This window comes from Arvicanthis niloticus, chromosome 30, assembly GCF_011762505.2.
Source record: "Arvicanthis niloticus isolate mArvNil1 chromosome 30, mArvNil1.pat.X, whole genome shotgun sequence".
Lineage (NCBI taxonomy): Eukaryota > Metazoa > Chordata > Mammalia > Rodentia > Muridae > Arvicanthis > Arvicanthis niloticus.
In genome coordinates this window covers 20,801,348-20,873,436 of record NC_133438.1, presented here as the reverse complement: position 1 = coordinate 20,873,436, position 72,089 = coordinate 20,801,348, and positions in this window count along the sequence as shown.

The window sequence follows — 72,089 nt, the reverse complement described above, 5'->3', positions numbered from 1 at the left end:
AGTTTATAAAGTCATCTCTTGTTCATTAATTTTATAAAGAGACATGACCCATATCCCAATTTTATAAATAAGGACTCAAACCTGTTTATTTGGGTGCAAATCTAACATTCATTTGATCAACTAGCATACAAGGTAAGTGCACTGGATGTGAGCCACGTCTCTCACACATAAGTCTGCAGAAGCAGGCCATGGTGACTACTGTTAGTAAGAAGAATTGAATGATGCCTTTCAAATGACTTAGTAAAATTGATCTCAAAAGTGACTTTGGGAGCTAAAAAAGAGAGAGAGAGACAGAGAGAGAGAGAGAGAGAGAGAGAGAGAGAGAGAGAGAGAGAGAGAGATTAGTAATGAGACACCATTGATTGACACACCCAGTTTAGATCTCAGGAAGAATTGGGGAAGACAAATCAAGTCACAATCCTAATTAGTGCAGCTACCTTTGTAGCAAGCAGAACACAATGTGCCCTTTGACAGAGCCTTCAATGCCTTGCAAAGATGGAGCTCTAAGAGTGTAGCTGAGCATCACTGACTACTAGGAGACAACTGATATGCAAATCACACTGTGACTGGGTGACCTAAGTACAGAACAGTGTCACCTTGAGATCTACACCATTGCATGTTGCTTTGCTCTACCTTGGAGACAAATGACACTATTCATATAGAGAAAATATGTGTGGGGTCCTTTTAGTCAAAACTTAACCATATTCTTTTGGTCATTCACTGCTATACTGTTTTATATCCATAGCACAGGATACAGAGACTATGTCTAGTCAATGCATAAAATATTTTTGGTAATCGAGAATTTGATCTTGGTAGGCTTGGGGAAGTTCATACTTATAATTCCTACACTTGAGAGTCTGAGGCAAGAGAATGAGGCTAGCCTGAGATACATAGTGAGTGCCAAGTCACCTTAGGCAAGATAGTGATATAGATAGATAGAGATAGATATATAGATATAGATATAGATATAGATATAATCTTCAGAAAAGAGGAGGAATTGGAGGAGGAAGAAAAAGAGGATGATCTTGGTTAGTCCTCAGTAGAACTTCTGGTGCCTTAGTCTACCAATAACCATATTTACAAGCAAGTAATCTGCTGGGGATGTTTTCCTGTTGCCACTTCCAGCTTGCCTGATATGCTGGGTATAATCCTTATCCTCCTCTCCATCTTTCCTGGTCCCTTTTTGCATGTCAGACCATTAACAACTTCCTAAGGACCACCTTTGCTCCTTCTGAGCCCGAGAGATGCATCCTTGACTTGTGACCTGCCAAGCTTGTTTTCCCACTCTGATGCCACCCACACTGGCCAAGTTGATATCCCTTCTACTCTCTGTGGCTTCCAGCCTCAAGGCTGTCTATACCTACAGATTCTGCATTCCCAGGGCTCTGTTCTCTCACACACAGTAATTTTGTTAAGTTATCATAGAATCCTGAGATTCACTTGTACTATCCTGTGACTTGGGAAATGGACCTTTTATGGATTTCGTTGCTTGTTAGTAGTGAGTGGAAGAAGTGGAACTAAAATATATTAACAAGGATGAAGTACAACTACATGTCTAAAATGAAACATTATGTTCATCCTACTTTAATTCCTATTATTGTGAACAGTTAACAGGTTTCAAAATTAGTGATTCTTAAATATGTATAAAATATGTATTATATATAATATATATATATATAAAACACCTATAACATACACAAAGTATTTTTTGTCTTTATAGAGCCTGATTCTTGGTATTTAGAAGACATATCCTGATAATGCTAACTTTGTTGGTCCGTGAAGCATACTTTAAGTAACAAGTTAATGTTTTATTACTTTATAGAGATTGGAAGTATAGGAAATAAAAAGGGGTAGTGTGATGAATGAAATATAATGAAGATTATTCTCAGAAATTATAAATATATGGTTAAAACAGAGCTCACAGAATTAGAAATTAAATAAAGGTTCAGAAATATATTTTATTTAAGAATCAACAGCATGATAAATTAAATGACTTTATTTTATATTTTGCTTTAGTTTGCAACTCACATAAAATTCTTAGAAGTACAGTTTTCAAACCAAGCGGTAACCTCCTCCTCTGAAGCTCATTGTTACAGGGTACACTACACATCCCTGTAGTCCCAGTGCTTAGGAGACTGAGGCAGGAGGATGAAGCTATACAGTAAGCTTTCCCATCAAACATACCTCAACCCAAGAGTAGAAGGGTTTTCACTAACAGCAAGCACATATTTATGATACTGATCATATGCAACCAGAAACAATCTCTAAGAAAAAATTGTTGTTACTGCTTTAAAAAGCTATGTTTTTGGTTAACTGAAATCATAATGCTGCATCAGGTTGTGATTTTATATTTATTTTTCATGACAGTTATAGGATGTTTTAAAATACAGACAGTGAATGGATTGATCTTCATATACTAGGACATTTGGCTATGGAACAGGGACAAAGATGAACAGAATAATCCTTGTTTTGACTATAATTTTACTCTGTACTTATTTTTTTATGCTAAGTGCTTTTTGATAACTTTTAAGTTTCTTTACAATAAGATCTCCCTCTTTTAAGTATAAAACTGAATCATGAATATGCGTATGTATTTATGTGTGTGTGTTGGGGCGGGGCTAGGAATCAAACCCAGAACCTTGAATAATGCTAAGACAGTGCTCCTCTACTGAACTGTACTCCCAGCCCACAACATTGAAATTTAAAACATGACTCATACTTGAACACATTGCCCATTGGAATGTTGAGAAAAGTAGTTATAGTTGGGAAGTCTTATATCACGTGCACACCACACACAAACACCACACAAACACCACACACACCACATACATACACGCCACACACACAAACACACATACACCACACATACCCCACACAGACATAAATACACACGGCGCACACACACCACACATACACATTGCATACCACCCCCCACACACACACCACACACATACACACACACCACATACACATACACACCACACACACACATACACACACACATCTCTGTGTGCATAAGCTATAGCCTCTGCCTGTTCTCTCAGCACTTGTAGCTACCTCCCAGTTTTGTATATCACATTGTTCTCTAATAACTTGTTCACATGTCTTCCTTCTTATGTAGACCACACACTTCCATAATCACCATTATCTGTTAAGTTTCCAAGCCAAAGAATGTGGTCCACCACTAGGTCATGATGACTGAATTTGGCAAATGTCTTTCAAATCTCCCTCTTTCTACTTCTCTGGTGATTATGAGTCATGTCAGTTAGCATAATCTTTTCAGTGCCCCTGCTCCTGCCTTCCCTGACCTCCCATTTTATACTTCTAGTCTGAATCCACAGTACTCAGAGAGACTCCTCTAAAATATTAATTATGTATGTCACTGCTGGCTTCAACAAATTCCCATCACTATCAGGATGAAATCCCTAGCAATATACACTATCCTGAATCAAACACTGGGAAATGATGGCTTAGTGCTTCTTTGACTTGGTTCGTATTTCCGTTCAAAATATTAAAAGTTTTGAATCTATCATCCAATATGTCTCATACTCATTTCACTATGGAATGTCTCCCTCTTCGTAGTTCCTCAGCTGCCTTCTTTAGGACATAGTTCTTTGAGTTAGTGCCCCTTGACCTAAGAGCTACTGGGTCTGAGAGTGCACAGGCTGGAGCCTACCCAAGGTGACTTTGGTCTTCAGAGTGATTGCACTAACTTCAGTGCTTGATTAAATGCAGCTTATCTATCTCTGGGTGTCAGATTTAAGTCACTAAGTACAAGTCACTGACATCACATTTACAGGAAACCAGAGCCAGAGAGTAAGAGACAAAAAAGAAAAAAAGAAAAAAAAAAAAAGAAAGAAAAGAAAATTACACAGATATTTACTACTCATGGAACTATGTTATTGTAGTTATACGGGTCTAATAGCTAAAAACAGAGTAAAGAAAGATGAATTAAAGTAGTTTTTAATTCAGTATGTTCAAATTATCATATATATTTAATATTTGTATTACATATGATATATAACATATATTATATTCAAACTATAATAAATATTAAGTTATCACTGTTATTAAAAATCTTGTGTATATGTGTGTGTGTGTATATGTAGGTCAGAGGTCAACTGTCAGGAATCAGTCTTCTCCCACTGTGTGGGTCTTTGGGACTGAACTAAAGTCAGAAGGCTGGGCAGCAGGTGCATTTACCATTTGAGCCATCTCACTAGCTTGATATTAAGTAATTTTTGTGTATCTTGTACTAAAAAGACATCTTGTTATGTAACTGACAAGTTTGGACTTCTGATTCTCTTGCCTCCACATTTCACGTGCTGTGATTACACATGTGTGCCATGTGCCAGCATGTCTGACCTCACAGCACAACTGCCATGTTTCAGGTAGGCAGTAGCTATGTGGTAGTATGGCTATCATTGGAGACTGAATGCTTGTACCATCCCAGGAAGTCCTACTGGACAGGACTGATCTGTGTGAATGGTTCTTTGATAGGTGATCATGGCCTCTACAGGAAATATTTGGCAATGTTAGGAGAATTTTTTTTTTCCTTCTGAATTCACGATAGGAATTGAAGAGGAAATTTCTGGTTTCTTTGGAGACTCAGTTGTGTCATATGATGTTTTTTCTGCAAACTGTCTTATGAGGGGATGTTTTGCTGAAGCAGATACATGATATTTTTTGGATCTGTCTCATGAGAGGGCATATGATGTTGTGATGGAGCAGACATTTGAGAGGGTGAGCGATGTTCAGAAAGAATATAAATATAGCCTCACAGACAGCAAGAGGATGGACTTGCATTTGTTCACCTTGCAACACTTCCCTGATCTTCGCTGATCTTCATCTGTCATAACTGTAGAGAGAAAAGCTTCAAAGAACTCATGGTATTCTGACTGCTTTTTTGCTGCTTCCTCAGACTATTCTGGATTGAGTTCCTACTGATTTGTGTTTGTTATTTGGTGTTTGCTGTTTGCTGGTTGGGCTGGATTGCTGCTATTGATTTGTGTTTGATGTTTTGGACTGGACTGCTGATATCCTGAAATGAAGATTAGTCTTACCCCAGAGAACTACTTCTAAGCTGGTCCAAAAACCCCCTTGTCCTATTAACCACCTTTCTCTCCTGCCTTTGGTCAGTGGCCTAAAAGGGAGGTTGAAATATTTAAGAACCCTAATTAAAGTAAGTTTTAAGAAATACAAGTTTACAAGGGACTGTATTAAATATCCTGAAATGTACTGAACGATTCCCTCCCAAGAGCTAAGAATTATCTGATCCCAAATGTTGATAGTGAAATCTGCTGGAAAACCAGAAGAACATAATGAAATTCTATTCATTATGAAAATCTTGTACACAGTTAGGTCAGCTTTAACTATTTCTGGCTTCTTGTGTTAGTGATTCAGCCACAGAAGCACATTATATATCACATATATCACTATATAATTACAGCCATTGGTTGGGATGTTATACGATACCACAGGCAGAAACAGGGCACAGGAATACTCAGTCATCATTGTTTTACCTGCTACAGCGTTAACATGAAGCTTTGTGTACAACATCAGAGAGGAAAAAATAAGAAAACGAGTGAAGACAAAATGAAACGCAACAGAAACAAGATTTTTAAAGATGATAAGACTATACCATGTTGGCAGAATAGTAAGGGAATCAAAAGGAAAAACAGTGAGATGAAATTTCATTAGTGGGGAAAAAGAAACCAGAAGGGTGGTCAGTGGCATTTACCTGGCAAACCTTACGTGAATGTCTTACTCTTGGTATTTCCTCAGTTCTCCAAAATTGGCCCTAAGTGACCTTCTTCATGTCTATTACCAGCTATGACTGAATAAAGTGAGTGTGTTCTCTGGAAGGACATGGGGTTGGTTGCCCTGCACTAGAAAACAGGCTGGCTGGAGCTAGAACAAGGTCAACGTGTGGACAGACATCTGTCATGAAGCATAACCTGTCTTAGAGAGCTCCAGAGAGGCAGACAAAGATACCCTACCATTATTTTACAGACGAGGCCTTCAGAATACCTTCTGGCCCCTGACTGCTGTGTGGGATCACCTTGCTGGAGTGATCTGCAGGTTGACTTGCCCAAACCAAATAAAAACTTCTGAGGGGCAGTGCCCCACATAAGGACAGGGACTGCAAGCGGGCAAAGAAAGAAAGATAAAGCTGTGGAATATATAAACAGACACTAGTGGGGCAGGGGCTTAGCTGAAAGGACAGCTCCCCAGGCAGGACCAGTTCAACACTCATTACCCAAGGCCAAAACAAGGTTCTATTTTGGCGAGCTCTCTAAGGAAGCATAAAAAGGATTGGTGCCTTCAGTCAAAGGGTAGAGAGAGACTGCCTCGGGAATTTAAAACTTCCTCTCTCTAGTGAGAGTCCCCTCAAAAGGTAGCATTCTTTCAGGACATCATCGCCTTAGAAAGGGAAAATGGTAGCACCCAATTCAAGTCCCGTTCTAAACTATACTGTCACCTGGAAGAGAATTTGGTACACCATTAAAATGCTCCTCAAAATCAAAAGCTAGATTTTGTGTTTCCTGCGACTGTTTTTATTTTTACAACTTTGGGCAACTTGGAAGCCTCAATAGTTCCTCCCTTTCTGACAAAAGATCAGCTGTTTTAGAAGGGAGACAGTGGCACCCTAGGTGACATGAATCTCACTCTCTCTTCTTGATAACTCATAGGAAAGCCACTGAGTGTGGCTACTGAAGAACCGCCATGTTCTGACAATAATGTCTTCTTAGGAGTAGCTACTGCAGGCAGAAAGCCTTCCAAATCCCACCGCTTACACTTAAATGAGTTTGAGGCTGTACCACGGAAATCCATACACAATGCAAACACAGACAAGGGATATTTGCACAGCTTTTAACTTAGGTCAAAAAAAAAAAAAAAACCCATGTAATTTGTTAAGTAAGAGGACACTAACACGTGCCATGTCACGCTGGATTTCCTTGAGAAATAAAAAAAAATAACAAAGTTAAACTTTCAGTCAACCTGAAAATATCTGCTTTTTCTGGGGGCAGGGTGGAACGAATGGGAATACACTGGCTTTGTCTTTTTTTTTTTTTTTTTTTTTTAAACTTTTTCAGAGTCTTCTCAGATACAGGAAGAAGGCAGACAATAAGTAGGGAAAGCTTTCTTAAAGACACAGTGCTAGCAGGAAAAGGTAGACCTTGTCTTAGGGTGACATTCTATGTCATACTGCATGGTCACTGGTTAGTGTTTTTCTGTAGCTGGGACTGGAGATCTATTCATCGGAGGAGGGAAATGCAAATGAATGCATAGCACACTTGTGGTGTTTTGCCGACATTACAGATAAGGGATGTCTTACTGTTCCTAACTCTGCAGTGACAAATGCTTTCCAAGTAGAATGTGTCAGACAGGTTTAGGAAAAAGTTTTAATTTTTGGAAAATTATTTTCTTCAAAATCATGCTACAACATTTTTTTTTTTAAATGGGGACGGGAAGAGAAAATTACATTCAGACAAAAGATCTGTAAAGATCTGTGAAAAGGTCAAAGATTAGGATCCAATGGGCCAGAACCTTCTATTTTATTTTATTTTACTTTATTTTATTTTTGTTAACAAATCAACTTTGTCAAACAGCAAGTACATAAGATATAAGAATATACTTTTTTTTTTTCATTTCTGCTTTTTGAAACAGAGTCTTATTCTGTAGCTCAGGCTGGCCTCAAGTATTATGTAGCTCAAGGCGACTTCAAACTCATGGCAATTCTTCTGTCTCAGCCTCCCAAGAGTTTCGATTGCAAGGATGAGTACCCATGTCACCATGTCTTACTCTGACTCTGACTCTGAGACTCTGAGACTCTCTGAGACTCTCTGAGACTCTGAGACTCCTCTGAGACTCCTCTGAGACTCTGAGAGACTTTCCCTCTCCCCCTCCCCCTGTTCCCTCCCCCTTTCTCTCCTCTCCCCCTCCCCCTCCCCCTTCCCCCTCCCCCCTTTCCCCTCCTCTCCCCCTCCCCCTCTCCCTTCCCCCTCCCCCCTTCCCCTCCCCCTCCCCCTCCCCTCCCCCTCCCCTCCCCCTCCCCCTCCCCCTCCCCCTCCCCCTCCCCCTCCCCCTTCCCCCTCTATGGTAAAGGTAAGTAATGATGCTAGTGGTCTGTTTATAGCCCCAGTATCCATAAGGACTTTAAAGAATCCCGTGCCTGGATCTAGCTGCTCAATGCTTGTTACTTGCTTTTGAATGAAATGTTTTGAGCAATGTAAACCATATCATCCAACTTTTCTGTCATCAAAGTTTTCCATATTTAATTTTTTTCTTTTCTATCCCTTCTCTGTGCAGCTCTGCTCTGACCTTTAGTCATCAATCCCGTGCTTTCTAAAATTGTATTTAAACGGTGATGATAATTTATGATGACTTTGAAGAAGATAACTGATATTTACTGTCTTCTAAGGTCAGGAGACACTGGTTAAATCTAAAACAAACTCCGATTTTCTATCCGATGTTCCTAAAATCACAATTTAAAATACTGTCGTGTGTCAAAACAACAACAACAGCAGCAGCAGCAGCAGCAGCAGCAGCAGCAGCAGCAGCAGCAGCAGCAGCAAAACTTGTCTTCAAAAATGTCTGCTGTATTGATGTTCTCAGTTTTATGCTGTGGTATAAATAGTAGGAAAATCGCTGACCATTAATCATCTTGCATTTTTGTCCAGAGGAAGACAGCGACCTCACCCTGCACACGGGAACTCTCCTCCTGTCTCACAGAGTAAGCAGGAATGTGGAGCAAGCGCTGACCCCCAGAGTCCAACACAAAGAGCACCCGACAATGCACAAGGTCGGCCTTTCTCTTCAGACCTGCCTTTGTGCTCCACGTGGGGCATGATCCTTGCCGGCCGCGGGCGGGCTCAGTGGATGCCAGGGAGATAGATGTGATATGTTCCCCTCATCCCGGCAGCAGCTGAGCAACTTTCACACAGGCAGGCAGGTACAGCCCAGTCTGTAACAGATGAGAATCCCTGGGGAGCCCTTCACTATGGAGAATGAAAAATCAAAAGAGACCATATTGGACACAGATACAAAGAGACTCCCTGCGCCTTTTCTCTCCTCTCTTGTCCCCTTTCTCCCCTTCCTTAGGAAACAGCCATGAATGTGGAAAGCTGTCTTCCCGCTGGAAGCCTCTGAGGGCGTGGCGACTCCAGATGCTCTGGTCTGTAGATGCTTTCCACCCTTGCAGGAGCTGCCTTGTTTACCCATCTGTAAATCCCAGACGTCCTCACCGGGAAGAAAAAGCAAACCAAGGGACAGAAAACAAACTACAGACATTTCCCCTGGTTTTCACTCAAACGGAAACACAAAAAACTGAACCACGTTTGTGGGGTGTGTAGCTGTTCACATCCAGGTACCAGAGCTGGAGTGTTTGGAATCCGGTGGGGGTGGGGCGTATTTGAGACCGAGGCTGGGAGTGAGTTAGTTACATGTTAAATGAGGGATTTCAAACCTCTGATGGCCTTTTCCTCATACGGGAAGTAGCCAATGGAGATGTCTGAAGACACTTGGACACCAAGATAGTGTGACTACTTTTATTGCAATATATAACTAACTACATGTCTTACTGTTGAAGGAAGCTCTGCTAATTTTTCTTATTTGCTCTTTAAAGAACTGAAATATAGTTTAAACTTTTTTTTTTTGTTGCTGTTTTAAAACCATGACATTTCATGAGGCAAGAACAATTTTATACAGTGTAATTGGGTAAGCAAAAGGCATAAGGGTGATTATAAGATCTAAGGACTCCAAGAAAAGATGTGGTAGTTTTTTGTTTTGTTTTTGCAATATTTTCATTAATTCTTGGACGATTTTGTACAATGTCTTTTGAACATATTCACTTCCCCAAACCCTCCCATTCAAATCCTCTCCACCTTTCCAGCCCACATCACCCAATTTTGAGATTATTTCTTCCTCTACCACCTTTTCCTTTTCTTCCTCCACCCCCTACCCCCACCCCCGTGAACTCCAGTTTGTGTTACTAGCTAGTCTTGAGAGTAGACTCTGTCCTGGTGTGTGGTCAACCTACCAAGGATCACATAATTAAGGAAAGGTGACTCTTCTCTTTCCCAGAAACTGCCTAATGCTAGTAGTTCTGAGGTAACACATTTTAATTACATCATTATTCTGGTGTGGAAAACCCCTGGCAGAAATTCATGCTAGTAGTTTCTTAGAGATTCAATCACCTTGATAAATCTTTCTAATCACTTCCTTCCCAATTGGCATTTAATCAAAATCACATCACTAAGCCCAGAAGATATTTAAAACAATCGGATATGTACTGGATTCATAAAGAATTTGTTATGTGGCTATCATGTGTCTTTGTACATATGACTTATTATTCTGCAAAAACAGGACATATTAATGTTAAATTTGGTGTAATCATCTAAGTTTCTGACTTTAGGGGCCTGTCATTCTTTGACGATGTTGCTTAATAATGAGTTAATTCTAGAAATAATTCTTTTAAAGGGGCTAGGGTTTTCTCACCTCACAGGATATACATACAGATATGCAGAGCTTGTGCTAAATGCTTACCTGTTGTGATGAAGTTGTTATACAATGTTTCCTTTTGCATTAAACTACACCTCTATCCACATGGGTCTATGATTCTCAAGTTAGCTGTGATATAAAACCTTGTGAACCTACACACTCTTTCCTTCTGGCTGAGCAAATAACTCTTCTTAAGAGCACTTAACAGCCTTCCAGTCTGCACATGAGCACTGAGCAGATCTTGGGCCTCAGATCTGTACCAAATACCAGAAAACCCAGAGGAGACAGGGCTCTCAGGAGCTCTAACCCCAGCAGCAACATCCACCCCAAACAGTTCTGACACAACCTAGACGGTAGGAAAGACAGGCTCCAGTCAGAGACAGCACAGGTAGCACTAAAGATAACCAGATGGCAAAAGGCAAGCACAAGAAAACAAGCATCAGCAACCCAGGGTACTTGGCATTATCAGAACCTGGTTCTTCCACAATAGAAAGTCCTGAATACCCCCATGACACCAGGAAAGCAAGATTCAGATTTAAAATAACTTCTAATGATGATGACAGAGGACTTTAAGAAGGACATAACACTCTCCAAAAAAATTGAGAACACAGGTAAACAGGTAGAAGCTCTTAAAGAGGAAACACAAAAATTCCTTAAATAATTACAAGAAAACACAACCAAACAGGTGAAGGAATTGAACAAAACCATCCAGGATATAAAAAATGGAAGTAGAAACAATAAAGAAATCTCAAAGGGAGACTACCCTGGAGATAGAAAACCTAGGAAAGAAATCAGGAGTCATAGATGCAAGCATCACCAACAGAAAAAAGAGATAGAAGAGAGAATCTCAGGTCCAGAAGATACCATGGAAAATATTGACACAGCTGTCAAAGAAAACAAAAAATTCAAAAAGTTCTTAACACAAAACATCCAGGAAATCCAGAACACAATGAGGAGACCAAACCTAAGGATAATAGGTATAGATGAGAGTAAAGATTCCCAACTTAAAGGGTCAATAAATATCTTCAACAAAATTATAGAAGAAAACTTCCCTAACCTAAAGAATGAGATGCCTGTAAACATACAAGAAGCCTACAGAACGCCAAATAGACTAGACCAGAAAAAGAAACACCTCCTGTCACATAATAATCAAAACACCAAATTCACAAAACAAAGAAAGAATATTAAAAGCAGTAAGGGAAAAAGGCCAAGTAACATATAAAGGCAGACCTACCAGAATTACACCAGACTTCTCACCAGATACTATAAAAGCCAGAAGATCCTGGACAGATGTCATACAGACCCTAAGAGAACACAAATGCCAGCCCAGGCTACTATACCCAGCAAAACTCTCAATTACCATAGATGGAGAAACCAAGATATTACACGACAAAACCAAATTTACACACTATCTTTCCACAAACCCAGCACTACAAAGGATAATAGAGGGAAAGCTCCAATACAAGGAGGAAAATTATACCCTAGAAACAGCAAGAAAGTAATCCTCTTCCAACAAACTCAAAAGAAGAGCCACAAATACATAATGCCACCACTAATAAAAAATAACAGGAAGCAATAATCTCCTTTCCTTAATATCTCTTAGTATTAATGGACTCAATTCCCCAATAAAAAGACACAGACCAACGGACTGGATACATAAACAGGACCCAGCATTTTGCTGCATAAAGGGAAAACACCTCAGTGACAAAGACAGACACTACCTTAGAGTAAAAGGCTGCAAAACAATTTTTCAAGCAAATGGTCTTAAAAAACAAGCTGGAGTAGCTATTCTAATATAGAATAAAACTGAATTTCAACTTAAAGCTATCAAAAGGGATAAGGAAGGACATTTCATACTCATCAAAGGAAAATTCAACTAAGATGAACTCTCTATTCTGAACATCTATGGCCAAATGAAAGTTGCACCCACTTTCATAAAAGGAACCTTACTAAAGCTCAAAGCACACATTGCACCTGACACAATAATAGTAGGATACTTCAACACCCCACTCTCATCAATGGACAGATCATAGAAACAGAAACTAAACAGAGATACAGTGAAACTAACAGAAGTTATGAACCAAATGGATTTAACTGATATCTATAGAACATTTCATTCTAAAACAAAAGAACATACCTTTTTATCAGCACCTCATGTTACCTTTTCCAAAATAGATCATATAATTGGTCACAAAACAGGCCTCAACAGATACAAGAAAATTGAAATAATCCCATGCATCCTATCAGATCACCATGGACTAAGGCTGGTCTTCAATAATGACAGAAACAATTGAAAGCCCACATTCACATGGAAACTGAACAGCGCTCTACTCAATGATAATATAGTCAGGGAAGAAATAAAGAAAGAAATTAGAGACTTTTTAAAATTTAATGAAAATGAAGACACATCATACCAAAACTCATGGGACACAATGAAAGCAGTGCTAAGAGGAAAACTCATAGCTCTAACTCCCTACAAAAAGAAACTTGAGGGAGCATACACTAGCAACTTGACAGCACACCTGAAAGCCCTAGACCAAAAAGAAGCAAATACACCCAAGAGGAGTAGACAGCAGGAAATAATCAAACTCAGGGCTGAAATCAACCAATTAGAAACAAAACAAACTATACAAAGAATCAATAAAACCAGGAGCTGGTTCTTTGAGAAAATCAACAAGATAGATAAACCCCTTAGCCAGACTAATCAGAGGGCAGGGAGACAGTATCCAAATTAATAACATCAGAACTGAAAAGGTTGACATAACAACAGAAATCGAGAAAATTTAAAAAATCATCAGATCCTACTACAAAGGCCTATACTCAACAAAATTGGAAAATCTGGATTAAATGGACAATTTTCTAGACAAATATCAGTTACCAAAGTTAAATCAGGAGCAGATAAACCATCTAAACAGTCCCATAACCCCTAAAGTAATAGAAGCACTCGTTAAAAGTCTCCCCCCCACCCCCCCAAAAAAATCCAGGACCAGACTATTTTAGTGCAGATTTCCATCACACCTTCAAAGAAGACCTAATAACAACTCTCTATAAACTGTTCCACAAAATAAAAATAGTAGGAACACTACACAATTCATTCTATGAAGCTATAATTAAGCTCATACCTAAACCACACAAAGACCCAACAAAAGAGAACTTCAGACCAATCTCCCTTATGAATATCAATGCAAAAATACTCAATAAAAGTCTCACAAACCAAATCCAAGAACACATCAAAACAATCATCCATCATGATCAAGTAGGTTTATTCCAGGAATGCAGGGATGGTTCAATATACAGAAATTCATCAATGCAATCAACTATATAAACAAACTCAAAGACAAAAAAACCACATGACTATATCACTAAATGCTGAGAAAGCATTTGACAAAATTTAACAACCATTCATGGTAAAAGTCCTGGAAAGATTAGGAATTCAAGGCCCATACCTAAACACAGTAAAAGCAATATACAGCAAACCAGTAGCCAACATAAAACTAAATGGAGACAAACTTAAAGCAATCCCACAAAAATCAGGGACTAGACAAGGCTACCCACTCTCTCCTTACCTATTCAGTACAATACTCAAAGTCTTAGCCAGAACAATTAGACAACAAAATGAGATCAAAGGAATAAAAAGTGGAAAGGAAAAAAGTCAAATATAATTTGCAGATAACATGATAGTATACTTAAATGACCCCAAATCTTCCACCAGAGAACTCCTAAACCTGATAAACAACTTCAGCAAAGTGGCTGGATATAAAATTAACTCAAACAAATCAGTAACCTTCCTCTATTCAAAGGATAAACAGGCTGAGAAAAAAATTAATGAAATGACACCCTTCACAATAGTCACAAATAATATAAAATAACTTGGAGTGAATCTAACCAAGCAAGTAAAAGATCTGTATGACAAGAACTTCAAGTCCCTGAAGAAATAAATTGAAGTAGATCTCAAAAGATGGAAAGATCTCCCAAGCTCATGGATTGGAAGGATTAATATAGTAAAAAAATGGCCATCTTCCCAAGAGCAATCTACAGATTTAATGCAATCCCCATCAAAATTTGCACTCAATTCTTCACAGAGATAGAAATAGCAATTCTCAAATTCATTTGGAATAACAAAAAACCTAGGATATCAAAAACTATTCTCAGCAATAAAAGAACTTCTGGGGGAATCACCATCCCTGATCTCAAGCTGTACTACAGAGCAGTAGTGATAAAAACTGCATGGTATTGGTGCAGAGACAGGCAGGAAGATCAATCAAATAGAATTAAAGACCCTGAAATGAACCCCCATACCTATGGTCACTTGATCTTTGATAAAGGAGCTAAAACCATCCAGTGGAAAAAAGACAGCATTTTCAACAAATGGTGCTGGTTCAACTGGAGGTCAGTATGTAGAAGAATGCAAATTGATCCATACTTATCTCCTGGTACAAAGAGGTTCAGGGTTCAAGAGTTAGGAGCCATCTCAAGTGTCATGACAAATATCATTGGAGTAGTGTTACTTCTAAAATTTACAATAATTGTCATTATAATTAGAAAAAAGTTTAAAGACACCTGTAGGGTATTTTGTATAATCCTAATGCCTCCCTGGGTGTTTTAACTTCGCATAGTGAGATTATGAATTTAAAGAATGCTGCTCTGTTGAGCTTTGATGATGCAGACAATGCTGATAAAATTATCCATGTCCTGAGGTCAGTATTTCCATTTTGGTCAAACCTCAGAAATGGCATATATAGCTTGATCATGCTAGCCCTTCTTGTCCTGTGAATACTTTTATTTCTGCCCACCATGTTAAAGCTTGTCTCTAACTACACCAACAGGCTGGCAGCCAAAGTACATGACTTGAAATTGAAAATGGACCCCCAGACAGAATCATTAATTTAACAGGCTGGAAGGACAAGGACAGGTAGGATTCTGTACAGAGCCTTACCAACCTAAGACAGAAGTGCATTGCTTTTGATAATGCATATTCCATGATGGGTAAGGAAGGCTTTCTTGTCAGAAAGACCTAAGACAGGCTCAGTCTGGTTTATGCAATAAAAAGGGGGAGATGTGGAGAGCCTTGCAGGCTGCCTGGCAGGAATCTAACATTGGCCAAGGACAAGAAAATGGGTTGCTTGGAAGGAGTCTGACATTAGGCTGGAACAAAGAAGCAATTTCAGGCAGAAATTTAAATCCTAGGCTAGAACAAAGAAGAAATTTCAGGCAAGAATCTAAATCTTAAGCTAGAACAAAGAAGTAGGCTTCAAGCATGAAAATGACTTTGAGCTAGGACAGGGAAGTAGGCTCGGATATTTTGGTCATCCTGATAAAACCTTAAAAATAGTGATCACAGGAGTGATCGTGGGACTCTGTTTATTGTCATGTGTGTTCTTTGACTATCTGGGTTTATTGTTTTACTTTATCCTTGACTATTTGCATCTATTATATTGGTATTTCCTCAACCTAGAACTGACCTTAATACTTGCATGTAATTTAAACAATATAAAGGCAAAAAAGGAGGATGAGGGATGGGACAGGGGATTAATAGGGGGTGATGGTATCTGAAATGTAAATAAATAAAATATTGAATAAAAATGAAAAAAAGAACATTTGTTTATTAAAGAATAAATATGATTCCAATTTTTAAAAAGAGCACTTAACAATGATAAAGATACTGGTATTTGGGTCCTGAATGAAATGAAATAATAATTTAAAAACAAACTGCAGAACAAATGTGCTTACTCCCACATTTGTTGCAGAAAGCAGCAAAGCATCATATTTTTAAAGTCTGGCTACAGCTTTAGAATTCTTCCTAACAGCACCCCGAGGAATCCCTACTGTTTAATCCAGCTGTCGCGCAGGACGCCCCCTTATTTTCCAAACTTGGACTCCTCTTTTAATGTAACCATGCCTTCCCTGCCAGGGAAGTGACCACAAACTAATTGGAATATCATATGGATATAAGATTTTCAATTTTGGGGATGGATTATCAAGAAATTGTGTGTGTGTGTGTGTGTGTGTGTGTGTGTGTGTGTGTGTGTGTGTATGTGTAATATTTTTTAAGAGAATAGAGGAGTTGGGACTAAACCCAACTAAAATAAATTCAAGTCACAAATGATATCTGATGATTTATACATGACTAGTAGTCTACTATTACCTCTCTAGTCTCAAAAAATTGTTGTACACGCTATCATCAGCAATCACAATGTGTAATAATTTAGCAGTTTAAGACAACCGAGTGCTCATAAGTAAAGAATATTCCTCTAAGTATTTGTATTTCACAAGGGCAAGCTAAAGCGATTGTTAAGTGTTGTACTCCTTTCTGCTAGCCGATGTATTGCTCTCCCAGCACCAGAATTATTGGGATAATATTATTGTGCACTATGAAAGATTATTCAAATGCTGATTTTTGTGCAGAGAATTGAGCCCAGACCAGACTTTGGTATCTTTATTCATATTAAATGCATCATATTTTGTAAACACTCTCCCCTCACCTTCTAATTGGCTTTAATAAAAAGCTAATGACTTCTGTGCACCTGCTTTTTCTTTCCATATCATGATGACCCCAAGCCTAGACCAACAGTCAGGGTCAGAAGGGAAACAGGAAATCTATTTTGAAGGCCACCAATTTTCCGTGTCCCCTTCCTCTTCCTCCGAAAGTTTGTTTTCCTGTTAGATGTCAAGTTGATGATTCTAAATCCCAGATGTATCATGCTTAGGTTTTGAAGAACAAACTCTCAGATAGAGCAATAAATCTTTTTGCTTGGTGGCTGCTGTTTGGAGCATATATCCACTGAATTCTGTGTGGTAAGTGAGGCTGGGAGAAAGCTTCTTGCTCTCTGGGGACTAAGTTCAAGGTGCAAACATATTGAGACAAGATGATTGCCGTATCTGTCCTGCTTCTGAAACGCCTCAGCTCATGCCTGGCTATCCAAAGGCAATCTGCCATGTAAGCTCAGTTAATTGTGTTGGCTCTATGCCTCTTTGGAATCTCTCTCCCGTTCAGAGATGCTGACAACTTTTTCAGAGCATAGCATGGTCCTGGCAAACCGTTTGTGAGGTTTTGGTCTACCTCTCCCTTGTTTCTGTGCCCAGTGGTAAAGATGAAGTCCCTTCCCTGGGGCTTCATAAATGTCATTGGGGCTTCCTCTTCTGTCTTCTTGGGGCTAATCTCTTAGAGAGTTCCCCAGAGAGAAGCTAAATTGGCTTTCAGAGGCATTGGTCTGAGAAGAGAGTGGATATACAAGGTCAGCCAAACCTTCACAGCTTTTCTATACAGTTACAGATTCATTGTTGAGTCAGCCTCCCCACGAGGAACACAGATTCCATATTTGTCAGGAGTTGAGTGTCACTGAATGCAGTGGTGACAGAGTGAGCACCCAATACCTGACTGACCTGTGGAAAACAGAATCCTAACCTAAATGTTCCTGAGAGTGTCATGTCTTTCACTCAGTAGGTAAGTGCAGAATGCAGACAGACTTCTGGCTTTACCACGCTACCTCTGTTGGGCTCCTCGTTCCTTGGGAAGCATGCATTTTTACAAAAGGAATCACTACAGCAACCTTCCATGACCCTGGTTTGCAGTCCAATCAGTACTTAGCACATAAGGACAAATCATGTATTGAATAATGCAATGCATTCAAAGTACTTGGCACTGTGCTGGGTGTGTGGAGAGAGCACTGAACATGTGCTAGAAATTGGTGGTACAATGATGTTGATGATAGGATTTCAGGTTAATATGTGACATTTCCCTCAACTTACACCATCTTTGATATTTGTTTGCTACTTCTCTGTATGTATATGTATGTAGGTAGGATTTTGTGAAATTAACATTTCTGTTGGGGTTGTGACATATACACCTGTGATTTGACTGTGCTCACTTGAGAAGTGAAATGACTCACTGTCTTAGGGTTTCTGTTGCTGTGAAGAGACACCCAGACTATGGCAACTTTTATAAAAGAAAACACTTAATAGGGATGGCTGGCCTACAGGTTTGGCAGGAAGCATGTTGGCTTGTGGGCAGACATAGTGTTCGAGAGGGAGTAGGGAGTTCTACATCTGGATCAGTAGGCAGCAGGAAGGCAGAGTGATACAGGGCTTGGCTCCAGCTTTGGGAATCTCAAAACTCACCCCAAGTGACACACTTTCTCCAACATGGCCACATCTCCTAATAGTGCCACTCACCATTAACCTATGACGCCATTTTTATTCAGACCAACACACTCACAGTCAGTGTATCTAGGACTCATGTGACTGGAGGTAAGTGAAGAAGCACCTTACATCCTCATAAATTATTGGTCAGTTTGTTTTACCCAACTCTTAGAAGAGAAGCATGCCCAGAAAGAGCGTAGAGGTGGACCATTGAAAAATGGCACTAATATGGGACTAGTGTTACAACAAGAATCTATGTGTTGTCTCAAAACTAGGATCTTAATCTGATAACAAAATATTGAAATCAATATGGATAACCTATAGTATTAGAAGAATGCAGAAACAAATTGTAGTTTGTGATCGTGCTGTTAAAAATGAAATAACAGGCTTTTTATATGTCACCCAAAAGATATGTAGAATAAATTAAGTATATATGTATATATATTATATATATATTATATATATATACACATATATAATATATACATATTATATTATACATATATACACATATATACACACATATATAGATATATACATATATACACATATATATACATATACACATATATACACATATATACACATATATATATAATATATATACACATACATATATATATATAATGAAAGTTAAATAAGCTACAAATTATTTATTTATTATATAATCATGTAGTATAAGAGAAAAATACCTCAAGGGACATAGCAAAACCAGGAAAACACACTAAGAGAAAGCATCCAGCAACTTTAGGAAGACTGGCTTCCTTTAGAGTGGGTAGAGTGTCACAGGGAAGGTTTCTGTACAGGTCTGAGCATATGTCTAGTCTTTGTTTTTTCAAAGAAAAGGAATTTCCCACAAGAGGTTTGTTCAATGACGACCCCCCCCCCAGTGGACACAAAAGCCACAGATATTCAAATCAATGCCATAACATTTGCATATCCCCCACACACCAGCTTCTAAACACTTTAAATCATTTCTAGATAATCTGTAACACCAAATACAGTGTAAATTGTCTTAGTTGCTTTGCTACTGCTGTGAAGAGATGCTATGACCAAAGCAACTTTGGAAAGAAGCCACTTAATTGGGTCCTTGCTTATGGCTTCAGACAGTTAGGTCAAGACCATAATGATGGGATGCACAGTAGCAGGCAGGCAGGCATGGTCCTGGTGTTGTATCTGAGAGCTCACAACTAATTCACAGCAAGAGGTGGGGTGCAAGTAGCCTAGGCCTTTTGGAACCTCAAAGCCCTTTCCTAGTGACACACATCCTCCAGCAAGACCTCACCTCCTAATCCTCCCAAATAGTTCTAACTGAGAACAACAGAGTGTTGTATGAACTTTTATACTAAAGTGTTTGTTTTTTATTTCATATTTTGTTTCGTTTTTCTTGAGTACTTTGTATCTTCAATAAGGGAATAGATGTATGAGATATCCCCCTTCTCTGCTTCTTGCTATGAGCTGCCTATTTCCCTTCTGATTAATCCAAGGAACCTGTTAATGTGTGTTCTCAGTTCATGTTTTTCTCCTTTGGTGTGCCATTTTCAAATGAGGACAGATTTAGATTTTGGGTTTGACTCTTAGTTCTTCCTCTCCACATGTTTGGAGGTCTCATCTACCACTGGAGACTTCTGTGTCCCTCTCTTCCTGGGGCTACACTCCCAGGCCCAGCTGAGAGCCACATGCATTTCCTTGTACTTCTGTTCACATCCACACAGCTCTCTACTGGGTCAAGTGAGAGATAGTTGCTGCAGAATGGACACAATGGAAGGAGCCACGCACATCCGGAGAGACACTCAGGCCCCTTTACAAATTACCAAAAGAATTTCTAATATTTCCTAAGAGATTGCACAAGCTTACCTTTGTCTTCTGCACTTTAGGAAGCAGTTGTATGCAGAACAGTAAACAGAGGTGCTGGAAGACATGCTTACCACCTTTGAGTCAGAGAGATAGTCAAAAATGAAACAAAATTTCAGGCTAACCATGGGTCATGAATATGAAGTGACTTTTCAAAATGAGTTACTATTATGTATTTTACATGGGAAAGGATTTTCTAATCAGAAAAAATGTTACGTAGGTATTTTAGAATACTATAAACTTTATACTAAATCATGTGCCATCTTTTATAATGCATTAATCAATGATAAATACATCTTTATACAGAGGCTGTTAGGTAAAGGTTTCTATTGACTGAAACAAACTACCCAACAGTGTGTTGAATGATTACTCATTTCTGTAAGTATTTATTTAGTCCACGAGGATAAGAGTGAGTTGTTGATATCTGCTTGGGTGAGAGAGGCAGGAATATTTGGAAGTAACTGAATATCTTCTGTTTTATTTAAGGCCCATTTGACTAGCTAGATGGAAGCCATATTTGACATTGTTACAGGAATTAAAAAACAATGACTAGATAGCTCACAGGCCCTGCAAGAGAAATAATAATAATAATTATTATTATTATTCCAAGTAGCCATAGTCTAACACCAACTCACAATGTCTTAATACTCCATAGATTAGTACATCTCTCAACCCTTTTCAGAGAGGCTTCTTACAGCAGATAGCCTTTAACACAGAGACCTGTTGGGTTTCAGTGTGTGCATGGGTTGATGTATGGGTCCCTAGTCGGTCTTGCCAAGGGGCTAAGGCCTTTCTGGAATTTGACTGTGCTCACTCCATGTTGGGCTGGGCAGGAATCGGGCTATGTGAAGCCTTGGGACCCAGCTTGGGGTAGGGGAGCGCAGTATGAGGGCCGGAGCACTTGGCTTGGGGCCAAAAGTCGGCCTGGAGCCGGATGGTTCTCAGGCTCTTGAGCCCCCAGGCACTGCTGGGGGGGGGGCACAGAAGGGCCAAGAATGAAGTGGGGGCATATGGGCTAGATTTGCCGGCAGCAGAAGGGGAGAGGGGGAGAGATGAGCTCCGGCTTTGTCTTGCGGGGAGAAGAGTCCTTGGTTGCAGCAGCTAGCTTGACTTGTCTGGGTTGGTGGGCTCTGTGGCTGGGAACACAGAGAGTTCTTCTGTGGGAGATTAAGCGGTGGTTCTGTGGATGAAGACCTGCTCTACTGTTTCCCACAGTGGATTTCGAAGAAGAGAAACAGTCCATGGTCTTAAGATACTTATTGTCATGGTGAAAACTAGATGGAAACTATACCCCAGTTTCCTCAGGGACAGCCTGAGGTTAAATACCTTTTGCAAGAAGGAGGATCTGGGAAGGAATGCTTAATTGGCTACACCCCTCTGGCCTTTAAGTACCTCATTTATATGAGATCAGCCTTGAGGCTTTGTGGCCTGTAGTCACGCCCTCTATCTGTGGAGGGGCTAGTAGGGATGTTGTCCTACGTGACCTGTGTCAGGAGCCTGGAGTCTGGGCGTGTGGTGAAATGCCTGTGGTCCCTTGCAGGAACCCTGTGGAGTCTCTGGCGATTTTCAGCTGGTGCTCGACCCGGAAACTAGGTTGTCCTTCACGGTCCTCCAAAGACCCACAATGGGTTAACATGCACAGAATAAGGGACTGAAGAGTGCTCTACCTCAAACGGGACGCATCGCACCCTTCCAGCAAGAGTCAGAAATCCTTGTGGAAGAAGAAAAAAGACTGTAGGAACCAGAGCTGGTGGACGACTACACCAAGCAGTGTTATTTGGACACGACAAGACAGTTGCACATATGAACTCATAGTGCTTATGACAGCATGTGTGAGAACTCTGCAAACACAGGGAGTTGGGCATAACGTAGTACCCTTTTCTAAGGAGCTGTTAGCCATTGACAGCTACTGAGAGAAGAGTCAGTTTTCATTAAGGCTGTGACCCTGGTATACCAACTTCTCTCCAGGTGTTAGCCCCACATGTAAGAGTATTTGGGCAACACAAATTGGAGTCAATGGGCTTGAAGTTTTTAAGTAAGACAGGGAGTGCAACAAGGAAGGAAGTTGGCATGGGTCTTGGAGGAGTTGGGGGAAAAGCTATGAGGGCTTGATCAAAACACACGTGAAATTCTCAAAGAATGAATAAACACCTACTATTTTCAAAAAGGCTCAACTTTGGGGTTAATTTTACACACACACACACACACACACACACACACACACACACACACACACACACAGTTCTACTTGGGAAACTATTCCTTAAGAATTTTACACAATTGCCTCTCACTTATCAGTCCTAACCAGGATACAACTCCTCCACTCTCAGGAAACTGGGAGCATCTTTCTTTTACATCCTCTGGGTCACTGGCCTTGAAGGTGTCTCTGATTCCCAGAGCCAAAGTCCCCTCAAGAATTAGACTCACAGAAGCCTTTCTGGGATACTATAGCAAGTGTACTGGCTGGTCTTATGTTGACACACACACTATAAAATTATCTGAATGGAGAGAACTTCAGTTGAGATCTACATTAGTCACTGATGGGGGAAGTCTCAGCTGATAGTGTGTGGTTCCATCCCTGGGCTGTTCATCCTGTGCTCTATGAGCGAACAGGCTGAGAAAGTTGATATGAAGCACTCCACCATGGGCTCTGCATCAGTTTCTGCTTCCAGAAAGGATTCTGAATCCCTTTCTGACTTCCTTCTGTGGTGAACAGCAATGTGGAAGTGTAATCCAAATTGCTGTGAGTCCTGGTGTTTCATCGCAGCAACAGAGACTCCAACTAAGAATATAGATATTTACCTTACAGTTGAAACCTGTAGATGAGAGAAGTTGCTTGGTTGTGAATAAGGTGAGGAATGTGGGCATATTATGGTTTGTGTAAACATCTCTGAATTCTAAAAAGCCAGAGGCTCACACAAAGCCCTTTGACCTTTGCAGGGATGCACATGTCCTACATTTTCCAGAATAAATTCCTAGAGGATTCCAATAGATCTGGGTGTACGTAAGAGAGTGGCCAACTTCTGTGACCCAAGAAATATTCATTTTATAAATGAAGTTTTGGTGTTTATAGAACATTATCTCCTATTTTTTATCCTTCCACTAAACTGTTCTAAGACAAGAAAGACAAAATACCCTGGTTTACAGTGAGTTTGAATGCAATCTGTTAGTAGAAAGAAGGGCTAAAATGAGGTAGAACCATCTGTCACTTTAAGGCAAATACACAGTTACTTTTAAGAAGCTCAAAAATAACAAATGTGTTCCAGAGCTCTGAAGGCTTGGGTGCATCTGAGAGGAAAGTGGCTGGAGTTTTCACACCTAGAATAGAAATAATTGTCATAATTTCAAGTTTCTTCTTCTTGTCTTCTTCCCTCCTCCCTCCCCCTCTTCTCCCTCTTCCTCCTCTTCTAAATGTCCCATAAAATTACTCAGGTTAAGGCTCTTCTAGTCCCACAGGATACTTTTAAGTATGACTTTAGTATGCAGCATATGGCCAGGCACTCTTCCTTGCTACTATGTAGCCATGAATATACATATTTGTTGCATGTAACACATGCACACAGATGCACACATAACATACGTATACACAGGCACATACACACACATGCACATGCCTTTTTAGTTCTGAGTCCTCATGCCCTCTGTAAATTGACTGAGTCTAGGGGGATGAAAATTCAGCCAAAGGCTGGAGCTTGCTGTGGAGACTTAGGGCTGGATATGACACAAAACTGGATTATAATGTCATCCACTAACTGACAGATCATTTAGTGTCTTGGACGAGCCTGTTTTCACACTGCTGAAGCCCTCACAGGGGAATTCCATGTGGGCTCCTTATTGTCAGAGCTATTTTTCACCCAATTTGTTTCCAAATGATGTCTAACCTGAGGTCTCCCCGCTGAGAGAGGTTTAAGCCATGATTAATGAGGAGCGTTTGGCTGGGCCCACCTGGGAAATGGCCCATCTGCAAACTCAGGTAAGATGCAGGCCATACAAGGCCTCAGCTTGTGGCATAGGCAGCTTCCCGAGTCTCAAGCTCCTTACTGTAGCCACGGCAAGGTGTTTCCTGTTGGCCATGTGGCCTTTTCAAAGGCCCAGAGACAAGTCTCACTTTGCCTGGTTCCCTTAGAGATTCATATAGCATTGCCCCTAGTCTTGATTTTTAATGAAAAAATGCATTCTTCCTCGAGCTTGCTGATTCTCTTCAATGCTCCCATATGTATGTGTGGCAAGACAATTATAAATGATGAGACAGCAAACCCCTAACTTCAAAGAATGAACATATTGAGCAAGAGAGGGATCATGTGAATCTACCCAGCGGAGCGCAGTTTTGGTTCATATGGACCTTCTTTTGTATGTTAAAGCGTATTCGAAGTTTTGATGCATAAAACGCTTTTTCAACCCACCTTTCCCCCAGTATAAGATTTGTATTAGCCCTCTAATAATGGGAGTATTGAGAATTTTTGGGAGGGAATAAGGAATAGATTAACAGAACTATGCATTATTGAAGTCAGATTCTAGCATCAAATAATGTGAGTCCAGATTGGGTAAGGGGGGTCCTACTTTCTTTTAAAATTCTTAGCTGACCTCCTGTAGTCCTACAGCTTGGGATTTGTATTCATATACAGTGAATTCCAGGCCAGCTTAGGCCACCCTGTAAAATCCTGTCTCAAAAACAAAAAGCAAAAACTAATGGTGGTGTGTGTGTGTGTGTGTGTGTGTGTGTGTGTGTGTGTGGTGTGGAGCAGTAGTAGTTGGAAGATTCTCACTCTGAGTAACAAAGTCTACTCCTCCCTTTACTGATGGTGCTCCTCCCCTTACTCATTGTGATTCCCCTTACTCACAGTGCTCCTTGTCTTATTCATGGTGCTCCTCCGCTTATTCCCGGTGCTCCTTCTTTTATTCATGGTGCTCCCCCTTACTCACTGTGCTCTTTCTTTTATTCATGGTGCTTCTCCCCTTACTCACAATATTCCTCTCTTACTCACGGTGCTTCTTCTCTTATTCACAGTCCACTGCATAGGCACTACTTCTCCCTAGACTGTCCCTAATGATGGCATGCCCCCATTCCAACTATCAAGACTGAAACTTAACTGACCCAAATGTCTCCAAATAAAACAGATTGTTTGCTGGGAACGTTTATGACCCATAAAGAGTGAGAGTTTACTCTGGCAAAATATCCCTTTCCATAAATAAACGACATTCTCCGAGTCTCATCAGCTGACTTTGAAACTATGCATTTCTCACTTGGCTGGAGGCTGCATCCAAAGTATCTTTGATGGCATTCTGTACCCAACTGTTGTGCAAAGGCTGCTCTCCATTCAGTTGGTCCTACATTCAGATACCAAAAAATTCTCCACTTTCTTCCACTACTTCTCTTGCCAGCAACATATTTACTGTGATTTAGATGTCTATTATACGCATGGATGGCTTGTCTACTTAATTTCATCAAAAAAATGAACCCTCATAAGTGGCACAGATGCTGATAGGATGGTAATCAAATTAGTTTTTGGACAGGTTTATGGCCACTTGCTGTCAGTTAAGCTCTCCTTGGCTATCTACTCCTAATATGGTTTTGATGGTGATTAATGGCTCCATTAATACCCAGTTTGGATTATGATAGACCTAAGATTACAGTCTTTTGGCTGACCACAGATGACAATCTACTTGCTAAAAGTTAGCTGTACAAAATGTTAGCTATGGGTCTAGGTTTTGTCTCTTCCGTCTACAAGATTTATGCTTAGATCCAACATAGACAACACTCTAACTGTACCAAACTGTTGTTTCTCAGTTTCTAAGAGTCAATTTTAATGACCCTTTTTGTCCCTTGTCTTTGTTATAGTGATATTGTCACCTTAAATTATGACCATTAACTATGATGTTCCATTTCCTATTAGGTCGGCTCATAGTAGGTCGGCTCACTGTAGGCCAGCTTGTTTGCTTCTAAGCTCTTTAAATATTTGCTTTTAAACTTCATCTTTTTTTTTTTCTTTTTTTCTTTTTTTTCCCATTTTCTGACAGCATAATTTTCAAAAGAAAATCTCGGTATCTTTGAATCTTTTTTATCTTTAACTTTTGTCTTTTCTTTTCCTAGACTCTGCACACCATTCCATTTATGCCTTGTTCTATCTTATTTCTTACACTTTTCTGAGTAGATTTTTGAATTAGAGTCTCTCGTGAGCACCCAGAGTTTATTTGCATTCATTCAGTTGAGCTGCTAAGGGGATGGGAACAAAATGGGAGCCTTGTAGGCTAAACTACAGTAAACACATTTGGATTGTTTACACAGCTTTTTTATGTTTAAACAAACATGGTTTTTTTATAATGAAATTGAGTTTCCTCCTGCCCATATTTGATTTTTATGTTCATCTGTGCACTTGCCGAAACCCCACCCACTTGCTGCTATGCAAATACAGATTATGCAAATTTTTGTTTTGAATTGGGTGAACTGAGCAGATGCCCATTTCAGCACAAATAGTGTTGAGAAAACAGCCTGAATGGACAAGTATCATGATAAAAATAACTATGGAGATGTAAAGATTAATGTTTCTTTTTATACAAACAGAAGTATTAAGGGTTTCCTTTCATGTGGAAAATCCAAAGTCGATTTATAATAAAGCTAAATTTTTAAATTCAATTTCCTATTTACTACCAAGTTTCCAGATCATAGCCAATCTACTACAGCGGATTTCTGCAGAATTAATTTATTATAATCCTCCCTTCACTTGAATGCGTATGACCCCAGCTGTCTTTACTATTGCCTCAACACTGGCATCTCTTCTGGCTGACTGTTCTGTGATCTTGTTGTTATTGTTTATTTTTTCTTTTTCTTAATATTTTTTAAAACATACTAATCTCATAAATAATTTTATGCATTGTGTTAACATGCCTTTTTAAAGGGTTTTGATTTTGTTTCAAATTAATAACCCTGGAAGTTATGTGTTCATTTATATTCATCTGGTTTGAATTAAGACAATTTTGTGTTGTTGTTGTTGTTGTTGTTTTTTTATGCAGAGACCTAGGCTTGTAGAATGAAAATTTACCTACACAGAACCAATTTTAAAAGTCAATTTCTAGAAGCCATTACCATTGGGTCTCTGGGTTTGATGAAGGCACCTGACAAGGGCTGTGTCTCTTCAGACCACTGAGTAACATCTCTAGTTCTCGGCACTGGCACCACAGAGTTCAGTGTCCATCAGAGTGATAAAGATGGACAGTACTCAGCCAGAGTGCACCAGGAAAAAAACAAGTCAGCATACTATATCTCTGTAATTTTATTAATATTTTAATTTATTATTTATTAAGAATCATGGCACCTCCCTCTTTCTATTACTAAAATCATTAGCAAACTCTTGAAAAACCCAAACTCCCTGATAAAGGTCTACTTGACTGACTCTGTCAATGCGTCTGCATCTCTTGTGTTTTCATGCATAGTCACAGGCTCAGTGAATGTCTAAAAAGCCATTTGAATATCAGAAAACATGTCTGTCACACAATATAGAGTCTCCAGTGGGCAGAGGGTACTGGAGTCATCTCACTGGTAGCAGTGAATGAGGGCAGCTAAAGATGTTTTCAGCTATTGGGATTATTGGGTGGATATAATGTCACTTTTTTCACTGGCACTCATGGTATCCAGTTTGGTCTGGATACATCTCTGTTTTAGTCTAGAACCAAAACATCTCTGGAGGTGGCCTGGTATTGGTTCAAGAACTTACCAATTTACCAAGTGACTCCTACTCTGGTTCCTTGAGTGTCCCTGTAAACATACTCTAAGATGCACATTTCAATAATAACTAAGCACCAGGCACCATGTTAAAGACTAAAATATTTAGAAATGGAGACAGTCCTTGGCCTGCCAGGATTCAATATTAGAGAAAACAGAGCCAACAAACAAGTATTTCTAATGGGGTCATTTTACATTCAAGTTGTATGCCAGGTGTTACAGTTAGGGACAAAGGATAAATCCAACCCTTTCTGAAGAGTTGAGGTATTTTTTTCTGGGGAAGACATCTTTGAGGTGAAAATGAGTAAAAGTTGTTTAAGTAAAAAAGGCAACAAAATGTCTACTCCTTACCTTCTAAACTATATACATTCAGGAAGATGCCAGTTTACTCAGATGAACATTTAGAGATTCAGGTGATGGGCCTGGATACCGGTGGATGAAGCAGTCTCCCAGCTGGTCTGCTCCCCTCTGGAAACTGAGTCCGGAGGCACCCTAGGGAGGTCACAGACTGCAGAGCTGCAGAGGTACCAAAGAGAGGTCAAGGACCGCAGAGCTGCAGGTATCCTAGAGAGGACATGGCCCACAGAGCTGCAGAGCAGGGGACACCATATCCTGAAGCATCCTAGAGGAGCAACTACATTCAGAGCAGCAAACACCTAGCTGGTCTACTACCGTGGAGACACCATATCCTGAAATATCCTATAGGAGCCACTGTACCCAGAGCAGCTGGAGCTCAGGATCATAGAGTCATCCGGACTCTAATGTGCCTGGAGTTCATACCTGAACTATTTAGGTGAGTTTTACAACCCAGGTTTATCATTGATTTATGAATGCATCCCAGTGGATCTGCTATCTCTATACATTAAGTATTTACATATGTATATACATATATATGTAAATTTATCTATCCATTGACCTATTTATTAATATCTACCTTTCCATCCAGTTGACCTCAGATAGTGCTCGGTTCTGAACAGAATGTTCTCACCCTTCACATCAATATTGTTCTCTGGACATGTACATCCAGATAACTGTGTGATGAAGGAGAGGAGAAGCTAGGTGATGAGAGAGAGAAAGAGAGAGAAAGAGAGAGAAAGGGGGGCATGGAGGCAGACATTCACGTGTCTCCACCAGTCAAAGATAGTTTATATATCTAGGTTGGGTATTGGGTTACACTTCTGATTGAGCATTACCAAACTTATAAAGCCTTTGATTAACATTTTTAAAAAAGTGTATAAAAGCAAAAAAGAAAAAGGGGTTATGGGACAGGGGCTTTCTAGCGAGGGGAAATGGGGAAAGGAGATGGCATCTGAAATGTAAATAAAATATAAAATAAAAATAAAAAAATTTAAAAAAAAGAAATGAAGAACATATGTTAGAAATTTTTATGGGAAGAATAATTTTGTAGCATGGCATATTATAGATGCACCTCCTCCATGCGATGCAAGCACCCAAAATTACTTACTTATATGGTAGATTTAGACAATCACAGACCTACTGTAACTGAAACAAAGGTAAGGTGATAGAGTGAGATTAGAAAGTTCTCAGTACTCAGTTGTCACCTTCAATGTAGTTTGATGTAAGTGAAATATGTTCTCCGTATCTTACTGTCATTAAGAAGAAAAATAAACAATAGCTAATATTGATAAAAGGTTACATGCAATATATACCCACAGCGTTAAAATTTTGAAATTGCTGTTTACAGCCATGTGCGGCGGAAGGAGTCCAATCTCATCTGTACACAAGTTGTTCTGTGTTTTCTATTTCAGCAGTAAACATCAGGAAAATGAGTAGCAGGAGGAGAAAAAGGCTTATTTTGTCTTACAGCCTATAGCCCATCATGATATTTTTAAACTAATTTAATACATGTATTCATATTATAATACATTATTTAAGCATAGGGACACTTAGGGATGGAACACTAGGCAGAAATCTGGAAGGCGGAACTGGAAAAAAGACAATGAAGGTTCTCTGCTTACTGGCTTGCTCTCTATGGTCTACTTTGCTGTCCTTTTTAAAGGGACAGAGCACCATCTGCTTGAAGATGGCAGAGATCAGAATGATCTGTGCCCTCCCATACCATTGATTAGTAAAAATATGTTCCATAACATCAAGTACATGTCAAACTGACAGAGGCCTTTTCTCACTTAAGTTTCTCTTCCCAAATAACCATATTTTCTGTCAAGTTGCATAAAAGCTAACCAGTACAGACATGAAAAGATATGACATGAGTTATGTTATGTTGGCTATTACTGTTGTGGTTTATTTTTAATAGATAGTCAATATGTTACAATAAGAAAATACTTTGGATTGGAGGAAATCTTCACTTTCCATTTCAAGTGAATGAAAGAATGAGAAAAGGATTTTTGCATATGGCATCAATCATAGGACAAAACCCAATATAAATATGAAAGTTGCCTGTTTCAATGAAAAGGAACCTTTTGGAATTTAATTGTTTGGAAATTATTTTCCATATATAATTTTTAAATGTATATTTTTGTTTTAGTAAAACTTGAAATGGTTTGTATTTCTTAAAAAAAGAGAGAGAGAGATTCAGGTGATTAAAGGACTTGGTCCAATATTGTTATCACGTATTTCCATTTACATGAAATGGTTAAAGCTAACCTGTTACAGGTTTCCCTAATCTGAATTTACCTCTCTTCCCTATTCAGATATAAGATGACACTTTACAAGCTGAAGTTAAGGCTAGAAACTAGACCAACATTGTGTTCCTAGTAGTATCTCACTGTCATACCCTGAACCAGGTAACAGTCTAAGGCTGGCAAGTATAGCTTAGATGTCTGGCTTGCCTGACAGTGTGTTTCCAGTGCTGTAATAAGAACTTGTTGATTTGACCCAGAGCTACTAGTGTTCCAAGGTTAGAATAAGCCCATAGAGGAATTGAACACCATTGCACTCAATAATATGATAATTCAATTGTCAATTTTGATATATTTTAACTTCCCAGACACATAATTATATCCAGTGAGAATTACAAGAGGAAATCTCATGCTAGTAGAGTTCACAGGTTCTGATTTTAGAAAAACATGACTTTTTTTCTCCTTTTTAATATTTGATATGTTCACTTTTTCAGTAGTCATCTGAGGAATCTTTGTGTTCATCAGATGTTTTGTCCTCTTGTAAGAGGACAGATTCTTGTAAATTCTGTAGAATTTTTGGTCTTTGATTTTCAATGTGATTTACTCCACCCAAAATATTATTGTTTGCTGTTATGCTGAATTATGAAGTTCTTCTGATGAAAACTGAATCAAACATAAACTTCTATGAAAGCCAGTCTCTGTCAAGAGGTACAAGGCTCTTTTGTATATGACTAAACTGAGGCAAACATTCTTGCAATGGTAAAAGGAATTTGTTGAACAGAAGCAATGGACCAACAACCGTCATACAGAGCCCATGCCGCCTTTCTCTGCCAAGGCTGCCATCTTTGAACTGAAGGACCTCTACTTCTGCTTCTGAGAGACATTTTCATATTTTATAGTGGAAAGGTACATTTATATTCCATACTGTAAAGATAAATTAGAGCACACACACACACACACACACACACACACACACACACACACACACATACTTGTTTGTGCCAAATTAATCCTCTTCTAGCTCCGATGTGTCCATGGAGGGAATAAAAGGTTGATATTGGTAGACACTAAATTGACTCAGCAATTCAAGAAATGCCTGAGCTCAGACTTCCACAGAGTGAAGAAAGAATGTAGATGATAATATGTGATGCACATATGTCACAAGTCTCAAAAACATGGCTGAGTAGTTGACCAGAGGGGCAACTGAGCTCCAGTATGGTTGACTGCCTTGGACCCCCAACACCCCACCTTCTCCCTGTAAAAATCTTCCAACTGTAGATGGGATAGAAGAACTGAATTTTAATTTTTTTTACTGTCTTTTCAGGTTGCTGGCTCTTTGAATAAAACACCATTTAAAAGATTCCATTCAGAGGCAGGCGAATTTCTGAGTTCGAGGCCAGCCTGGCCTACAGAGTGAGCTCCAGGACAGCCAGGGCTACACAGAGAAACCCTATCTCGAAAAACCAAAAAATAAAATAAAATAAAATAATAAAAAATAAAAATAAAAAGATTCCATTCTTTTCTCCTTCTATTGGCATCTGCAAAGGACAGGCAGCAAAAAGCTCTGCTTTACTGGTTACATTTCCTTTCTGAGTAAACAGAAATTATATATCCAATAACATGTAAATTAACTGAAGACCACTGTGTCCTGCATGTCTTGGTCCTGGGAACCTGGCTGGGATGAAGAAATGACAGTCACACAAACACACGTACAGAAAAGCTGGGATGGGATGAGACCACGCTCATTGTGATGGAGTGGTACCTACCATACAACAAACCAGGACCTCAGCAAATATGTGTAGCACAGCGAGAAGGGTTAGCTAGTCTCAGTAGGAGGTATCTGTAGGGCAGCAATCCCAAGCTGAAAAAGTCTAAGAGGAGGAAACAGTTCATGGTTTCTGTACACTCTGTTTACATTAGGCCACATGGACCAGAGGAAGACTGTGGAAATTTCCACAGGTCTAAGCATTAGGGTCTGTGTCTAAAATGCATGCCATTATCACCCAGGACTTCGTTCCTTATAGATTTACTCAGGACCTGCTTTACTCCCTACATAGCATGTTTCATCAAGCGGTACAATCATCAGGATTAACATCATGTACTACATTTTTATCCCACCCCAAACATGCTAGAGACACGTGGCTGTGTCTCCTTTTGCCTCTTGATAATATCTGTCCATTTCTCTTGCATCAGAGCAATGGAAGGTTGCTATGCTATGCTATAACTATTTTCCATTTGATTGACTGGCAGCTGAATCTCAACCAACCCACTATCTCATGTTGTTTCTGCCTTTCATTGCCCTCCTGGGAGAATAATTGATATGGAGAATGGTTAGGACTCTAGACTTAGACAAAATGTTGAATCCTTCTAGTTAAAAAGTACAGTGCAATAAAATAATCCATTATAATATTATGAAGTGAACATTAGCCCAGTTATACTTAGAAAAGTTGGGCAAGAGAACCAAACAAGAATGAGAACACCTTATCACCCTACGACGTAAGAAATCTATTAAGACCACCACACTGTGAAGTGCAACTGAATTGCCATTGCTGAGGAACAATCTAACATCTGACATAAAAATATGAGATATGAATATGGAGCAAATCACTATAGGCACAAGTACAATGCTTTTGAGTTTGCATAGCTGTTTTAGGGGGTTGTAAAAACATAATGAAGCTGATTAGATAGTATCTCGAAGAGCAATTTAACTCAGAAGACTTCCTGGAAGAATAATCAGGAGCCATTGAAGGATGGTGTTTAGCATTCAGAGAGAGAAAGGTGACAAAAGATGTCTCTAAGAAAAGCAAACAGCATCTTATCTGTTGCTGGTCCTGAGGACAAGGAGCATGAACTGCACCATCATGGTCTAAATATCAAAAACAAAGAAGGAATTTCCTTCATTAAGAAGAAAAGGTTGAAACTGGAAATTGCTGGGAAGTTAAAATCATGAATTGTTCTGTTCTGGCCGAAGTCCTGGGTTTGGCTTCCAGCACCCATGTCTGGTAACTCACAACTACTTGCAAGGAGACCTAACATTCTCTTGTCATCTTCATGAGTGTGTACACACACACACACACACACACACACACACACATACATATATACACATGTACAAATAAAAATACAAATAAATATTTTCTAAAAGAAGGGAGAGAAACAAAAGAAAAAGAAAAGGAAGAAGAAAAAAGAGAAGAGAAGAAGAAGAAGATGAAGAAAGAAGAGGAGAAGAAGGGGTTGGAGAAGGCTTCCCTTTGTCCTGAGGACCAGTCTACTTAGCAGAGTAGAATACCATATTTCTGGGATTAGAGATAGATAGAGCCAGAGTTGTTCTGGTGCAAGAGAGTCTAGGTCCTTCATTGGAGGACTTTTTTAAAAAAAATTAAGAAGCATTATTTTAATTGTTTATTCCAGAAAAAAGAAAATATGAAAGCAGGAACTATGTTTATGTAGGTTAGAAATATATTTATATTTATATACATGTATAATTGAGTGTAAAATCATTTAAACATTCAAAAAATAAGAAAAAAAGAGAGTTCACTGGAAGCTAAACTTCTGCAAAGTACAGTGCCTCATATTTGTGGTATTCACACCTGTGGACACCCAAGGAGGAAATGTGAGTGAAATCACAAGAGTCATCACACTCCTGAGGACATACCGACCTTCCTTCCTTGATTGTGGTCATTCTCTCTTGTCTATTGCCACACAAAAAGTATTTTCTTTCTTAGACGAATAATAGGGGAGTGGACACAGCCATTTCAATGTGGCCACACATGTGTGCCAAAGGAGGTAGCTCAACGTAGCCAAGAGTCTGCCCCTAAATCACAAGAATACAATAGGCACATAGACTATTATCCTGAGATACCCCAAACACTGAAGAGGGATAATACTAGTATTTTGCGGTTTGGAAAGTATTCAGATTAATCAACAGTGGTAGTTTCACTGAAGCACAGAGTTGAATTTACACAGAGCTTAAGACCGTGCACCTCGGATTTATGTAGGCCGTCATCTAGAACCTGCTTTTGGTTTTATGCATCATGTCATCATGCTCCAAATCACCCTCTTCTTTCACTGTTAGCCCCCTCTATACTCCTCTGCCCGTTGGAGCCATCTCATGACCCTTTAGGATCATGACAAGGTCTCATCTACTCAATGAGTCTTTCTTTGGCTTCTCTCATCTGACCTTTGACTCTTCAGAACTTGGTTACCACGTTTTTCCTGTGCATTCATTTGGCATTAACCATCTACCCTTTGGTAAATTTTATGAATTCAAGAGCGCTGCAAGTTTTATGTGGTCCCCAAGAATATGATGAGTGCTTTGATCAAGGAAAAAAAAATCTTCTACAGTACACACCTTCCCCTAAGTAATGCCTATTCTTGTCCGCCATAGCAAAATTCCTAACTACACATTGATTGGCATACCCCATGGCCACATGTGTATGGTTCAAGTTCCAAGCACATGTAATAACAACTGGAGATCAGTTTCTGGCAACTCCAAGGAAATCTGGCTGCTCATAGAGATTGACGCCAGTCCCAAACCTGTTCTACCAAAGATGTGCCAATTGTGTCAGAATTGATGTTAGATTTGATTTATTCTCTGTCACCCAAAATTACTTCTGACAGTTAGATTAGATTTATTTCATTAAATTTACCTTGTAGAGCCTGACTCTAGGATACACCACCAGTGGACCTAGATACTGGTATGATTTCTCCAAGAAAGCCTTCCAAGGTGACACTATGAATGTATCCAAAGGACACGGTGCTGGGAACTGACATAGACTTATTTCTAGACTTTCAAAAGATGCAGCTAATGAACATGTTAGGGACCTGAATAAGTTTCAGACTCAGCAATGCCGTGAGCAGCAATGCTGTGATTGGACTAAAGGAATTGACATCAGAAAACCTACATTCATAAGATCCCCCTTTTGAAATATTAGCTATACTCATTGCTTTGGAGAAACAAAGCCAAAGGATGCCCATGTGAATCAAGAAATAAGAAACAGGATTAATAGTCAAGTAGATTTTAGTCTGATGTCATCACAACAGCATGAAGCACGCAACATCTTGCTACATATGTATCAGTGAGTTTTGCTTTGGTTCATTCTCCTTCTGCTCTGACCTCCCACACATCCTCACTGCTCAGACTTTTCCACGAGTCAGTTTTCCCTTCTGCTTTTGTGTGGTATGTACTCCATCACCATTATCCTCTTGGCTTTCTGTTTGTCTTGATATCTCTGTCTCCTCTCATGATTATCTATACCCATGCGCACTTAAACACACGCACGCACACATATAACGTTAAGCATACTTCTGACATATAAGAGGAAATGCAATATTTGTCTTCACAATTTTTGACTTATATGCTATTTCAGTTTCATTTCACGTATTTTACAGAAATTTCTTGCTATTTCAATATTTACTCATATCTTGGAAGCACAAATCTGAAAAGAAAAGCCCCAAGGAAGAGTGTCCCAATTGATCAATACCAAGTTGTCATTCCTGGAAGCATCTACATGTAAGTAACATTATATGACTGAGTACACTACGTACATTTATATACTTAGGAGTGTGTGTGTATGCATTGTGTGTGTGTGTGTGTGTGTGTGTATTATGTGTGTGTGTGTGTGTGTGTGTGTGTTTACAATGAAAGAAAAAGAGGCCGTGAGTTTTAAAGAGAGCAAGGTGGAGGCTTTTGAAAGAAAACAAAGAAGGGGAAAATGTAGCAATTATAATCTCAAAAAAATTTTAAAATCATGTCAAGACTACAGACTTTATGTATGTGAGAAATACAAGTCTGAAACATATATGAGTGAAAATTCCATTGTCTCTAAATATGCTTTCTTATATTTTTATTTGAACAAGCTTTTTTTATTTTAAACTGATTTTTAAATTTACATAAATGGCTATTATAATCACCAAATAATGAATCGTTAGTATGTCATTTTGTTGGGCATATTTAAGCAAATAAAAATTATTTATCCCTTCACCAGATTTGAATTTTAAATATTTTCAATAATGTATTTTTCACTATCAAGTTGATTTTCATAAAAATTATCTTTTGCTTTTTGAATGTATTTTCTGACTTTTCTTGCAGCTACAAATGGTATTTAATATAGTGATCGGTTCTTGATTTGCCTTCAAAACACTGTTTAAAATATGAGATGCCTGTAACTTTATCACACTTGGAGGAATCAGTCATCTTGAATGAGATCCTATGGAAATCTGTTATCAGTTCAAACGGTGAACACTGCTTCTAGTTCACTTGTCTAATGTTGTTGGGTCAAAGACTTTCTCACTTTCCTCTATATTAGTGGTTCTCAACCTTCCTAATGCTGTGACCTCTTAATATACAGTTTATCATGCTGTGGTGACCACCCCACCATAAAATTATATTTTTGCTACTTCATAACTAATTTTGCTGCTGTTATAAATATCAATGTAAGTATCTGATATGCAGGATATCTGATATGCAACCCCTGTGAAATGGTTGCTCTATCCCCCACCCCCAAAGCAGTCAAGACCCACAGGTTGAGACCTGCTGATGTATTATACATTAGTGAGTAAAGTTATTTTTCTGGCAGTATTACTTGCTTTAAATATCTCTTTTCAAAATACCTGGGCTTCAACATTGCTGAGTCTGAAACGTATTCGGGTCCCTAACATGTTCATTAGCTGCATCTTTTTAAAGTTTAGAAATAAGTCTATGCCAGTTCCCAGCACTGTGTCCTTATTTGGGACAATTTTTAGACCCTGATGTTTGGCAGTCTTCTAACTTACATTCAAAACTATCATCGAGCATCCCTTTGCCTTGAAATCATGGCTATAGCTGCTGGTGTTTTCAATTTGTTTGTTTTCTGTGGGGGATTCTAACCACAGGATGTGACTTTGAATTCTATACTCCTATTCTGGAGTGCTATACTTGAGTGTATACCGTTCTGAAAGGTCTCTAAGTATTGGCGTGGTCTGTCAGAATTGACCTACTAGTGACATAAACAGTCCTCCTAACTTGGTGATGGTTCAGAATGGGGAGCTACTGGATTCAAAAAAGAGGGGCAGGAGCCCCCATGGTCCTAACCTCTTCCACACTACATGTGGAGTTTTCATGTAGCTCAGGGCTGCTGTCTGACACAGTGGGTGAGGGAACCACAAACTTGTCAGGACTTCTTGATGCCTATTGGGGGGGGGGGGGACTCTCCTGAGGACATTTTCTGTCATCTTTAGCAAGCTTAGGTTTGCTCTGTAGCTTTCATGTTTGGTGTGCTTGCTTTACTCTGCCTTTCAAAGTGTTTCCTTCTGACATAAAGTTTATCTTTCTAATGTCTATAGACTTGAATAATGATGACCCAGAAATTTAAAACAACAACAACAACGAACTTTCTGCATCCTCAGCTTGCTTTGTTCTTACTGTTAATGGGGCTGGAAAAAGAAAGGTAAGCCAGAGATCAAATGTGTGAAACAGCTCAGGTTTGTCCTTACTCTCTCTTATTTTCTTTCCTCAAACATGCAGTGTTAACACTGTGTGAGCCGTGAGGAGCGTGAGGAGCGACTGATCTCCATAACCCATGATTTAGAAGATTTAAGATTTACAGAGAAGGAAATCCATGTGCTTTCGCTTGAATTGTATGAAGTGGTCTTTTCACCCTAAAGATAGCAATGCCTTCTAAGGAACCAGATCTTAAAATACATTTTGATGTTCTGTAGAGACGCATATGAAGTCATCAAAATATTCTCGAAGCCCAGGAAAATCCTCATCTGTAATTGCATCTGATGACCACAGCTTCCCAAAGATTAGGGTTTTCTTTCTTTTTTTTTTTTTTCTTTTTTCTTTTTTTTTTCTTCTGCCTGTTTCATTGTTGGTCATAGTGGGTTTGTCTGTAACATGTAGACTGATTGTCCGCAGCCTGGCAACAGCTCAGAGAGTGAGGGGGCCTAGAAAACTATAGCCCCTTGTTAGTTGCAGTCCAAACTTCAAAGGCTTTGGGAACATTAACCAGACAGGTTTCAGCCGCCCATAAAGCAGCCAGGCAAACAAAAGGCAGACCCTCTCACCGAGGTGTCTCCCTATCCAGGGCGATTTTTAAGCCCACTTTTTTTTTCTTTTATTTTGATGAAACTCCTGGCAAAGAGGGACTCATTCTGCCCACGGTTGTGTGCCCCCTTGATTCAGCGTCAGAGGGATAGATAGGCATTTATGGCACCATCAATCAAGGGATAAACCATACACGAGCAGCTGGCACATGTGCTAATAACTATAATTATTAATCATTGCAATTTCACACCCTTCAAAGTTATGCAGTGTGCTTTCTGTAGGAAAGCCATCCCTGGCGCCTTGAGCTGCTTATGGTATGAAAATATGATGTGGTGATGGTCTTTGATAATTGTCTTATGACAGTATTGATCTGCCTACAATTGGGTTTGTGGGGCATCGAAGCCCTGCAAAGTGGTTGTCCTTGTCTCCTGGTATATATCATTGTCACACATCCCCCATTGTTAGTGAGTGGCGTGAATTACTTTCAGCATTTGGCCAAGACTCTAGCTGCTAGGTCACCATTATTCTGTCCTTATGTCACTACCAGGACACTTTCTTTGATGTTTCCTTTGTACCTCTTGGAAAGCAAAACTCCTTTAACTTAAGAATGGTAGCCTGCAGCAGGGTTTCAAAGACACTACAGGTTTAGGGTGGGTGGAGACAAAAAAAAAAATCATGGGGAAAAAGTTCTCCTCAAAGTGATTTTTCATTTCCCTTCCTTGCCCTTGTCAGGGCTGGTCTGTATGGGGGGCAGTGTTGTAAATGGGATCCAGACATTTCCATCAATTGCCCAATTTTGCATTCATTAAGTAGCCCATTTCAAGACTCCCTAAAGTTATTGCCACACATCAAATTACCAAGCTCTGATCATGGCACAATCAGATAAGCTAAGAGTCAGTCCCTGGGCAAGCATTTTACCCAGGACCAAGGTGACCAGCTTGTTCCTGGTGACTTCATCCACTTTGAAACCCTCATACATCTTTAAAACGAGCCCTTTCAGGGCAAGGCAGCACCTTGCCGGGAATCTGCATATTCATTTGACCTTGCAGCCAGCTTCTCCCAGAGGCCAGCGGAGCCCGGAGTGCATGGGCCTCTGCCCACTTGTCTGGAGCTCCATGAGCCCTCATTGGGCAGTGTCTAACCCGCTCCTGCTGTCTCTACAGCTGCTCGGTTCCAATGACCCCCAGAAGGTTCTGGTGATTGTTAGAAGAGATTTCTATTAATCAACTACAAACCCACTGTTACAATTTCACACTTTTTTTTCCCATCATTTCACACATTTAATGAATTTAGGTGTCTTTTAAATTCAAAACATTTACAATTGGGCCAGAAAAGACATACATACATACACACACACACACACACACACACACACACATGGACAAAACAAAATACAAAACAACAAAAAAAACCAAAACAACAACAACAAAACCCTTTAACCCAGTAGGTCTCAGCAATACAGTAAATGCCACCTCAAGTAAGAGTTTGCCTGGAACTGTCCTTTGTGTCTGAGAGTGGCAGACATTCAAAGGATGTTTTACTGAAACTATCACCAGAGAGCAGCAGCAGTAAAGCCTAGAAGAACCTCCTCAAGGTCTTCATTTGTTTGCTGGTAGTGAACTTAAGAGAGGGCCCATTCTTATGTCTGACTAATGTTGCAAAGTAAATCTTGGCTCGTTTAAAAATTGGCACAAAAGAAAATGTGAAACTCACCCCTGTAGGAGCAGACTAAGATTCAGCTTTTCACCCCGAGATGGACTGGGGATCCTTGGGAGAGTGACTTCAATCAAAGCTGGGCACCCTCCACCCCATAGTAGTCTACCTCACCAGACCTCCCGAGGCTTTGAGTCCACAGGAGAACCTGCACAGGAAGACTCACAGAAGTGCAAATAAGGAAAGCTGCTTGTCATCTGTTCACTCCCCAGTCTCTAGACTCAGGAGGGCTCATGTCTCAGTGTCAAGTCGGAATTGTGCTATGTGAGGCTACCAAGTCCTAACCTCACCAAGGCCTGTTTCTCTGGGACTTGCTGTCTTTCTGTTCATGCAGTTGACTCTGCACAGGCGCCTGGGCTGTTCTCCAGCAGCCCCTGCTGGTTAACACTCAGGGAACGAAGGCACAGGCATTAATTCACGCCTACAAGGGAGGGATAAAACAGGTGGCAGGGTTATGGAGTAGCTTCTGAGCCGGATCAACGCTTTTCTGCTCTCTTGGACTGTTGTGAGACTCTCTCACCCCAGTGATATTAAAGACTTCAGAACATAGAATGTTTGTTTTCTTTTCTCTTTTAGGTAAGATAGAATAGGTTTTTGTAAGCCCCCGAAAGCATTGTGAACATCGAGGAGGCTCTGTGCTCTGGGGAAGGAAGTCTGCACCTTTTAAACATTCCTTCTCCTTGAGGACTCTGAAATAATTTTCTTCTTCAAGTTGCCTCATAGTTAGATGTTCGAGGAGGATGGGGATTTAGTTCAGCGGTAGAGTACTTGCCTGGCAAGAGTGAGGGTCTCTAGCTTGGGGATGGGGGAGTATTTTGGTATTGCTTTTCTTATTAACATGAATACTGACTCTAACTGACATTGCTGCTAGAGAGATGGCTCAGAGGTTTAAAAGCACCGACTGTTTTTCCAGAGGTCCTGAGTTCAATCCCCAGCAACCACATGGTGGCTCACAACCATCTCTAATGGGATCTGATAGTGTGTTCATATTAAAAATAAATAAATAACATATTGCTAAATCTATTTCCTCATATGACAAGCCATGAGGCTTTTAGCATAGTATTGAGGATGGCACCCAAGCTGGTACTTGTTAGTCTGTGCGCAGCTGGGTCTCATCATCTCACCTGTTTAGGACCTAAACTTCTATCCTTATGCTCGCAAGTTTATTCAAAGCTATTGCTGAGTATGCTCACGTGCGTGTGCTTACGTCACTGGCTTCTGTTGATTAATTTATTCTGAAAGAGGATCTCATTTCCCTTTTCCTTAATTTCCCTCTGATTAAATTAACATCCCTAGGACTTAAGAGACAAACCGGGATGTAATGTTATCGGGCAATTTTTCCAAAGGCAAATCAACAAAAACAACTTATACAGTTACCCGAGCTGCTGTTATTATATGAGACTTGAGTTTAAAGAAATTACACCCCCCAGGACTCTGGATCAGGTGTTCCCACATCCATTGGTAAAAAAAAACGGGTTTAAGGGTGGGAGAACAGAACTAAATTGCCCCTAAAAATGAGATGACCAAAAGCAACAGGTTTTTTTTCCCCCTTCCTTTTTTTCTTTTTCTCCCAGTCCTTTGAGGATGGCTCTCCCTGACAAGAAAATCAGAGAAAAGCACAGCTGCTTTCAGCTGTCCCTTTCTGTGGGTTTTCCCACACAAAACTATGCCCAGGCGGCCGCTCCCCACTTTGTTATTATGACAGGAAAAATGAATTTCTAATGTGCTTCCTCTACCAGCTGCGGGTAGCTTGTGGGTCTTCCATGCTAGGAACCGGAGGAAAATGAGGCTCGGGCGAGGTGGGGAGTGCGGTTCAGAGAACAGTTCTTGGAGCTTAAAAGGGAAAGAAACATTGTAGCACTCGATTTTAGTTATTATATGTTGCATTATAAAAAGCACTTGCCCTCTACCTGTCGCATTACCCGGGCAGTTCTTCCTTGCTTCAGAATCATTGCGTTTTTATTACTGTCCATTCTGTGCCTGTGAAGGGAGGTATTAAATTATCTGCTTAGATTTCTCCAGAACTGGTGGCTCCTGGAAGCAAGGAAAATAGTCTTTTAACAACTGTTCTGATCTCCAAGGAAGCTTTGCTTTATACTGTCCACATTTCACAACTGAATACTTGCCACAGTATCTTATTGGGTGACTCTGTCGCTCCAGGACTCTTTTTACACTCAAAGGGAATTCCTTAAATCTAAATCAGATCATATAAATCTAAATCTGTCTCCTGGTTTACCAAATACTTCTGCAGCACCTTTACTCTCTGTAACACATTTCCCCTCCATTCTTTCTAGCTCTGAATGCCCACCATAATCCCAGGTACAGACTACATTTCCCAGCTTCCCTTGTTACTACAAAGTTTCATGACCAAAAATCTCACCAATAAAATGAGCTAAAGGCATTTATTATGTAAAAGAAAACTAACCTCTGCCCTGACCTTGCCTTCCTCTTTGTGACCAGCTTCAACTGCAGGAAGGAAGAAATCTATTTCTGAATGTTTTTACATAGCAACGCCACCATGTTCCTAAGGGCTGTAACTTAAATGAGAAATAATGATTCTCCTCTTTAAGCACTGCAGTTTTAGGGCCACCAGTTCTGGAAAGGTCTAAGCAAGGTAAAAAGATAAACAAGCTTCCCTACATACATGCCCACAGTGAATAGAACCTCACCATTCCCAAAGTATACCAGTTCTGTCCTGACAGCTCAGTGTTAAACTAATATATACTACTCTGCTCAGTAGGACTTCTTTCAGTGTTGCCAGGCAGCCTTGCTCATGAGCCTCTGACTATAAACCATGCAACCCTACAGGAATGCCAGGGATAACTGCTGTATATCCCCTACAGAAGCCACAGTTAACTGTGTCTCTGCCATCTATTCTCCCTGCTCCTGAAAGCAATAGTCTGACGTCTCCTGGAGGAACATAACTGCCTCCCCATTCTTAACCATATAATTAGAAAGATGTCGGCTTTACCCCCAGTTCCATGGATAATTCTTGATACCTAGAGTCTTTGATACCTCGTGCCACCGGGGCTCAGAAAATGATACTCTATACACAAGTGCTTTAAAGTCTGGGTACTTGGCAAGGAGGTGGAGAATCAGAGGCTGGCAGTTCTCCCCGAGTCTTCCACTCCCACTTCTCCCTGAGGTAGGTCATAGAAAGCAGAATTCCTCTTCTCTGAGGTGGATCACAGAAATTAGAGCTTCTCGCTTCACCTCCACAGCTAACCATAAAACCTGAGCCTATCACTGTCTGTCAGTCTCTGAAGTACACAAAGACAAATGTTTGTATGACAAACGTCCTGCCTTAAAAACTGACAAAAGAGATATCGTACAGAGAAGCAATAAATGATCTGTATAGAATAGAACGGAGGTCAACTCAGATGGTAGAGTGCTCGCTTAGCACACACCATCTGGGTTCAGTTGCCATCACCTCCTAAACCAGGGTTGGTGACATAAGCATGTAGGCTCAGCACTCAGGAGGCAGAGACAGCAGAATTAAAAGTTCAAGATCATCCTTGGCCACATAACAAGTTTGAGGACAGCCTGGGCTATATGAGACCCTAACTTAAAAAAAAAAAAAAAAAAAAAAAAAAAAGCAACAACAAGAAAAAGCCCTAACAGACATTGCCAGAATTCTTTATTTTATTACCGTTAGATCATTCCAATCATTTTCCTACCTGGTTGTCCATTTTTCTCAAACATAAGCATACAAGTAAAATTTTCACTGATTTAGATTTCTTCATTTTTAAATTGCCCTGTTAAGTAACTTTAAAGCTCTCGCTGGTTATTTGTTTATAAGCACCAATACACTTCCTATGAGCTACAGTGGTTAATTCAGATACTGGGTCCAATGAACAAGGTAGGTCCCCAGACTACAATTACATTTCCTGGAAAGAGTAGGTGTATGTTTGACCATGGCTATCATTTTCCTACAAGAACAGATCCAGTCTGAAAAGGAAGAAATACAGAGCTGAGAAAGTTCTGGAAAAGATGGAGCCAGGAACTTGGTAAGATTTTCTGAATCCTAAATTGAGCATCTACACCTGAGGAATCTGTAGTTGAATTTCAGGCAACTTGAATTGGGTACTATTACCTTCAGCATGGGGAACTCTAACATATTGGAAATGATCTTCCCTTGGAACAGATTGTTTTATTTTAATTTAAAAAAAAAAGAAACGTTTTACTCAGTCACTCTTTGTGATTCTCACATCAGGCAGTCTTGCTCATCTCCCCCTCCCCTCATAGCCACTCTTTGCCCTTGCAACCCATCAAAATAAAATTCACACAAACAATACAAACAACAGCAACATCAACAAGACAATGCATAGACAACATCTCATCCCGGAAGCCGTAATGTGTTACAGTGTGTGTAATGTGTCCCACGGTGTGTCCTGAGGTGGAAATTTAAGGGTTCTTTGGAAAGTCTATTGTGTTGGATGGTGTTTTGCTGGAGTGAACGTATGAAGGAGTGTTTTCTTGAAGTGGACCCAGGTGAAAGACTAAGGCAGACTTGTGAAGGAACATTTCATTGAAGCAGACACAAGAGAAAAGATGTTCTGCTAAAGCAAGCACGAGAAAGGACACACGATGAAGGAGTCTTTGCTAACAACATGCAAGTATGGATCTGCCTCACATTACCATAGTTGAGCTCCATTTGTCAGGACTCTGCAGACTCAGGCTGATTGAATACACATGCTGAGGCAAGGCATGTGGAGAACCAGTAATGTTTGGAGGGTATAAATAGGACTCCATGGAGTGACGGAGACAGAGCTAGGCTTGCTGGTACAGTGTGCAACACTTGTGGGTCTCACATCTTCACTGATCTTCACTGAGAGAAGCACAGCCTAGAGAACTTCTCCTGGTGTCCCTCCTGGTCCCTCCTGCTGACTTGAGCTGAAGCTGAGGCCTGGCTGTTTCTGCTAGGCAGTGCCACCACTGCTGTTGATTCCTTTTTGCTAACTCGACTCTACTGAACTGGACTGCTGGTGTATCCATGAGGTGTTTGCAAATGGATCAAGCTGCCACTGCCTGCTAACCTGTGAACTGAACTGCAGATTTCCAGACCACACAGACAGGAGTCGCTCCAAAGAACCTTTCTAAACAGGTTCCCTTCCCCTGTATCCTTTCTTTTCCACTACCTCTGGTGAGTTGTGGGCTATAAAGAATGGTAAAACGCTTAAGAACCATAATTAAAATTAGGATTTGAAAAAATTAAAGTTATAATGTTCCTCTGTTCACACATCTTCACTTGCAAATGTTCATTGTAAGGAGTCATTGGTCTGGGTCAAGATCTCTGGTTTCTGTGACATCATCAATATTGGATCCTCACTGGGACTCCTCCTGGTTATGTAACTTTAATCAGCCCTGTGGGCCCTCAAGTGCCTGGATGACCAGGAGTTTGGGAGCTCGAGTCTCAGCCTACTAACAGCCTGTGGACCCCAACCCTTCCTTCCCAACTTCTCTGTTTTTGATACCCCAGCAGTGACTGGATTCCCAGGAGTCAGGCAGCCCTACCTTCTGCCTCCCACATCTTAGACTGTGTTTTCCCACCTCTGAGTGGTGTCTCAGCACTTCCCTAAAAACCCAGCAGTGACAGCAGCGAACCACCTGTAGACACAGTCAAACAGTCAAGTACTCCCACTTTTTGCCCCCCCCCCCGCCCATAGCATTTTATCACCCCAGCGGTGCAGCAGAACATGGAACCATGGAGTGGTTTCTCATTTCAGCTCCCAGATTTTATTAGATGACTGGACTATAAAATCAAAATTATAAAATATAATGTACATTTGCGTTAAAGTTGCTATACATTTAAAATACCATGCATCAGACTGATTTACCATGAAAGCAATGTCTCAGTCTCTCTTTATGTAAGAGTATCTAGTGCTTTGCATGAACTTTGAAACTTTTGATGTTTTTTAAATAACTTAAACATCCCACTTGATGGCTGATTAAAAACAGTGCCTTTTGAAGACAGGGAAGGGCATGGGCACTATGGAAAATTTATTGCATCAGTTTAGAGTTATATCATTACAGCTCCAGACTGTGAGGTGCCACAAGGTCAGGAACCAGGGGACATGTGTCTGAGGGGAACAAACAGAAAGAACAACTGAGAGCGTCCAGGCGGACTTGTAATACATGATTCAGTCCCTACTAAGAGGTATGATGTTCTAGACCAGGCAACAGAGGGAAAATGGGACTTATGACACACTGAGATGCCAACTTCTGAATGTCCAGGGTGAGGCATACGGACTTGTGGGTAGATTGGAAAGGTCTTAGCGTCGAGTCTCACAGAAGCCCACATGTGAGGGATGGACCATTCTAGAAGTTGGAGGGGATGCAGCTTGAGGAAAACTGGGCCCCAACCCTAATCCCTAAGATCCATATTTCCTAGCTGGTGCTAAGTCTCAGGCTTGTCATCGCTCTGTAATGCTGGACCAGTAATTACAACTTAATTCAGGGTCCTGGGACTCCAAATTGAGGGTGACTGCTTCAAAGTCTTTGGGGACTGACTTGAAAATCTGGGTCTTAGAGATTTCAGCCTGATATCAAGTGGGAAAAATTGGGCGGAGTCTCTATGATCAGGAGGATGTGCCAGCTGTTACTCACCTTGTGAATAGCCCAGAAACAAAAGGACCAGAAACAAGGCAAGACCCTGACTCCCAACAACTCATTCCTCGTAATTTTCCTCAGCCAACCAGGCTACCTACTTCCATTTCTCCCACCCCAAGTCCTCAGCATGTGGACTCGTGTGAAACATCCCAGACTCAGGCCTTAACAGGTTAGTGTTGCGTAAGGCTTGAGAGTTAAGAACAGTGCAGAAGAAATGAAACCAAGGCAGAGAGAGGTTTGCTAGATGTCACGTAAGAACATTGGCAGCCGGCAAAGCATCTTTCATGGGTTTTGTAGTCTCTGATACTGACAGTGGTTTTCAATTTAATACAAAATTTCTCTCCCACAACTAAGTTTTGATATGTCATGAGCATGTTTCTCTACCAATTTGAAATAAACGTTTGGTTTTCATCAGGGATAAAGCCTCTGATAGGTTATTCAACCAATCCCGAGTGATCAAAGCTAAATGCATGTGTGAATGGGCAACGGTAAATAAACTCTGTGTGTGAGTGTGTGTGTGTGTGTGTGTGTGTGTGCGCGCGCGTGTGAGTGTGTGTGTGTGAGTTAGTGTGTTGTGTGTTTGTGTATGCATGTGCATGTTGTTTGTGACAATCATAACAAAAGAAGACGTCACGATTTTGAGAGGAAGTCGGGGGTACAGGAGTTAGGAGAAGGTGGAGGAAGGATGGAAATTATGTAAATACAGTACACAGGTATTAAAGTTTCAAAAAATAATAAAATAAACATGCACGTTTTCCACTTCTATTTTCCCCCACATGCTGGGGACTGTCCTCTCTGAGGGACAGGAGAGATATGGTAAATCGGGCTGTGGAAAGATTGCTAGATGCAATGAGATCTTTTTAGGGTCCTTGCTGCTGGAGGATAGTCTCTCAGACCAAGGCTCACACACCTCGTTAATCACTTCCACATTCAGCATGGAAGTCCCCCTGTGAGGATATATGTTAGTTTACTAATTGTTCTAAGGGGAAAATCTGTGCCTGTGACTCAACATTTGCTAAAATGATATTTGTTTAACCAATTTCAACGTTGCACTCAGGGAACAGGGAAGCTTGCTTTGCTCTGTCCACTCTCCTGTAAATTGTTTGTTTGTTTCTTTGATTTGCTTGCTGAAGTTCATATTAAGAATTTAAGACTTTAAAAAACCTATCTTGACTTAAAGATTATCCAGGAAATCTTTTATTTATTTAAGGAAAACTGAGGTACCTGCTATTAACACGATGTTACACCAAGCGCACTGACAGAAGGAAGACTTTGACTCTGCTTTGATTTTGTGGTTTCATCTTTTTACGGCAGGAAAGGTGACTAAAAAAATTCCTGAAGTTTTATAATATGTGCTGTTATGAACTCTGTGGTGGGAACAAAAGCAAGTATCATAGTCTGGGAGATTATTATGGTGGTCTGTGTCATCATAGCAACTATATACTTATCAACTTTATTTTACATCAAGGTCTAATTGATAAGCCTCAACTTTAAAAAGGAGGTGCCATTTGATGTTTCAGAGGCAGAGACAGTAAAGGACAGAAAGCCTTACCTCATAGATACTTATGGCAGCCGACTACTGGCCAATTGCTATGATTCAGTCTTACTTGATGCTAAAGCCTTGACATTAAAATAAACATGCTTTGTTTGTCTAAAAGTGTCTGCTCTGGTTTCCTTCCTAAACTGCTTGTTATTTCCTCTTCTGTGATGATGTGCCATAATTTTAGATAAGGACTGGTCGAATCCATCATTGATTAGCCTGACTTTGACCAACTTTGTGAAGGGGACTAAAACTGTTAGTATCTTCCATTTCTGAGGATGGACATCTTCCTGGCGCTCACAGGTAGTTAAAACAACAAAAGGCCAGCAGAACTCCCACCTGAGACTGACTGGCCAGCTGTCAGGCCCAGGTGACTGACTGCCCATTGGCTGTGTCTCTGCAGGTGGTACTGACACTGATGGACGATGATGGATGACTGAGACACAGCCCCACCCCTCACCTACTTACCCATATGCATGACAGAAGGGCTCCCTTCCTAAAGTCCTGGCTGACAATGCCTCCTCTAAGTCTCAGTGTTTAGTTGTGTAAAAATATTGCACTGGGGTCCAGCAGAGATTCAGCTACAAGTGTGGAGCTATTTAATGAGTTGCTAATGTGAAAATAATTTTCTTTCCTAATTTCCGAATCCTAACTTAGGAATAAAGACAGGGCGGGAAGCCATACAACTGGTAATGACAGAAAGGGGCTTTCAGGAAATGTTAAAGGGGTAAGCTTCCCCTGTCATGACAGGGTGCTCATCCATCACATCTTCTACTTCCTTCTGCTTCCCTTTTCTCCTCATCCAACCCACATAACTCTGTGTTTTCCTATGGCTCCATCTTTCATCTGAGCCAAACACTCTACCTTCTCCGAGAGCTTTCTCAACTTCTTGTCTATTCCTTCTCCTGCTTCTTCAGGCCTCCCTTTGTCCTCCTTATCTCCCCGCCTTTTAATCTCTCTACCTAAAGAAAACCTCAGATAATATATCATTTTATCCTAATAAATCTGTCCCTGGGTTGGTCCACTTGGCTGCACTGCATATAAAGACCCTCAGTGCTACACAGGCTATTGATACAACGCATCAGAGCATAAACTCAAACGTAAGCAGAAATTCATATCCGGGCGCTGCCACTTACTTGCTGTGTGACCTTTGACAAGTTGCCTAACGTCTATAAACCTTAGTTTCATCATCTTTAAAATAAAACTAGGACAGATAAAATGACTTATTATCTGAGCTTTTGCTCACCTGGGAATCACGGAGTAACAGGAAATGGGCTAAAATTGGTATAAGGTCTCTCTAGAGTTTGCAGTTGTTGGTTTGGTTTGTGGGAATATAAAAGCGTTTGGCTTTGTTTATATGACTTTGTTTGGAAATTTCCATAATGAAGGACTTGAGATTTTCTATGACAATATTTAAAAGTGTCAATAACTCTAACTTCTTGATAAAGCTGGGGTTTTTTTTTTTTGTTTGGTTGGTTTTTTTTTTTTTTTTTTTTTTTTTTTGGTGAAACTTTCAGACAGTGTTTGATACCAGTAAACATTGTGCAGATATGAAATGTTTACCTTACTGGTACTCCTGGAGTCAACTAATCTAAAATGTATACTTACTACTAAGAAAACAGCAATTTTAGCATATATATATACATATATATACATAATATATTATATACATATATACATATATACATATTATATATGTGTGTATATATACATATATACATATTATACATGTATAATATATATACATATATATATAAATTTATATATATATGTATATAATTTTAGATATAAGAGTTCATCCCCAGAATGTCTTTCTCCTCCTCCTCTTCCTCTTCCTCTCTCTCTCTCTCTCTCTCTCTCTCTCTCTCTCTCTGTCTCTTTCTCTCTCCAAAGTGTGCAGCCCTGAAGATTGTAGGCCATTATGTATGCGAGGTAAGTGCCCTACCACTAAACTATATCCACACTTCTCTCCTGTGATTTTTCAAGGGTCTTTAAGCTGTTTCTGGTTCCTGACTTGCCTCCCACCCCTTTTAATGGAGCCAGTGGCATGGAGATCAAGAGGTGAGCATGACTGGAGCTAAGGGTGGTGAGGAACGTGAAGCTAGTTCTGACCCTACAGTCAGATCCTGCTGGAAGGGAGAGCCAGGAAACAAAGCTGTTTTGGAGGTTACAGTAGTTCTCCATGTAGCAGAGTGTTTGATGAGAAACCAGCAGCAGTAAAAAGGGAAAAAAATTAATGGAAGAAAGAGAGAGACACCATGAATAAAGACAATACTCTCTCTTGGGGACAGACTGAAGACAAGACACAGGAACAAGATAATCCTAGGTCTAGGTAAATGCTTAGACCACAGTGTAGTATGCAAAAATTGGGTCGGTTTGGTTTTCAGGAGCTACATTTGAGGTACCTCAGACTATCCTTGGAGAACTATCAAAAAACATGAAGATTTGTTAGATGTTACAAGGAGCCCAACAGACTCAGTAATAGAAAGCTAGGAAACCCAATTAAAGAAAAACAAGAAAAGATATGATGGACATTGCTCAGATGAAGAAACTAAAGCGGAAAACATGTTTATGAGAGTTGCTCAATGTCATAAGCCTGCCAGGACGATGTAAATCTGGGAAGCAGGTGGGAGGGGCATAGGAGGAGGTTGGATAATGACTGTCAAAATAAAAACAGAAATCAAATGCAGACAAAACTACATACTCTCTTATATGCAGATGTTTAAAACATCTATCTGAATGTAGAATAATGATCAGTAGAGTCTGGGGGAGAGTGTGGAGAGAGGCAGAGGAGGAGGTCTGATAATGGGTGTCAAAACATAAATAGCAAAAAGCCCTAGTGTTCTTTACAACAATGCAGTGAGCGTAGTTCACAGTGAGCTATTGTTTATTTTATGAATAACTAGAAAGAAGTACTCAAAGACAACAGGAAATTATAATCTCAATTATGATGATTTGGTCAGTCTCTATTGTATGATATAATAGTTCACCATGAGGTAATCACACTATAATAAGCACACACAATTATTACATGTTTGTCAGCAAATGTTTCAAATGTCTAGAAAGACAGAAAAGATAACTACTTCCCTTCTGCCACACCGATGAATCTGTCTAAGCCAATTTTACATTTGCTGGCGACAGAAACTAAGAAGCATTTAATTATTATATATCTCATTCATGTATAAAATTATCACCCTGTACCAGAAGTACATACAGTTAAAACAATGATTAATAAACAACATTTAACAAAGTGATGGTTTGCCTCACCTTTGGAATTTCTGGCTATTGTTGTTTTGTTTTTCTTATTTTTAGCACACAATCTGCAAAAACTAAATCTTAAAGTGGAAGGTAATTAGAATAAATAAGATAAAGAAAAATCGAAGATTTAATGAAGACAGTCTCCAATACATCACTGCTGAAACGCAGTTGAATCAAGTGAGACATTTAATCTGGGAAACGGGTTAACAGATAACAAGTGATAAGATATATAGATGGCACTCTTTTAGAAATTATTCCTCTACTCATTAACCGCAGTAAAAAAAAAAAAAAAAAAAAAAACAAAACAAAACAAAAAAAAACTATAGCACTGGGGAAGGAGTAGATGGTCACATCCAGTTTCTGGTTTGATTAATAAGCTGCAGATTCTCTTTTCTGGTTTTAGGGAGCCTTCCTGTCATGGCGTGGTCCCTGGAGAACCCCAGCCTACAAAGCGATAACATCTGGTGCCCATTATTTCCCCAGATCTGTTGTGATTACTCCATATGATAAGCCCAGCCAATTGCTGTGGGCAAGGGATTGCGACATTCCCCCCATCCAGGATCTGGAGCTGTCACTTCTGGTTTGTGACCCCCACTAATTTGCCACCACAATTTCCAATATCTGCTAGAATTCCACAAGGAAATCTCGGTGCCTTGCAGGAGCAATAGACTGTGTGTCTGGACAGAAGGCTAACCCTGACCATCAAAAGGAGAGGTTTATCAATTAGCTCAGGTAGCAAGCCCTCACTTCCGTCCTGCCACACTGAGGAAATTGTCAGAAACAACTTCACATTTGCTGGTGTTGGAAACTGAGAAGCATCCAAAAGGAAAGGAAAGACAGAAAGAAAGAAGAAAAAGAAAGATGTGCAGAATGACTTGTCATTTCAGATGGTAGAAGAATACATTTCAGATGATGGAAGAATATTTCTGATCCTGAAAGTGACCGTTACATTACTTGATAGAATTCGTTATTATTGGCACTGGCTGCTGCATCACAAGTCTCTTTAAAATTCAACCTAGCTGACACATTTATGTGAGTTTTACAAGCTTATCTGAAACAACTATAAACAGCAAAAATTTTTTGAGAAGATGAAGATAATTAAACAGTAGGAATTTTTACAAAACTGATAACTGTTGAATGACTTCTCTACTGAAATGAATATTAATATTGTTGCCAAATAAGTTGTAAAAATAAAAGAACATTTCAGCAAACTGATATTTGAAGGAACAGAGATAACTCTTGCTGTATGCTTTTACCCCGTAGTCACTTGAAAATTATTTGATTTAAAGTAGTTTTAGAAGCACATAAATGTTTTAGTGTTTTTGAGAATATTAGCCAAAATTTTGGTTATTATTTAGAAAATAAAACTAAATAGTGAACTATAACAGTTTACTACCACTTATCTAATAGAACCTATAGTTCCCAACTGTGATTAAAAGTAGTTACACAACACTTACGTTCACATGCCAGTTAAATCTGCACTCAAATTGGAGGTTCCTGGATTTCTACTTTGCCACCTGCATGTTTTTCCATCCTCTGGATTCAGACCTAAGATACCAAATGGAGGGTGTTTACAATGAAACTACCATCAAATTTCCAGATTCTAAGTTGTATAAACAATGCTTAGATTTGTAAGACGAGAAGCTATACAGTGAATGGAAAGATGAGTAAATTAAAATAGAGGTCGGAAGAGAGAGGGTTAGCCTAGCTTATGTAGTGATTCTGACTAGCTTTGTGTTCTCACTGGCAGCAGTGAGGGGGTCCCGCTGATGGAAGTGTTGTTTTAGGGAATGTTAAATGTAAAATGTCACCTACTCATGTGTCTGAACACTTGCTCCCTGTTGTAAGTGCTGTTTGGGGAAGGCTGTGGAGCCCTTGCTTGGAGCGGTAGGCACCCCAGTAGTTCTTGAGGGCTGTAATCTGGCCTTGCCTTGGCAATGTCTCTCTACTTCCTGACCTCTGAGCTGTGAACAAGAGGAGAGTTAAACCCTTTGCACTCTGGAGGAGCTGCTTCCTCACATGCCTTCCACCATGATGGTCTGAAATCCTCTGAAACTCGAGCCCGGTTAAAAGCTCTCCTTCCTCAAGGGGCTTCTCAGAAGTGTTTGTTGCAATCTGAAGAAAGTGAAAAAAATAGGGAAAACACAAATATTCTCCAATCTCATTTTGCCTTAGTTTGCATAAAATTCTTATTTTCTTTTAAAAAATTGATTCAGGGATGGTTCTTGTTCATTCCACCATTACCCTGGGTGATGGTTTCTATATGCTTGGGCCAGGGAGGGACACTATTAGGACGTGTGTCCTTTTTGGAGTGTGTCACTGTGGGAGTGGGTGCTAATACCTTTGCCCTAGCTGTCTGGAAGTAAGTATTCTGCCAGCAGAATTCAGATGAAGACATAGAACTCTCAGCTCCTCCTGTACCATGTCTTCCTGGATGCTGCCATGTTTCCACCTTGATGATAATGAACTGAACCTCTGAACCTGTAAGCCATCAGTCTGCAAGACTCCAAGGGTCCTTCCTACTCAGTGGCTTTGTCTACCTGGAAAGGCAAACAAGCCTGGTGGTGAAGCTGAATCATGTGGCAAGGCACTGACTGGAACAGAATGAACAATTTCTCATTAAAGTTGGGTATGAATGTCTGGACGTCCAGCCCCAGTCTCTCTGCTACTCTGAGAGGCTGAGGCAGGAGAATTATCAGAAATTTGAAGTCAGAGTATCAGACATTGTGGGTTCTATGCCAGCCAGTAATTTTTCTTTGTAAGTTCTTCAAATTTCTTTAATATTTTCCACATTTCCTCCTTTTAGGAAGAACCACTGGGTGGGTGGTGGCAGTACCTTAAATCCCAGCACTTAGGAGGCAAAGCAGGCAGATCTCTGAGTCTACAAAGTTCCAGGACAGCCAGGGATACACAGAGAAACCCTGTCTTAAAAAACAAAGACGAAAAAAAAGTGAAAAACCAATTAATTTACTAAATTCAAACACCGAAATATAAGGACATCTAAAAGTTATTTCCATAGTGATTTCAAATAGCTTTGCCCATTTTTTTCAGAAGATCTGTTTTGCCAACTACTCAGTTGTATAGATCCACTGCTTAAACTCATAAGAGTTTGACTTGTGCTAGCACCGAGGTAGTTTGGAACATGTGTGTAGTTTTCTGATAACTTTTGATTTCTGATAATTCTCCTGCCTCAGCCTCTCAGAGTAGCAGAGTGTGGTAAAAACATGCCATGGTTAAAATCATTACGTCAGACTCTGTAAGTCATCTGTGAAAGATGAATTTGTTGGTGAGTTAAATCACGTGAACAGCTTTGCCTAGCCTATTAATAAAATGAAAAGTTACTCTGGCTTTCTCTTAATGCATTCTAGTGCAGGGCAGTCCCCTGGGGTAGTGAGGCACAATTTTGAGCTTCAGCCCAACCCCAGAGGTTCCACTTGACTAGGCTTTCAGAGCAGCGTTGTGCTTTGTGAGAAGAGGTCAGAACCCCTCCATTGACACTAATGGACCATTTTATGCAAAACTGTTCATTTTCCAAAAAGGACCATGTCCAACTGGTGGAGTTGGTCACAAATATCACTTCATTAAATGAGTACTGTGTCTTCAGCAATGTCTAAACCTATTACTTTCATTCTGCCTCCTGAGTCTCAATAAGCCCCATTTCTCCTTGTTTTTCGAATGAAATTACCTTCCTTTCTTCACGCTGGCTTGTCTTTGGACTTGTCACGTGGTTGGAGGGATTTCGCGGTACACGCATAGCCTTCTCCCCTTCAGTAGGGTGGATGCTATAAGCGACGCTTTGGTACCCGAGGAGGCTGTTCAACTCTACTGTGTAAATCCAATAGCACGTTCCAGTCTCTGCACACAGACAATGCCATGCTGACACTGAGACACAGGTAAAGACAAAATTTGACTGTGCCTGTCCCTCGATTACATCATCGTCTGCAGCTGGATAGTGAACACAACTTTAGGAGTTCGGGCCCACAGGAAAGCTCCTTAGAGCTTCCGTCCCCACATGAATACTTGTTTATTCTTTCGCACATTTTCAGAGCGGCAAACGATGCGGACTACGGCAGTGTGCACCGTGAGACTCACGTGTTACCGCTTCTGAACACTGAAACCCTTGGAGACCAACACCAGCTGAGCCCACTATCAGCTCCCAAGAGCATGCGTGTACTGCGAAATCCCTCCAACCACGTGACAAGTAGAACGGAAGGTAGTTTCATTTGAAAAACAAGGAGAAATGGGGCTTATTGAGGCTCAGGAGGCAGAATGGAAGTAATAAGCTTAGATGTTGCTGAAGACACAGTAAAAATTCTGAAAGGTTTTTTATGTAATTTGAGTCTTCGGAATATTGATGCACTTTTTAACTTTGGGCCAGTCTACTTTCCCCACGTTGTCTTTCTTGGTCTAGGTCTGTGTGCCTGGCAAAATGCCACGGTTTCTTTCCTATATAAATGGTGACTCTGCTTTTTCTGTCAGGATATCATACTCATTTCGATTTCTGCATCAAGTCTGGTAATGCCACATTTCAACGAATGTTAACTTTACACCCTTCAATTTCTTCAAATATTAAAATTGAAAAAAATGTGTTCTTTGCCTTTAAGAATGCCCTGACCAGCCGGTTGTGAAAGGTCTGCTTTGCTGTGATTTGCACAACCCAAGACTGCTCAGAGCTCAGCTGCACCAGGCTCATTTCCATAAGCATCATGTGGTGTTACAGAAACCACATTTCGCCAAGCTGTCAACGATACAGCCTTCTCTTTGCTAAACAGACTCCCATTAAAACTGTCTGCACAATTTGTCAGTTAAATGAGGTACAAGAGGGACGCTCTATTTGCCCCTAATTAGCTGTGCAGACTACCTTTGTCTGTTTGATTAAGCATTCACATTATCAATTTTGTTTAATCTGATTCATTTCACACGCCTCCCCTGGGACCCAGCCCATACGGTTAACTAATCTCTGATATCATCTCTCATATCAGTGATCATACCCCCAGAACATTCTACCCACAGGCACAGGATCATCACACTCAACAGAGGGGAGTCAGTCTGGGGAGGAACAGGAATAGCACTTGGGAACTTAGCTGAGCTCTCTCGTGTGCTGAGCTTTAAGCAGGAAGCAGATTCTTCTTCCTTGCTGCCATCTTTCCGCCTTCAGCCGACTCATTTGCGCATAGCTGCCATTCACAAATCTAGAAGGCAAACTGTCTGCCTAGCATGCACTAGAGACTGTGCCGGGGCGCAGAGGAAGGCAAACTGTATGATAAGGCCCCTTCTTGTCATTGCTTATTATCAAGTGTTGTTGAGCGCTGGGAAGCCGTCACATTCAGTCAGCATGCTCCTCTGTGAGGTCAGTTATTCTAGGATCCATTCGGATGGGCTGCCAAACCACACTCTCAAGAGCTTTAGCAGGAAGCATAAAACCGTGTGATCACAACTGGAAAGATAGTCTGCCCACCTACTCGAAACTTAGAAAAGTGTGTGGCAATGGTAAAGGAGAAGGTTGGGGGATTAGGATCTGGTGATGACTCAGTTTGGAGAGTTCACTGTACCTCACTGTGGTTCTAGTTATACCTCAGTAAAACTACACTAGCTAAGATCTGGTCCGTACCTACAGAGAGCTAAGCAACATCTTTAGCAGAGATGGCATTAAATACTAAAGGAGCTCAGATGAAGAATTTAGAAAAAAAGAGGGGGATTGTGTTAATTAAATGGGAAGTATATATCTATTTTGAGATGGGAGTAGTTAAAGATGTGCAAGTATTTATTCATGGGTCAGCAAACACCTGCATTCCTCAAAACCAATGTCGATCCTTACGCTGATTGGAACTATACACTGACTGAGATGTTACATTATCAAGACCTTACTCTGATGAAGACCTGACCCTGATTGAGATTGCACTCTCTGAAACTCATCCTCCCTAAAGGGCTTTGCTATTGGCAGGTAATAAGCTCTTGACAGAAAGTAGGAATCTGGGAGTTGGAAGTGGGAGGCTTTCGAAGTCCTCCAGTGTAATATATTGTTTCTGGGCATCTCCTGGACCGTATTGTTAAACAAGAAATTGTAACGATTCTGCACAGAGTCCTTTACAACTACCACTGTTCTGTGAAAGCTGCGCATTAACAACTTTTTTTTTTTTTTTTTTTTTTTTTTTTTTTTTTTTACAAATATCTAACAAGAAGCAACACGAAGAATTTTTGCTGGTTCGTGGGTGGGTCAAGGATACACCCATCATGTCTGGGAAGGCAGGACAGCAGGCAGCAGGAGGATGTTTCCTCACAAGTTTGGGGATCAAGAAGGAAGGAGAAGTGTCTGTCAAACACACAGCAATCTTCCTCATTTTCCCTTTATTTAGTCCAGAGCCCAGCCTATGGGATGGTGCCTGTATTTAGAGCAGGTCTTTACTCCTTAGTCCTCTCTGGAACCGCCTCCATAGACACTCCCAAAGGTGTGTCTCACTAGCCTCTTTCACACCATTGTTTTATAGAAATTTAAATGAGGTACTAATGAAGACCAACCATTGCATTTGCCTTCATCTGTACGGTCTGCTCTTACAAGTACGTGCTAAGTGAACTCTGCTCCACAGAACTTGAGTTCCAACACCAGTGAGTAGATTTCTGTAGGAAAAAGATCTTCTGTTGCCTTCATCACTAAACGTAGAGTTGCCTTTAATGCCCAACCTGAACTTTCCTTGTCCAAACGTAAAAGCCTCTTCATTTTCAGCAGGTCCACATATGGTGGTTTCCATCTCCTTCTTCAAAACATCCCTTTGGTTAGTGACCCTTCCTTCCAAACCGAGATCAGCAGAACCGAGCCCAGCCTCTTCACGGGTGTTTCTGGTAGATGGAGATAGGAAAAAGATTCCTCACAATCCTGTGAATGTACACCTAGCCCAGGCTGGCTCTCAAGGAGCTCACTGCCAGAGAATGCATGACCCTCCCGTGGTTGTTCACATGCTGCTTTTGTTCATGTCTGGTCACTCTGGGTGTGACTCATTACAACTTATGTTCATCCCATTTACGTAGGAGCCTATTAGTATTAGCTCGTCATTTTAATTTGCAGATTGAGGCCTAGCTCTTACCTTTCAGCTTTGTGTTGTCTCCCAGTTTCGCAGGGACAACATCGCTGTCTCTACTCATGTCACAGATTAAAATAATATAAAGAATAAGCACAACAGTAGGTAAGAGAGCCACTGAGGTTTCTAAAATGATTACAGTTACCACCGATATAGATTAATTACGTATGACAAACACTACCGTATTTTACATCTTATTACATTAATATCCAAAAACTTCTACTTATTATTGTTAGCATCAGATTATAGATGAGAAAACTGAGAGTAGGAAAGATCCACCATAAGGAATGTAGTTCCGCAGGGCGTGGTAGCCCGTAATTGCAACCAAGCATTTGGAAAGCTGAAAGAGGAGGATTGGGAGTTGGAGGCTAGCCTGAGCTACACAGCAACAAGTTCTTACCTCAAAACGTGAGAGCAACAAAAGAGAGAAGGTAAGCGAATGTAGTTAATGCCAGTTTGGGTGGTAACCTAAGTACTCAAGGAGCAAAAGCAGGGGTACTGTGAGTCAAGGATAACCTGGGCTACAAAAGGAGACTGTCTAGAGAAAGCAAACAATAGTGAACAAATAAAAACAAAAAAATGTGGTTTATAATTGTGTGTGGGCTTAGGGGATTGACTCAGTGGTAGGACATATGTTTAACGTAAGTGAGGTTATGGTTTCGATCAGCACTAAATAATAAACAAACAAACAAACAAACAAATAAACAATAAACTGGGTGGAGCTGAAGTTCCAGGAACTGACTGATGCCTGAGCCCAATTCACCAAACACTTTTCTGTTTCCAGTATCTTGCTTCTGTAAGGAAAAAGAATTACTCAGAGATAAGGAGGGAATGAGAGAAGCTTCCACAACCTCTGGGCCTCTGGGCGTTTGTTCCTTAGTGCCTCCCACCCGAGAGGGATCTCAGATCAATTCTTTCAAGTGTTACTACCATTTCAGGGCTTCATGTCTTATCTTATTTTTTTTTATCTCACTTCGTATTTTATTTTCTTTCCCTTTGTTTTCTTTTTCCTGAGCATCATGTGTGTAAAATCTCTCAGGACACACTTCAAGTTCATTGTTTATAACTACCTTGTAGAATCCCACAAGTCTATCTTTCCGTCTCATTTTTCTATTTCTCCAGTGTTAAAAGTTTGTGTTACCTCCAACTCTACTATCATAAGCAAGGCCACAGTAAACAGGGAGACATTATACTGAGAGGAAAGGAAAAAAAAAAAACACAGAAAAGAAAGGCAAACACTGTACCACCTCACAGGTGCAATACACACAGTCAGACTCCCAAGTGAAACACTGTGGAATTAGGGCTGCTGGAGGTTTAGGTGCAGAAACAGGAGGTTGTGGGTCAAGGGATACAAAGTTTCCATAAGGCAGGAGGAATGAACTCTGGAATCCTAAGGCAGAGCCTGGTAACTACAAATAACACTGCAAAATACAGTTACACTGTAGACCTTAAGTTTCTTTTACACACACACACACACACACACACACACACACACACACACGCACGCACATGCACACACACACAGAGGCACACAGTGTCAGTGCATATTCTAAATAACATACAACAGTGATCCTCACAATGTCTCTACATATCAAAATGTCTATGCCTAAATTATAATTTTATGTATTCACTGTGCAAATAAAGCTGAAAGAAAAAGAAATATAGTCTAATGGTTAAAATAAAACATGGAGATGTATGCTATAATTAAATTTTCTCCTAAATATATGTCCATATAGACATTTTGTATAATTTATACTGCAATACATTCTGTATATACATTACCATAAGGAAAATGAATTGTATGTAGTATAATGTGTAGCAGTCTTCATATATTGATACCAACTTTTGTTTTATTTGGTGATTGTCGGCATGCTACACTGGCACTCTACCTCAGAACTACATCTCTAGTTCTTCATGTTTTGAGCTCTTATCATTTAGCCCAGGCTAGCCAAGGCTGTCCTTGAACTCAGAAGCTTCCTTTCTGCCTTGGCTTCTCAGTGTCAGGGTTACTGTCATATGCCACCACACCCTCTCTAAATACTTTATTTTTTTAAACTGAAGAAGGCTGAGCACAGTGGTACATGCTTTTAATCTCAACACTTCTGAGACAGAGGCAGGTGGATTTCTGTGAGCTGGAGGTTAGCTTGGTCTACAGAGTGAGTTTCAGGACAGCCAGGATTACATAGAGAGATCCTGTCTCAAAAGAACAAAGTTAATTAATTAACTAATTAATTGAAACCACACGGTGATAAGCCAAAAATGTTAGCATATATTTATGTATTTTACAGATTTTTTAGGTAAATTAGATTCATCAATAAGTGTTTTTTAAATGCTAAAATAAGTTAAGACTAATGTACTCACTTACCTCAACCCGGTGGATAAGAATCTCTCTGTGTCAAAGGCAAGGCGAGTGTTCATCTGTTCCTCTCCTTACAAATCTTGTTTCACATTTAGAAACTTTTGTTTTTTGCCAACCTGAGGGGTGTGAAGCTGTTCATATTATGCTTGCACATGTACTAATTGATTTGAACATCTGTTCTTGTTCCTGTTAGTCATTTGTGGGTTTCCTTCTGTAAAATGACTTTTCAGATCTTGCTCTACTTTTCTGTTTAGTTTCTTATACTCAAAGGATAGAAAGCTTCATGTAGACACCCATAGAACCATTTTATGAGTTGCTTTGCACAAGCACAATAGAGGTGAAGAAAAAGCATGTACTTAGCCTTCAAAACTCCTAAGAAAATAACCTTTCCTTACATAAAATGGTAAGTGAGACGATACACATGTTAGCCAGTTCGATTTAATCATTTCATGCTATGATCATGTGTCTAAATATTGCACCCCACATCTATAATTATTTTTCAATTAAAAATTCTATTAACAGAGACCAGAAAGAAGTCCAATGTCTCAGCAGTTGGGAGTGTGGACAGCTCTTGCAGAGGACCTGGGTTTGGTTCCTACCATCCACATGGCAGCCTACAACTGCCTAGAACTCCAGGTCCAGGGGATGTGATGCCCTCTTCTGGCCTCCATGGAATCCTGCATACATGTGATACGCATAAATACATGTGGTGCTCCTAAGAGTCCTTCTGCCTTCTCTGTGACCATGCCTCATGCAGATCCATTGGCCGTTCTTGACTTTCCATCTCCATGGCAGACTCTATAGTTTCAGAGCATCCTACCCTCAGCAATCATTTCTAGTCATCCATCTTTCTATGTTCTGGATTCTGGAGTAAGAATTCCATCTTCTATCCAAATGAGAAGCATCATAGACTCCCTTGGCCACATTTTATTACTCACTTCTGTCTGATTAGCACATCTACACCCTTCTGAATCTCTCTTCCCACTATTCTATTCCAATGCTCTTTACCCACTGTTTTTGTTCTCGAATGATCCTCTAACTCCATCTCTCTCAAGGCTCCTAGTTCACATCATCCCTACATCAGCATCAGGGCTCATTTCAAAGAACATGGATTGAAATTTACTCTTGGAAAAAATGAATAGAATCTAAAGCTAGCTGGTGATGATAATTGCACAAAAATATGATGCATTAAGGACCATGGAACTGTCACATTAAAAAGGGTAATAAAACCCAGTGTTGTGTAACCTTACTACAATTAAAGCACATACACAGCCTTGTCGGACCCCAAGATCCATTTTTAATCACTATTCATTGTATCCTGTTCACTACAGAAGAAAATTCAAATGTCTTTGCAAACTAATCCCAACCATCCTTTCCAGGCCATCCACTTGTAAACATTCTCAAGTCTTCAAATATGCTTTCCTTTAAGTTTCCAAACATCTGTCTTTTGCAGTCTGTCTGTCTGCTCTTCCCAACTGACCCTCAACAGCCAGTGACCTGTTCCCCATTCTTACACTTTTGTACATTCTAGAAACACATCTAAGAGTCTTTGGCTCTGATTTCTTTTGTTAGATATATGAAAGAAATATAAATGGGGTCAACTAAGGGAAACAAAGCCCTAACTAGGCATCTCTTGCTACCATTGAAATCCACAGTATCAGAAATAGGTTACATCTAATTGAAGTTTTGGCCAAAGAGGCCCCATGTAAACCCCTAACTCAAACTATTACCAAGGCTATTTGTTGCTCTCCACAAACTGGTGGTAATCTCCTATTGCTGAAGGCAACACGTACATGTCTTATTAAACACAGAAAAATTGAACTGACGTATATCTAGAGCTTCAACCCTAGTGACTAGTGTTCAGGGAGCTAGAAGGTAATCTGCATGCTCAAGAGAGGTAAATACCAACTCAGCTGCCAGACCTTCAATCTACAATGGTGACAAGACTGTATTGTAGGCTGGTACCATAGTGGCACAAAGTATGTGAGAGAGAACCAATCATGCACTGTCTGATTGGATTTACTCCACAAAGTAGAACCCATGCCTGATACTGCTTGGGTGGCTAAAAACCTGAGACTAGATAAGCTATAGGCCTAGGGAAAAATCAAATACAACTGCTCTGCTAAAGGTTATAGCAATAAAATGACTCCAAAAGGTCCTCTGCTAGACTCATAGGTCAGTGTCTTACTTAGCAATCATCAAAGATGCGTCTCCTACAGCAGATAAGAACAAAGACAGAAACGCACAGTTGAACAATGTGCAGAGAGAGGAGACTTTGGAACACTCTGCTTTAAATGGGATGATTTTATCCAGCATCTCCCCTCAGGGCTCAGGGAGCTATGCAGAAGAGGAGTTAGAAAGATGGTAAGAGCCAAGGAGGATGATGACACCAAGGAAACTGTGCTTCAAACACAACAGGACTGACATATATGAACTCACAAAGACTGTGCCAGCATGCACAGGGCTTGCACAAGTCCAGGCCAGACGACGACGTCCCAGCACTGAGAGGTGGAAGTGGACACAAGCTTCTATTTACAAGCAAGAAGATATCTTCAGTTGAGAACTGCTTACAAGGGAAAAGTTTTTTCAAATGAGCCTCACTGTGTATACAAACTACACTTAAGGGCAGCCCTCATGCCCAACAGTAAAGGTCACCCAAACTCAGCAATATATTTGGAGATTTTTTTTTTTTTTAGGGGAGAAGGCTCATATACGTTTGTTTGGGTATTAATTTTTATTTAAACTCATTAGTTTTCTTGCTTTTGTATTATAGTTTGGAATTTTGATTTTTTTAATGAGTTTTGGTTGTGTGGGTGTGTGTGTGTCTGTGTCTATGCACATGTGTGACATGTGTATGCATGTATAAGTTTCCTATGCTTTTCCTTTGATTTCTTGATATATATTTTTAAATTCTGGTTTGTATTTTTTTTTTTTAGTTTGCCTTTTTCTCTTCTAAAGAAAGAGACAAAGGAAACATTGAGTTGGATGAGTGGAGAGGATCTGGGAGGACATGAGGGAGGAAAAATTGTGACCAGAATATATTTTATGAAAAATTTTATTTTCAGTAAAACAGTAAACATTTTGTTTGAACATTAAAGTATAACACAGTTATCCAATATGCATTTGTTGGAAAATCTAAGTAATGTAACAAAAATAGGTTTCCCATTCCTCGGCTGGAATGACTAAGAGATAGGCTCGGCTAAGAATATTAAAAAGTGTTTTGAGATCACTTAAGACCCTGAGTGGAGTTTTATTCACATACTCTTTCTTTGTGCTTTCCTAATATGCACTCATAGGTTTTAATTTTTAAATTAAATCTTTCAAGACCTCTTATTTCCCAATAAACAAACTGACTGATTTACACTTAGGACTGCCACCAACTCAATACTTCGACCTCATAAATCACTTGATTGTTCTTCCTGGTATTAAACTTCTGTGAATAAACATAGAGCATAATGTTTAGAAGCAGCCAGGAACATCTGGCTTGCAGCCTTAATAAATCCAATCTTAAATTTTATAATTTTACTATGTATCAGAAGAGGTTATCTTTCTACAGACCCTCTTACAACATGTGGCATAATCATAAGTGGAATTTACTTTTTAAGTTTCAATAAAAAATAGTCTGTGTTGCCTTTAATATAGATTTTTGTAAATGGATCATTTATAAACTTTGAAAACTTCATAGCAGTGGCTTAAGCTAATCAACCTCTCGTTAGCATGAATACACTTGTTAATGGCTACAGACACTCAGCCTAGGGGGTCATTCTGACTCATTACTTTCTTTCATTGGGTGCTATTAAGTATCAATACGTATGCTCATTGGTGTTGCCATCAGCTTGATATCAGTCTAATTAGTATCCCTATATGTAATCACATTGATTAGAAAGGATAGCAAGTTTCAGAGATGAAATTTTTATTCTTCTTCATGGTGTTTGGCTCTAGGACAGCAATTCTGGGTACGTGCAAGATTATACATTAATCCTGTCAGGAGAAGCAAATTCTGATAAGCAGCACATGTCCCAGCCCCTTGGTGAATAAAGCAATCTCACAGGGGAATCTTTACCTTATCATATGTTGGGAGACATAAGAAGAGAAACTGTACAGACATACAGACAGACAGACACACAGACAGACAGACAGACAGACAGACAGACACACACACACACACACACACACACACTTGCCAAAGCATATATGCAGACTCCGAGGACAACTTGCAGGTGGATGTTGGCTCTCTTCTCCTATGTAGGTCTTGGGAATCAAACTCTGATTATTGGCTTTGGTAGCAAGCATATTTCCCAGCTGAGGCATTTTTCTGGCCCACTCATCACAATATATATATATATATATATATATATATATAATGTATCATTGAGAACTCAAAGTAGAATATAAAGAAAACATTTAAGTCACTTTCCATGTTCTCCTCTACAGTGTTATTTTTAAATATTTCAGTTAATAATCAAATATTAGGGGGGTGTTGGGTTTTTTTTGTTTTGTTTTTATTTTGTTCTATTTCATTTTTAAACACATCGATATTGTATCTTCTTTTATTACCTCTCCTCTCACCGAAATCCTTCTTAGCAACAGAAACTTTGCCTACATTCATGTCCTCTTGGTGTGTGTGTGACCCACTGAGTATAATAGTCCTTTGCACAGGCATTCCTAAGTGGTTATTCACTGGAGCAAGGGCAGCTCATCATTTCTACCAAGGACACTCTCTCCTTAGCAACATCTAATTGCAAATAGTCCCTCAGGGATGGATAGGACCTCATGGGCCCCTCTTCAGTGATGATTTCTTCATCCATGATGAAATGGTAATGGGTCCGATCTGTGCAGGTCTTGTGTAGATAACCACAAGTACAGTAAGTACATGAGGACAATGTTAAGTCATGTCAAGACTTGCTGCTGCCCATATCCCTGTCTTTTGTCTCTTATGCTTTTTCTGGACCCTCTTCCATGATGTCCCTTGTTTCTAGGACAAGGTGATAGAAGCATCTCATTAGAGTCAAGCACACCACCACCACTCTTTCTCAGCACTTTGACCAGTTGTAGTAACCATACCCTACTGCTGAGAGCAATGCTAACAAGCCTCTGCATTTAACTGCAGCCCACTGCTGATGGCAACACTAATCTATGGCTATAAATGTACGTATTTATAAGGCAGTTTGGCAGCATGATCATTTAACAAAACACCACTCATTGGTTTCTACCTAGGGCCAGTGACCTTTCCGGCCAAGGGCTCCTGACCAGATTTATAGTACCAGACATGAGTACCTTCCTGTGATATGGGCCTCAAACCAATCAGAAAGTAGTTTCCGATATAACAGTCATACCACTATTATACCCGAAAGATCATCTTGACTGGGTCATTATTGAGCTGACAGGATTCATAGCTGGGTAAGACTGTTAAAGACTTTCTCTCTCAGTAGAATATTTAGTATCTTCTGGCACTGCTAAAAACAAAACAAACACAACAAAATAAAACAAAACAACTAGCCAGGAGAGAGAAAGTTCCAACTAGTTCCAGATTGGTTTCTTTATGTTCAGTGACCAAGAGTGGCTGCTCTTCATGTCCCTTCTTCTCCTTTAAGCCTTCTGCCAATGCCACCACCTGGTGGACTTTTTAAAAATTATATCTATTTCTCAGTTGATATTTCTTCCAAACAGAAGAATGTTGTTAAAGAAAAATTTGTGGAGAAACGAGACAGTATCTATGAGATTTGGCAGTAATGATGTGTACTGTATTACAGAGAAGCATCTGGCTTTATAACGGTCTGTCCTAGCAAAAATTACTGTTAGCATATTTGATAGACCACACTTTACAAAGTTGAGATTCTCACTCGTAGAACGCATTATATAACATGAATGGGAATAATGGGTCCTGTAGATTTTCAAATAGAATTCATCGATTATAGAGTGTGAAAATTTCACCAAATGTAAGAGGGGAAGTAGTTCTGTTGCTATTACACTCAATAATTTATATTTTCAACATACTCTCTATCTTTGGATGGTGCTTGAGAATTAGAGTATATTCACTCAGAATAGTCACATTGAGTTATAGTTCGAGTGTCAGAACATCCACACTAAAGACAAATACACAGGAAAAATAAAAATGAGTTTGTAAGTTTATTAGAATAATTAGTTCACCCAGTAAATAAAATTGTAACTCACTAGTAGAAGAATATCTGTAGCTCACAGATGTTTCCAGTGTTAAGGATTAATGGAAAGTGATAGGACCATACAGACAATACGTAGCATACATACCACTCTTGCGTATGAATGCTCATATCATCACACTCGCACAAAAATTCTGAAAAAGGAACTGACAGATAAGGCTCTTTTGCAGAAATTAGAAAGCTGTATACATGTATAGATCTTGTCTTCTTGCTGTATCATATGTACAAATTAGTTTAAAAATTCATTATTTTGCATATTCATTAAGTTTCCTTGTCTTTCTTCATTTTTGCCCTATTTTACTTCTTTATATTAACTTCATTATATGTCGATGTCCATGAAGTGCATAAGAAACACATCCTGTATATGATGATGTGTCAGAGATTAAAATGCAAATTATAATTAATGATAAGCACGAATATGGTTTAATGACCATGCTTCTTTCTCTTTTTTTTTCTTTTATGTGGAACAACATTGATAATGATGCATCTTAAAAAATGACATCTTGAAATTTGTTCACTGAGTGGTTAACTTTGTAATTTGCATTTTAAAACTGGAAAGAATAAATACGGGGTTGTCTCTGTAATGGAGAAGGAAAAAGTGTCGCTGAAACATTGGAGTCAGTCAGTAAATAACACTGAGTCCATCAATTTGTGAAGTATAAAAAGATACTTTCATTAACAAGAGATAGTTGTATTATATGACCTGGTATGTGTGGCTAATGTTATAGTTTTGAAGATTGACTTTGGAGAGAAGGTGAATTTAGGACATTCAGTAGATAGAATATTCTAGACATGAACCTTTATATACTCTTCTAAAGTCACCTGTCCTTGCTGTCTTTGTGAAATCTGTCCTCTTTGGTAAAACACTAAAGCTCTGTATTTCAGCTACTTGAGAGTAGACAGGTAACTGGCTTCCACTAAGCAGACCCATAACAGAAATAAGCGGTTTGGAGAAAAGAAAATTTAAACAACTGGTGTGGTAAAGGAGAAATATTGTAAATTACTCGTAGCAAAAATGGATACAGTTGGAAAAGGCACACAGAAGTGATATAACTCCTTTTCTTCAGTGTAGAATCATGTCTGTCTTCTCCTCTTTGGAATTCACATTATCCAGCTATATGATGAGGACCATTCCAACCCAGGAACTAATAACACAGAAAATGTGTTATTAGGATGAAATAAAGTCCATAGGAGTCAGTAGGAGGGATCACAGGAAAGCAATATGAAGTACTTACTTACAGAGGATCCTGATAGTTTTGTTGGCTTGACACTGTGTTCTACACACAGTGTAGTCACCTGAGAAAAGAGTCCCAGTGAGGCTGTTGAGATAAGGTTGGCCTGAAGGTTCATCTATGGAGGGATTATCTTGATTCTCATAATTAACCTGGGAAACCTGAAGCTCCAGTTACTTGTTTGATTTTTTTTTTTCAACCAGATGAAAGAGGAATTCTGCTGGACTACTCTATGGTGACCAGGAAATAACAGTGGTGCCAGCAGTGCTGGGTCCCACTGGTGCTTAGAAACTGCCTTTTAGAAGAGCCATTCTTGTTCATGCCCACCTCCATGTTAGAGGTCTTAGAAGTCTGTTACAGAAAGGATGTGATGTAAACAAAATCACAAACACAATGAAGCAGTTACTATTTTGAGACATCAGATTTGATGATGGCTGGATTCTTGGTAGTATATTGTCAAAATCAGGATAGCTGGGAAGCTGTGTGTGAACACTGTCTTCATAAATCTATCATTTCTTCTTAATCTAGTCCATAACTTTGGTGTTCCCTGGGTTTGGTGAGTACTTTAATTTTAAGAATTGTGACCTCCATACAGCTCTGTAAAAGAAATTATGATGTGAAAATAGGCAATGCTTATTTGGGAGTTCCACATTTTAAGAATCAGTAAAATGATTAAGTTTCTGTTTAAAATAATACACAATACAAATCTCCCTCATTGCTCCTACTCTGTTTTATCTATGAATGCTAAGTTAAACATTTGCATCCCCTTCTTTTATAGTTACTGGGACACATTATTTTTTGCTTATTTTTTAATTTAATCACAGCTCTTCTACAATGGCTGCACTCCAAGTTTTGTCCACCTAATGCCTACTGGGCAGAGTGGGTGACACTATTTGTAGATCCATTAAAGCATTTGGGATCCTCCTGAGTGAAATGCGGTGTTTGAATTATAAGACCATTATCATTAACAATTGGCAGGAGGTAGCTCTTATTTCTCCTGGAGAGATTACAGGGTTTGAAGGATGTTCCTCATAATTACCATGCTGACCTCACCTAACAGAAGCTTGTACTATTAGAAAGAAGTCTGGTGCTAAGCTCCCCAAGGTCCAAGCTTCCCCTCTGAAGAGCTGGGCACAGTCTGGGGTGAAGCAATGACATTCATTGCCAGACAAAATGGTTACAGCAGTTGGCAATCATTGTCCAGAATATTGCTTCAGGGGAATTAACTATGAGAGATGTCATAGAAGAAAGGGGGAAACAGGTCAACTTCATCAGCTCACTAACCTGCACACACACTCCAGATAACCTATGAATCTATGACCTCTAGATAGCTGTATATCTGCACGAGAGATACTAACTTTGATTATTGTAGTAAATAATGACAAATATAAGTTACAAAGTACATAAACGTACAACAGGCACTCTATACACTTTTTAATCATTGGTATTTTCCATCCTAAGGAAAGTAGACTGGGCTGGGATGTGGTGGCACACTCCTTTAATCCCAGCACTTGGGGGTGGGGTAGGGGAGAAGGGCAGGAGGATTTCTGAGCTTGAGGGCAGCCTGGGCTACAAAGAGAAATTCTGTCTTAAAAAAAGAACAGAGAGAGAATGAAAATGTGATTGCAATAGGCAACCTTGTTGTCCGGGATTACATTGTTTCATTGTTTTATAATGACATGGACTGATGCTACAGCTCAGAAGAGGGCTTTCCTGCCATGTGCAGGGCTTCAAAGAAAGATAGAAAGAAAGGGAGACGGGAAGCAGGATGGACTGGAGGATGGCTAGAGCATGTAAATGCTTTCAAATACAAAGGTTGCTGCACTTTGCATATAGATACACAAAATTATAATGCAGGCAAAGAATTTATCATCTGATTAAACGTCAAAGAAACAAGTAACTGGAGCACTGAGCATGTTTCTAGTGATAATTCCGAAAAGGTTACTTGCTTGCAAGGGGCCACTTGCCAGACTCCAAAAACAAATACTTGAAGTTCACTAAAGCAGGAAAGAATAAAACACTCCACCGTGGGATGCTTGCTCTTGTCCAAGACTCTTTAAATTGGTTATTTATCAACTTTCTCCTTTACAATGACTTAACGAAGCAAGTATTATTTAAACAGGTCCATCTCACTAACAAGGACATAGAGGCTGAAAGGCCTAAGCGATGTGAGGCAGTGAAGCCAGGGTTTAAGGGTCATTTCAGCTTTTAGTCTCAAATGTATTGGCCAGAATCGGAATCTTTCAGATCTCCAAACATAAAGTAGGCCACTGATGCCTAACTGATAACATTAGCAGCAGGAGTACCACACATTTGATGCCAGCCATGTCCACGCTTGATACATCATGGCTTCTCAACAAATGTCATTTCCTTCCAAATCTCTGTCATGCCTTTCTTCTTTTGGGTCTGACAGTTGCTTTCTCGCTCTCTCTCTCATTCTTTCCTTTTGGTTCATTAGTGGCTGTCCATGTATTGGAAGCGTTACATCTGCAAAGATTAATGGGCTGGCAACCTGTTTTCCACTTGGGGATGGTGCCAGGAGCCGAAAGGATGGTGGCTGGAACCTTTGCCATTCTTGGGATTTCCCTCGACATCTATCCAAGGCAATGAATGCTTCTGAAGGTCATTTGGGTATGAAGTATGACTTAGGGAGGCCCTGGGGTGAAGGAAGATCTGTTGCTCTGAAGATCAAAACTAGTCTGATGGCAAGTTCAAGCAAGGCCCTGCAGGAAGTGCTGGTACTCAAAGTGAGATGGCTCCAAGATGGTATTTGGTGACCACATCATTGTCATAAAGCCCTCGTTTAGATTCATCTGCTCGAAACTCAAAGAGCTGAAGCCGAGGCAACATCAGCTGGGCTGCCTCTGTGCTCACTTCTTTCATATCCCCCTTGTCAACAGTTTCAAAGTAAGATGGTCCATTCCGTGCCTGACAAGAAAGGACAGATCACTTTCTCAGATGCTGCTACCAGCAGAGTCAAGGCTGGTACACTCTCGCAGGGAGTCCCTGAACCACAGGTTACTGGCAGGCAGACAAACACTCGCTGACAGCCATTTGTGACCAACTATGAAACACCATCTGCTGTGGTTGGGGGGAGGAACCGCTCCAGGGAGTGAGAGCCATTGTGGAGCCCCTTCTCTGTTAACTCGAGGCAGCCTTGAGACAGCCTTAAAGGAAAGCCTGTTCTGTCCTCTGGACGGATTCACACATATGCAATTTAGAATGCCAATGTTTTTCTAGATGTGAAAACATCTCAAATCCTTCTTTCTATCAAAAAAAAT